This window comes from Zootoca vivipara, chromosome 7, assembly GCF_965207765.1.
Source record: "Zootoca vivipara chromosome 7, rZooViv2.hap1.1, whole genome shotgun sequence".
Lineage (NCBI taxonomy): Eukaryota > Metazoa > Chordata > Lepidosauria > Squamata > Lacertidae > Zootoca > Zootoca vivipara.
The window spans coordinates 71,161,417-71,233,112 of record NC_142590.1 but is presented as its reverse complement, the minus strand read 5'-3'; the positions used below and the strand labels follow the sequence as shown (position 1 = coordinate 71,233,112).

At 44.4% G+C, this 71,696-nt stretch overlaps 1 protein-coding gene across 3 annotated transcripts; it reads left to right on the top strand.

Moving 5' to 3' along the window:
• Nucleotides 1–23,604: 23,604 nt before the first annotated feature.
• On the top strand, nucleotides 23,605–65,325 carry ARHGAP40 (Rho GTPase activating protein 40). 3 transcript variants are annotated; one of them, XM_088674578.1, is made up of 15 exons: nucleotides 23,605–23,849; nucleotides 40,125–40,321; nucleotides 43,208–43,428; nucleotides 46,524–46,599; nucleotides 47,646–47,803; nucleotides 47,946–48,111; nucleotides 49,377–49,468; nucleotides 49,588–49,665; nucleotides 51,615–51,774; nucleotides 53,400–53,482; nucleotides 53,735–53,941; nucleotides 55,102–55,242; nucleotides 57,387–57,547; nucleotides 61,261–61,316; nucleotides 62,429–65,325. In XM_088674578.1, exons 1-15 carry the CDS (start codon nucleotides 23,740–23,742, stop codon nucleotides 62,533–62,535), a joined length of 2,013 nt encoding a protein of 670 aa, XP_088530704.1. In that variant the 5' UTR covers nucleotides 23,605–23,739; the 3' UTR covers nucleotides 62,536–65,325. The 3 variants fall into 3 exon arrangements, with proteins under 3 accessions (XP_088530704.1, XP_034978304.1, XP_034978307.1); XM_035122413.3 differs by having other exon boundaries at nucleotides 23,606–23,849; nucleotides 47,643–47,803; XM_035122416.3 differs by lacking the exon at nucleotides 40,125–40,321 and having other exon boundaries at nucleotides 23,628–23,849; nucleotides 47,643–47,803.
• Nucleotides 65,326–71,696: the final 6,371 nt, after the last annotated feature.

Sequence of the window (71,696 nt, the reverse complement as noted above, 5' to 3'; positions counted from 1 at the left end):
ACCCATCAATCAAAACGCAACCTGCTAGCTATTTATGATAACCATCCAGAAGCTCAATTGACCTGTTTTTGCTCCCTCTATGGATCTGTGTAATGGAGCCGTGTGGATGGATTTCAAATACCTTGTGAGCCACAATACAACACCTTGTGGTGGGTGATGTTTACCTTGGTGGACCACAACATGTGTAGGCTTCCGTCGTGTGTATGAAATAATAGAAGTTAATAACTCCCTTCTTCTAGGGAACATTCAGGCTGTGGGCCTAACATGGGCTGCTAGGGGTTCAGATTCAGCCTCTAAGATTTTCTCCAAACTCTGTTTATCTATCCCACACTGGATATCATGTGTGGCATCTGGTGTGAGACCAGTAGGAAAAGGAAAAGTACCCCATGGCAGTTAAGTCCAGTCAAAGACAACTATGGGGTTGTGGCGCTCCCCTCGCTTTCAGGCCGGTCTTTGTCCACAGACAGCTTTCCAAGTTAAGTGGCCAGCATGACTAAACCGCTTCTGGTGCAATGGAACACCGTGACGGAAACCAGAGCGCACAGAAATGCTGTTTGTCTTCCTATTTATCTACTTGCACTGACGTGCTTTCGAACTGCTAGGTTGGCAGGAGCTGGGACAGAGCAATGGGATTCAAACCGCCGACCTTCTGATCAGCAAGCCCAAGAGGCTCAGTGGTTTAGACCACACCACCATCCGGGTCTCAGTAGAGACCAGTAGAGATGTGGCTGTCAAGGAGCCAAAAACTACACTGGCAAAGGAAGATGGGATTTTATTTTAATGCCTGCCACCTGATGGACAGTGAAGCTGAAGCCTCAAGCACTTTAAAGGCTCTTTGCAAAGCTCTGCATGGCCCATTTAGGATCAGGGATTGTAAGGCTGTGAGGCAGTCGTTTTCATTTCCATATTTTATATTGAACTTTCATTACTTATGCTATTTTAATTGTGAATTACCATGAGTTTTGGGAAGAGCTGAGAGAGAAATGGGAGTGGGAAGAGAACAGTCACGGCAGGTTTTGACTGGCCTCGGTTCCTACCTTTGTAAAACGATGTTTCATAGGTAGGGTGATTTAAATACTGTGAATGAATAACACAGATTGTAATTCTTGAATATTACAAGGACTGACTCAGCTCCTCCTTTGAAGTGCTGTGCAGCTGAAACATGCTCGGTGTATTTTTGCGTTCCCATTTGGCTGCCTGAATCTCTGTTTGCAGTTAGTGATTCAGAAAAGTCGATTTGCTGTGATGCACCAGGCCAGATATTTCTGTTAAGTGGCTAATTAGTACCCATACTCCCAGCTGTAGTTTTCACATGACCCTTGTAACTATCACATGGCAGCTATTCAGTGGAATCACCCTATGGAGGGACAGCTGTTTTGGGTAGCCAGTTATCTAGATGCTGATCTAGATGCCGTGTCATTTCATGCATGACAGGCTCATCATACAAGAGCTGCCACCTGATTGCATGAACTTGCCCCCTGCATGTGTGTGCTTCTGCAATACCTGAGGTCAACATCTCTCACACACCCCCAAACACCTCCACTTCCTACTGGAAAACTGACTGAGTGAAGCAGGGAGAACAAATCTATGGAGTGGAACAGATCTACCGGTATGAGTAGAACAGATCTATGGAGCTGGGCGGGGGGTGGCAGCGGGCAGAGTCTGTGGTGGAGCTGGACTTAGCTGAGATGGCAAAGTTAATGTGCTTAATTAGAGGGAAAAACACCATTGACATTTATTAAGGATTGGAAACTTCTTGTGGACTTTTTGTGTGAAAGAGAAAACGAACTTGTAATATCTGGATTTCAAGATTGAAAAGATATTGGCTTCCAGAAAACAGAATAGTTGGATGCTGATGAGTGAATACTATATTTAGCTGACAGACAGAGAACCAGAAGTCTTTTTAAAAAATCTCTTTCCATTTTCTTTCTCCTTTTTCTTTTGTATATCTTTGGATGAGTACGAACACCCCATTTTGACCCATGTCATTGGCAGAGAAAGCATCTCTCCGGAGGGACACCTGTGCTCTTGGAGCTTTCTGCAGGGGTACTTGCAGGATTGGGGACACAGTGGGTTGGGGTGTGTAGGAGCAGAAATGCTGCCCTGCACTTAGTGCAGTTTCCTGTGGCCCAGTCGTTAACCAAATGCTTGTTGTTGGGAGTTGGCAAGTTGAGCTGTGATCTCCTAACCTTTGATTTGAAAGGCATACAGTACTATACTATACTACCGTGTTTCTCATATTATAAGACACGTCTTATATTTATTTTTTCCTCAAAAAAACACACTATGGCTTATTTTCAAGGGATGTCTTATTTTTTTCCTCCTCCTCCTGCCGCGGCCGGCATTGCTGCTGCGCCTATCACTATGTCTTATTTTCGGGGTATGGCTTATATTCCTTGAATGCTTAAAAATCCTGCTGTGGCTTATTTTATGGGTATGTCTTAAAATATGAGAAACAGGGTAAATAAGGCACATATACACACGTGTATCATGAAGTGGTGTAAAACACACACGTTTTGAGAGCTGAATTGATTTAACAATACTACAGTTAACTCTTTCTCTTCCCCCAAACCAGGGGGGCCTGTGTACGTCTAAGGGCCCATCTGTGCTATACGCTTAAAAGTGGTATTGCACCACTTTCAACAGTCAAGGCTTCCCTCAAAGAATCTTGGGAACTGTAGTTTATTAAGGGTGCTCTTAGGAGGCTCACAGAGCTACAGTTCTCAGATTGGTTTTTACAAGCAATCCCTTTTCCCAGAGATCTCTAGCTACCGTATTTTTCACTCCATAAGACTCACCTGACCATAAGATGCACTTAGTTTTCAGAGGAGGAAAGGGGGAAAGACCCATTTTTTTGGGGGGGGGGGAATCAGCTCACAGTTGTGCAGCTTCTTTTGCAAAGAGGAAAAGCCCCATTTTCAGAGGAATAAGGGGCCTCCTAACAATTCTTAGCACATTTAACAAACCGTAATTCCCATTATCCTTGGGGGAAGCCATGGTTATTTTAATGCATAGTGCAGACGGCACCTAATTCAGAATTCCCATCACCTTTCCCAAAGGTTGTTAGTTGCATTGAATGACCACAGGCTCCTCGCTCTTGCTTTAGATTTTTGGAGAAACAAGGATAGCTAAAAACAACTATAAAACCAGCACTTTATCTTAGGTTATATCTAAGTGGTACTCATTTCATGATTATGTTGTCTGCCATAGGGAAGTAGTTTTCCCCTCCCTCAGGTGTATGGTGCTTTTAAAAAAAAAAAAAAACACCCAGTTTGTAATTGAAGCAGCCTGATGGTAAACCCGTGAGGAAGTTATGTTATGAGGAAGAAGCCCTTTGTATTTCCCTCCCATCAGTCAATCTCTGCCTCTTAAAAATTCCCTTCTACGGGTCAAACTAGATGTGACATTATCTGCGTTAAACTCTGGAAATTTTTTTCGCCTGGACCGATGAAGCTGAACAGTTTGGGGACCAAAATAAAAAAAATCCTTCCAGTAGCATCTTAGAGACCAACTAAGTTTGTCATTGGTATGAGCTTTTGTGTGCGTGCACACTTCTTCAGATACCATCTGGGATGGGGAGAGAAGTTTAAATATATCTCAGAACGCTTTTATTTGCATTTGAAGAATCATCCCCCAGTGGAGCAAATAGCATCTTGCGATACTCCAGGCTAAAGAATCTAGACTGCTAAGATAAGAGTCTGCGAGATGCGGGGTTTATTGTGTTAGTTTTCCTCATGATAATGCTAGCCCTGCTGCCCAGATTTCTAATGTTCCTTTTATACTCCAGTGCCTGTTACGGACCTGTGGCTTTTTGTTTTGATATACAGTCATACCTCTAGATACGAATGCTGTGGGTTGTGTACAACATGGGTTACGAACGCGCCGAACCCGGAAGTAACGGAACAGGTTACTTCCGGGTTCGGCGATTCGCGCATGTGCAGACGCGCAGAATTATGTCATGCGCAGAATGTGCAGATTCGGCGCTTCAGGTTGAGTACTGCTCTGGTAGCGTGCGGGGCTCCGGAACGGATCCCATTCACATCCAGAGCTACCACTGTACTGCCATTTGTGCTAAATTTCATTCACACACAACAACAAACGTTACGTGACATGTTGCTGCCACCCCCACCGCTTTCCACACACGCACACTTCTGTCCCTCCATAATTCACCGTGGAGTGTTCCAAAATACTGCCCAAAATTTCAAAATGTAACTGTGGAGGTGTGATCCATGAGACCCACAGATGTTTGCAACACAAAACTCCCTAGAAGTTCCCATGAACACATTTTTTTCTTGCAACAATTAATGCAGAAATGAAAGCTATACTTCTGCTAGATTTTCAGAAGTGACATTTCCATCCTTAAATTCTAGGCAAACCTCCAGGGTTCGCATGAAAGCTGTGGGAGGGGGCAGAGGGGAAAGTGAGCTGGGAATAAATGTGAATTTTACCTTTGTACAGTAGGCTAGTTTCTTCACACTTTCATATTCCTCTCTATCCTCCAGCCAGGATTTATTGCAGTTACTACTGGAATTGATCTTCATTATATTTCCAAGTCATGGGCATAGCTGGAGGGGAGCAGGGGGGCAGCTGCCCCCCCAATCAAGGAAATTAATAAAAATACTTAACTAACTGAGGTTCCACCCCCAAAAAACATGAAGCTTGCCCCCCCCCAAACATAAACCCCTGGCTACACCCATGTTCCAAGTCCTGAATTTTGTGTGACAAAGCCAAGGTAGATTTGATTTTAAAGCAAATCAATTTAAGATTTAAATCACTAGTCAGTAAGACTTGATTTAAATCATTTTTTTTACGGACTCAATTCTTGTTGGTATAATCTTAATATTTACAACCAGATAAAGGTTTCATTTTTTTTGAATAATGCATTTTCAGAGTACTTTTTACAGTTATATCAAAAATTACTGATTTAGTTATACTATTAGAAATACATTGACAGATAATTATGAAATTACGGTGAGGTTTAATAAGTTAACTGTTTATATTTGGACAACCTTTCTGCTGTACTTTATTGGAAGGAGAAAAATAATCATTTCCTTAATAACAATTTAAACAATTTATTTAAGTAAAACAATAACATTATAGCATATGTATCCATGTTTGTTAACTGATGTGGTTAAACAATTTTAAAAACAAACAAACAACAACCTTAGACATGAAAACAAAAACAAATTTCCTTTGGACTACAATGTAACTTACCGGTAAATAGAAAACTATCTTTAGAAAGATTTTTCCTCCAAAAAAATTTTGTTTTAAAAATCCAATTAAATTTATTTAAAAATCCATTTATTTATTTATTTATTTAAAAAAATCCTTGATTTCCATCACCCTGCTCAAAGCAAACCACCCTTCATTCCCATAATGGGTCTCTAGCCTTCCTGCTTCTAGAATCTAGACTGAGGTAGCAGGGAGATGAAGAGAGACAAGCCAGCCAGCAGACGCCATACCAAAGCTATTAGTCACTTTAGGGCTCTCTCGCTATGTGATTTCTGTCATACAACTCTAGTTGTGTGTCAGACAAAGGGCTGCTTCACATATGCATTCATGCCGCTTAGCCATAATGTGACACTTCGAGGCGTTTTAATTATAGATGGGAGAAAACTTTCACGCTGCCTGATTTTCAGCTCACACAAAGCTTTTCAGCAGAGAGCATTCACACCTTCAGCTGAGATTTCTCAAATGGCGCTTGTGAGAAGTGCGAATTGGAGCTCAACTGGAGATGAAAAAATTCTGGGAATTGTGAACTGGAGTTGGGTGGGAAGGTATTCCCTCCCCGCAAAAAATAATGGATATTTTTTTGGAGGAGAACGGGAATATACGCAATGCTTATGACTTCAACCTAAACGTATGTTACTGATTTTGCAATGTTTTATTTGAATCCTAGTTAACATATGAAAGTGTGCTATTTGACATGTGACAGAACAATCCTATGCATTCTTACTTAGATATAAGACCCAGTCTGTTCTCTGGACCTTAATCCCAGGTAAGCACACAGAAGAATTCAGCCTCAAAAGTATTATTGCGCACCATCCCAATCTCTGAGCCTATAGGGGTTCTAGGTGTCTATCTAGGGTTCAGTTTCCTTGAAACAAGGTGCAGCAGAACCTGTGGCTACTTTCTGACATATGGTTTATTTACACATAAACACAACCTGAGGCTAAGATGGAGGGGCTCACAGCATTAACACCCTAGTCATAGGCATGGCCACACTTGGCCTTCTTGGTGTTTTGGGACTATAATTCCCACCATCCCTGACCACTGGTCCTCTTAGCTAGGGATGATGGGAGTTGTAGTCCCAAAACAGCTGGAGGGCCAAGTTGGGCCATGCCTGCCCTAGAAAGTCTTGCTTCTCCCATAGCTACAGCCTTGAATTCCAGCATAAATTGGGCATGGCTCTCACCCTCTGGCTTCTGCCTGCTTCTAGCCCAGCTCTCACACAGTTCTGGCTATAGTACTTCTCACTACAGTACCAGCCAGGTGAGGGGGGCACACTCATTTGCTCCCTATTTTATTAAATTACGACCATTAACTTGCTGGGGAGCTTATCTACACCTTTCCTCCACTCTTTCCAGGCACTGTCTGCGATTTAAAGCTCTGTGTCTGAGCACACACACCCTTTCTGTTTTTTTGGGGCTAAGGAGTTTTCCCTGCAAAAACCTGCTCTTTAAAGCTGTATTGGAGCAAACACCAATCTGCAGAAAACCCAAATTGATGTTTGCTCTGATTTAGCTTTAAAGAGCGGGGTTTTTTCTGGGAAAGTGTGAGGCAACACCCCTCCCCCCCACAAAAACCCTATTGGAAACAGAGCGTTAAGGGGTGTATCTCTGCCTTGAATGAGTGGGGCAAAAGGTAAGTGTGGGTAACCTCGTCTGGCTTGTTCAATAATAGAATCCTCCGTTAGATTTCAACCCTTGCTGGATTGAAGTCCAAGAGGCTCAGCATCATGCAGGCCGACTGACCCCCCTAAACTCACAATGGCATAAGTACCTTAGTTTTGTGCCATGGGGGAGACGTGAAAAGTTTGACCACAAGAGAGGGGCCAGGTCAAAACAGCAACACTTGTAGTGCACCCAAACTAGATCCAAGAAAGCAAGCCACAGTTCAGGAGCAATTAAGTCCCCATGAACACTTTCTAAGTGTAGGAATGCATGTTTGATTTGGGTGTTGTATGTGCTTATTGCACAGTATATGCAGGAATTATTCTCCAAAGCCATATATGACTTGGACAATGAAGTTGGCCTTGGAGCTGCTGCAGAAAAGGGCAAAGGTTTGCTCTTGCTTAGTATAAAAGCTGTAGAGTGAGCCAGGATTATTGTATTGTTAAGTCCTGCTACTAGCCCAATAGCAGGTGGCCTTCATGTATCATGGAACAGGAAGGATATCCTTTTGCAGGGGGAGATGGATAAACAAAACACCATCTCCCCCTGCTGAAAATCTTGTAGAGAGCTGGCACTTGCAAATAACACCCTTAGCCCAGTCGAAGGAAATCCTGTCCTTTTGTGTTGGAGCCAGGGAGCAGGGTTGGTGTGTACAGTATACACATCCGTAGTGGCTGATCTGAAAAGCAGCTTGTTGGATTTGAGATTAGTGTTTTTTTAAAATTACACCTTCACATTAGAGTGCAACAAGATATTATATCCCTTTAAAATTTCCCCACCTAGCTGAATAAGGTCAGGGACTGCATGGAAGCAGTCTCCTGGGACTTGATCCATCAGTATGAGGGGGTGCAAGTTGTGGGCTTGCATATACATGTCCCCTTTTGTCTCCCTAATTCCTCTTCCTATCCTTTCCTGTATAGGGACGCGGGTGGCGCTGTGGGTTAAACCACTGAGCCTAGGGCTTGCCGATCAGAAGGTCGGTGGTTCGAATCCCCGTGACGGGGTGAGCTCCCATTGCTCCGTCCCAGCTCCTGCCAACCTAGCAGTTTGAAAGCACGTCAAAGTGCAAGTAGATAAATAGGTACCGCTCCAAGTGGGAAGGTAAACGGTGCTTCCGTGCACTGCTCTGGTTCGCCAGAAGCGGCTTAGTCATGCTGGCCACATGACCCGGAAGCTGTATGCCGGCTTCCTTGGCCAATAATGCGAGATGAGCGCCGCAACCCCAGAGTCAGTCACGACTGGACCTAATGGTCAGGGGTCCCTTTACCTTTACCTTTATCCTTTCCTGTCCTGAGTTCACAAATAATATCTGACTCTGCTTAATGTGCTGTTCATCTGAACTTGAAATATCCTTGAACACCTTATATGTGGACCATGCCGGCAACCAAAGAAACTTGAGAGCAGATTTCTGAACTCAAGTCTAGTAGAGAGGCATTTGTTTTGAAAAGAAATACACTTTTGTATAATCAGACAACTACAGAAAGCATCACCATTACCTGCAATTATATGTGCATGCTGCTTTTCAAAGAACGAAGGGATATACTTCTGTTGGAACAGTGAGTTCTCTTGAAGAACCCAAGATTGCATAGGATATGCATGTGTGCAGGTAGGGTCTGTGTGTGAGCTGAACAGTTGGATCCAACTGTGAGTGTGAGCAGGCACAATTTAAAGATGATCCACATTAGCCATTGATGCATGTAAATCAATGCAAAATGTAGCATCATATGCCAAATGGGATATTGCTTGGGTGTCACTATGGTAAAGCAAAAGGACCCCTGGACGGTTAAGAGCCAATGTGGTGTAGTGGTTAAGAGCGGTAGACTCATAATCTGGTGAACTGGGTTCGCGTCCCTGCTCCTCCACATGTAGCTGCTGGGTGACCTTGGGCTAGTCACACTTCTCTGAAGTCTCTCAGCCTCACTCACATCACAGAGTGTTTGTTGTGGGGGAGGAAGGGAAAGGAGATTGTTAGCCGCTTTGAGACTCCTTAGCGTAGTGATAAAGCGGGATAACAAATCCAAACTCCTCCTCCTCCTCCTCCTCCTCCTCCTCCTCCTCCTCCTCCTCCTCCTCCTCCTCCTTCTTCTTTGGGGTTGCAGTGCTCAACTGGCTTTCAGGTCAAGGGAGCCAGCGTTTCTCCACAGGCAGCTTTCCAGGTCATGTGGCCAGCATGACTGAACTGCTTTTGGCGCAACGGAACACCGTGACGGAAACCAGAGCGCATGGAAACACCGTTTACCTCCCCACCGCAGTGATACCTATTTATCTACTTGCACCGGCGTGCTTTCGAACTGCTAGGTTGGCAAGAGCTGGGACTGAGCAACAGGAGCTCACCCCGTCACGGGATTTGAACCATCGACCTTCTGATCTGCAAGCCCAAGAGGCTCAGTGTTTAGACCACAGCGCCGCCCGCGTCCACTATTGATGGTGCCAGTATTGATAGGGCAGTGGGTAGCTACACTACAGCCCAAGGCCCCACAGGTCTTCATGGAACTACCCTTAGCTGTACCACATGGTTGCAGTGTCCTTCTGCACATTGGTATCTTGGGACTGTGTCTGTGATTTTAAGCTTTACTTCTGACCATACATGCTCACATCTTGATAATTAAAATGCAGGCTGCTTCATTACCAGAACAACCCTATTAGAAACAAAACTGTGTAAAATACCAGAAATGTTTATCAGGACCGAAGGAAAAAAAAGCCTTTCACATTTCTACCCATTTTTTTTCTCAGAGTTCAAGTCACTCCTAACAAGCGGAAAGTCTATGAAGAGGGAAAAGGAAGCGTTTAGGGAACCAGGAAACAAAGTTTGGCTGTTGGGCAAGACAGCTGTGAACTTAGATAAACAAATCTATTGGAAGCTTAGTCTTAAAATTAACAGCAGCACTCATGCTGTACAGGTGCAGAAAGAATACTGGTTGTATGCATTTTGTTTGTGATTGGTCTGTTTGTTAAGATGCGAAAAGGTGGAGACAATGGCTGGCCTGAATCCAGAGGTTATTCATATTAAACTTCACCATCTCCTCCCATCCCAAAGTAGAACTTCAGCACAGACCCACGTACTGTAAGATCTGTGCAATTGTTTTGCCTGGTGCAGCTTGTGTGTATGATGGTGCATGTGAAGAACTGTTGTTGTGTATGTGTTCCAACAATCACAATGTCCTGACTGTGCTAACACATGAGCCAGGAAATGGGATGCTGTAGTGCCCTGGCTAACTGGATGTTTTCCTGATGCCTTCTTAGAGGCAGCCTTGACAAAACTGATCTAACCATATGCTTGTAATGCTGGACTTAGTCAAATAATTCTAAAAAGGTTTGCACCGTACTCTTTGATTAAAATCAACACATTGGCTTACAATAATATATTAAAACATAGTGGGCAGCATCGAACGTGGGAGCAGATTTCTTCTTGTGCAATGGCAGTTCTCTTTTTTCTCTTCCACTGCAGCCCCCTTGTGTACCCCAAAAATTTACTCCAAGGAAATGTCTCGTGGTCAGGGATGATGAGAGTTGTTGAGACTTTTTACTGTAAAAAGCTAGTGATAAATGAAAACAATAATTCATGTGGTGCTGTGGTCTAAACCACTGAGCCTCTTGGGCTTGCGGATCAGAAAGTAGGTGGTTTGAATCCCCGTGACGCAATGAGCTCCGGTTGCTCTGTCCCAGCTCCTGCCAACCTAGCAGTTTGAAAGCACACCAGTGCAAGTAGATAAATAGGTACCGCTGTGGCAAGAAGGTAAACGGTGTTTCCGTGTGCTCTGGCTTCTGTCATGGTGTCCCGTTGCGCCAGAAGCGGTTTAGTCATGCTGGCCACATGATCTGGAAAGCTGTCTGTGGACAAACGCCGGCCTGAAAGCGAGGTGAGCTTTTATTGATTACAGGCATACCTCTAGTTGTGTTAGGTTCAGGTTGTGGATTTTCAGGTTGCGAACGCAGCAAACCAGGACGTTTGCACTTCACGCATGCGCAGAAGCGCTCTATTGCGTCACGCACACCGCAGAGGCGGTGCTCTACGTACGAACTTTTCGGGGTGCGAACGGCACCCCGGAATGGATCGCGTCCGTAAGTAGAGGTACCACTGTAGTATGAATCATTTTGTTTCATCTTGGGATTACAGTGGTACCTCGAGTTACAAACGCTTCAGGTTAGAAATGCTTCAGGGTACAAACTCCGCTAACCCGGAAATAGTTTTTCCGGTTTGCAAACTTTGCCCCAGGATGAGAATGGAAATTGTGTGCTGGTGGTGCGGCGGCAATGAGAGGCCCCATTAGCGAAAGCGCACCTCAGGTTAAGAACTGTTTCGGGTTAAAAATGGACCTCCAGAACGAATTAAGTTCGTAACCCAAGGTACCACTGTACTGTTTGGATTTGTGAACTGTTTTAAGTGCCCTGGAAGCAAAGATAATAAATCAGGTAAATAGACATCCTCTAGGATGAAAATGTCTTTTATTAAGCAAAGTCACTGTTCATTGCACAGCAATCCTTCTACAAACCAGATTTTCCTTTTCATTGTTTTGTTTTAAAGGCCCTTCTTTGTCACATTTTACATGCATAAAGGGTAAGGTAAATCACCTTACCCTTAAATTATCTAAATCACATGCATAGGTGTGATTTAGTTAAGTCAGAGGAATACTTTCCTCACTCCCTCTAAAATGTAAGGCAAAGCCCTCAATTTCATTTTGCGTGCCATTTTGTAGTATAGAACTTCTGTCCATGTATTTCAGTAAAATTGCCTCACTGTGTGGGAAGTTGTGGCTTTGGTGTGCCAACTAGCCTCCTCGTACCAGTTTGTCAGCTTTCGAAAAGGTTCACCCTTCCCACACCAAAGAAACTGGCTGTTGTCCAAAGAACAAACCTGTAGGGTGGCATTTAATTCCCAGAGAAACCAATACTCATTCTCTTTCTCTCTCTCTCTAACCCACAGGCAGCTGGAGGTGAGATTGCTTTTGATAACATTTGCATGTTGTGGTTGCCTTTCTCACTTCTCCAAAGAAAAATGGCTGCCTAGCAGTAGGCGCAATTAATTATTTTCTTGTTATTCTTTATTGCACTCTATATCTGGGTGGACATAAATGGAATCTCCCGCCCTCCCAGCGACAGGGATCCCTTTGTGGGACTCTTCTGGCTGCAATGGTCTTGGACTACACATGCGCTATGCTTCTAAGGCATCTGCCAAGAATCCTAGGAATTACAGTTTAAGGATGCTGGGGGTAGTAGCTCTGCAAGATGTAAACTCCTCTTGCCAGGATTCCTTGCTGGGGGAGAAGGGGATGATGTACTTTTAAATTTATGATATGTGTGTGGCCTTAATTGGAAGAGTTGCTGTGGTGTGCAGTCTGCAAAATTACCTTCTGGTTTCGCATATTATGGGGTGCAGGGGAGCGGGGGCGGTGGAAGTACCTGCTCCCATTGTGCTGGAAGGTTCTGTGTGACTGCATTTCAGGGGCAGAGCAGGTGCTTTGCATGCAGAAGGTCCCAGGTTCCATCCTCTGCATGTCTAGTAGATGCAGCTGGGAAAGACTTCTGCCTGAAGAGCTGCTGTTATTCAGAATAAACAATACTGGACTAGATGGACAAATAGTGTGATTTAGTAGAAGGCAACTTAGTAAAGGTAAAGGTACCCCTGACCATAAGGTCCAGTCGCGGACGACTCTGGGGTTGTGGCACTCACCTCTCTCTATAGGCCAAGGGAGCCGGCGTTTGTCCGCAGACAGCTTCCAGGTCATGTGGCCGGCATGACTAAGCCGCTTCTGGCGAACCAGAGCAGTGCACAGAAATGGCGTTTACCTTCCCACCGGAGCGGTACCTATTTATCTACTTGCACTTTGATGTGCTTTTGAACTGCTACCGGTAGGTGGGCAGGAGCTGGGACAGAACAACAGGAGCTCACCCCATTGTGGGGATTCGAACCGCCGACCTTCTGATCGGCAAGCCCTAGGCTCCGTGGTTTAACTTTAGACCACAACGCCACCCGCATCCCCTATAAGACAGCAACTTATGCCTATGTTAATGTTGGTTTTATTATTTTGATTTACATGGTACCTATCAATAACATTTTCTAGGCATGCCAAGGCTTATTTGGGCGTAGAATAGTCAAGGAGGGTGAAGTTTGTCTGCCTAGGATTGTGTTGTTCAATCTGTTCTGGATGGGACTTGCACACCTCCTAAAGGAGCAGGTTTGCAGTGGGGCGTTTTCCTGTCAATGGCCTCCCTTTTTCCATTGCCTTATTTTTTCTTTGGAAAATTTCCCATCTCATAATTTCCAAATTAGGTTCCCCTGTCCTAGAGAGTGACCCATTACCTGGTGGGCCAGATTTTGACCCAGCACGGGTCCCACTTTGGTCTGCAATGCAGTTCCCCCCCCCAAACCACACACACCTGCCCCTATACCTGATATCACTTACCATGTGGCATCATAATGGAGCAGGTAGAGACTTAGCTGGATTGAATGCACGGCTGAGTTCTACATCGTCTGTGGCACAGTGTGCCTTAGAGCAGTTTAGACTGATTCATCAGCTACTATCTGTTCTAGACAGATAGCCTAGAGCCTCAGTCGTCCTTGCTCCCATCACCTCCATTTGACTATGGCAATGTGTTGCATGTGGGGAGCTGCCTTAGGAAATGGTTCTGTAAATGCAGCTAGTTGTTCAAAACACAACCTTGAAGCTGCTAACTGGGACCGGTTAGTGGATAGCATGTCTCGAGTGCTGGCTTTCAGTTTGTTTCTGGGCTCAAATTAGTTCTGGTGCTTACCTTTCAAAGCCTCTCAGGGCTTGAGACAAGTCTGAAGTCCTATCTCCATGTGCACTTGTTGAGACACTGAGACCCTCACCTGAATGCCTCCACCATTGGAAGTACAGTGAGGGGGCCTTTTGGGTAGTGATATCCTGTTTGTGAAACCATCTCTCTCCCTACTGGCATTGACTCTGATGACATTTCAGTGACAGGAGGCAAATGTAGTCCTTATTTTCCCAGGCCTCTTAAGCTAGAATCATAGAGTTGGAAGAGACCACTAGGGCCATCCAGTCGAACCCCCTGCCAAGCAGGAAACACCATCAAAGCATTCTTGACATATGGCTGTCAAGCCTCTGCTTAAAGACCTCCAAAGAAGGAGACTCCACCACACTCCTTGGCAGCAAATTCCACTGTCGAACAACTCTTACTGTCAGGAAGTTCTTCCTAATGTTTAGGTGGAATCTTCTTTCTTGTAGTTTGAATCCATTGCTCTGTGTCCGCTTCTCTGGAGCAGCAGAAAACAATCTTTCTCCCTCCTCTATATGACATCCTTTTATATATTTGAACATGGCTATCATATCACCCCTTAACCTTCTCTTCTCCAGGCTAAACATACCCAGCTCCCTAAGCCGTTCTTCATAAGGCATCATTTCCAGGCCTTTGACCATTTTGCTTGCCCTCTTCTGGACACGTTCCAGCTTGTCAGTATCCTTCTTGAACTGTGGTGCTCAGAACTGGACACAGCACTCCAGGTGAGGTCTGGCCAGAGCAGAATACAGTGGTACTACCGTATTACTTCCCTTGATCTAGACGCTATACTCCTATTGATGCAGCCCAGAATTGCATTGGCTTTTTTAGCTGCTGCATCATTAAACTGTTATTCCTGGCAGTTGGATCTGTGATGGTCATAAATGGTTGGTGGTGGTTGTTTTGTAAGAGTTCTTCTATTTATTCTTTGTTAGCGTAAGCCACCCTTGGAATGTGGATGGAGGGTGAGGTAAAAATATGTAGAGCAAACAGCATGTCACAAACTAGCTGTCTAAGCTGCATTGGGTGTCTCGGCATATGGATCTTGCAGTCTCTACAACGCTGAAACACTCAAATATGGGGCAGAGCTGTGCCATTTCACAAATATAGGGCAGAGCACATAGCAAGCCAGGAAGTGGAATGAAAAGCAGCGTAACTGTCATTCACTAGAGCGTGCCAGGCTATAATGTACCGTATGTATTTTGTCATGTGCATACTTTTCATTGTTGTATGTAAACATAAAAGCTTTTATTATGATGCAGGAAGAACATAATATATGAAATGATCTTCAGTGCTGTACTGATCAAAAGCTACCACTTTGTAGACTTGAAGACTATTTTCTCAGTGCTTCTCAGCAGTTTAATTAGTGTTCAGTTTTAATAGGTAAGAGTGGTTCCCTTCTATAACTTTTGTATTTCTGAAGAATGAAGCTTGGGTGGAGACTAAGCAATCCCAAATGATTGGCTGATGTTCACTGGTATGTTGTTGGGGTCTATGAGAAAGGAATTTGAATTCTGTGCCATAAAATCCTCCAACTCCAGAAGACTGGGTCTGTGAAAAGAGCTAGTTATTGAGGTTTGGTACCTTTACAGAAATGTGCAATACTTGCCTAAACACCACATTGGTTGTATGGATTGCTTTTTGGCATCTAGTGGGACAGTCAGGTTGGGCTCAGAATATTGGGAGGAGAAGAGGTGGGAAAAGGAAGGCTCAGGGACTAAACCTTCTAAATGGGTGCTTCATGCTGCTTGAGAGTATTCCATTTCCCAACGAATGGAAGACGAACTCCAATTGTTGAGGATGTTGTTTAATCTGCTTACAGTGATTTCCCTATGGATGTTAGAACTGTGTGCCGTTATCAAAAGTGAGATCCTCTAACCTCCGTGTCCGATACCAGATTCTGCACTGGAGAATCAAATTGCATGGCTAAAAGCCAAAGAAGCCATATGCATGCACAAGGGAGAAAAAACATACAGAACCTGAGCTTTATTTTGCTGTTTCCGTCATTGCAGTTCCTGCTTCCAAAACCAGCTTGCCCTTCAAGAACTGCAGCAGCAGAAATGACAAGCAGAGCTCCAGGAGTGCCCATCTGTGTGTACATAGTGACCTGGTTTGCACATACTGTACTGCAACACCATAGTTTATTAAACTATGATTTATTACACCATGGTTTGTTTGATCATCTGAATCTTGTTCAGCACCTCAGCTGTGATGTGTGTGCTGCAACCAACTATGATCTGAAGCCATGGTTTGTTATTGGCTCACGAACCTTAGTTTTAACTATGGCTTGGTGTTGCGTGTGAACCAGGCCATTGCTTCTTTAGATCACAGGCCTTATTTGATACTTCTGAGTTTCAGGATCTCAAAATGGAGTGAAGTTTCTGGAGTTTTTGCCATGATCTTGCTGGTAGGTTCCAAAACCTGACCAGGTTTTTTTTTTTTTAAATAGCAACCTTTTGCAGCACAATTGACTGATCTGTTGCTTGTTGCTATGTATACAGTGGTACCTCGGGTTACAGACGCTTCAGGTTACAGACTCCGCTAACCCAGAATTAGTACCTCGGGTTAAGAACTTTGCTTCAGGATGAGAACAGAAATCATGCGGCGGCAGCAGGAGGCTCCATTAGCTAAAGTGGTACCTCAGGTTAAGAACAGTTTCGGGTTAAGAACGGACCTCCAGGACTAATTAAGTTCTTAACCAGAGGTACCACTGTATGTGGTAGGAACTGCCATTGTAGGGTTGGGCAGATCCAAAAGTGTCCATAGGTTCCTTTTGACAGATGGCAGGTTCCCCTACCTGTAAAATTGCTTGACATTATATGATGTTGGGGGATTTGTGCCTGCCAGAATGAAGCACTGTTGGACATGAAAAATCAGGAGTCTTCTCTAAGCTGTGTGAAATGGATTGTTCTTTCACAGGGCTTACACACAACATTATTTAAACTTGGTGCTGAATGCAAGTCCTGATGGAAGTCCTGATGGGATTGGTTATTCAAAGAAAACCTTGATCAATGGCTAAGGAGAGTAGGGGATATTATGCTGATGAAGAATTGCATGTCATATCTGCCTTTTTAGAGGGAAGAATGAAAACAATCCAGATTTTTCAACAAAACTGGTTGTTGTTTTTATTTTGCAGAAGGAATGAAGTGATACATGTGGACATTCTCACTCTGATATGACTGTATTTGTCATACGATGTGTGCTTGCTGCATGATTGAAACGATATTTTGTAATTATGAAATCAATTTAAGATAAAAGAAGTGTGAAGAAAAAAGCATGCATAGGCTACCTTAAACCATAAAAACAACAACGAAAAGGTTTTTCTGCCTCATGGCTTCCTCTTACTAAGTTCTTCCTCAGGCATTAAAATGTCTTATGTGGTTTAAGTTTCAATATTGATCAAAGTTACAAGGCACGGGTTCATGTTTGGACAGGCATGCTGTAAGGCTGAAATCCATTAAACAGGAAATATAGATCATAACTTTCCTCCATGTGCTCCAAAGACCTAGTTTTTATATGAGCTTGTGGGACTGCTGTATGGTACCCCAGTATGCCATAGTATTTGTACTCTTTGGGGTGCATGAATTTTTGGATAGTTTTCTTCACGACTCCACTCTCTGAGCCTGGTTATCTATCATGCAAACCTACCTTCCCTTTTTAAAGGAGAAACTCTGGGTGGTTCTTCAGACTGTAGTTCAAAGGCCACATTGGTGTGCTGCCCTACAACCTCGTTCTCTCATGAGTGAAGATAGTTGAGCTATATAATAATCTGGATGCCATTTTTCAGTGAGGGGCTCACACTTACAGAGTACATGACCTTGTGTGATATGAGTTCACTGATAAGGATTCATGGGAATGTCCACTTTCCCCCTCAAGCCTGAGGAACGAATGAGCTTTTTAAAGGATTCCCTCAAGAGGAAGTCTGGCATCGGTCAGCTGTTTTTTTTTGGAAAAGCCATAGGATCTTTGTACAGGAGAGATGATATACAACCCAAAAGGAGACGTTGACATGAAAGTGTGGAAAAATCTCTTATCTCTCCAAGCACTTTTCCCTTCCTTAAGTGTGAAACTGTCACACCTTGATTAAATTGGATAGAGCCACTTGATAAATTCAAATTCGGTTTGTGGGCTGAGTTTCGTCATTCCCCTGTTGGGAATTGGCTTTTAGTTGAGAGTTGTCAGATGTGTACCAGTGGGCAACATATATATCTGGCCTTTCCTGTTCCACCTTCATCTCCATCTGCTAGTAACTTGCTTATATTATAAATACAAGTTCTTTGCTTCTAAAGGGCAGTGCGCTTATTCCCCACCTAAAGGCCTAATCTTCTGTTTGTCACATAACACGCTGGTGCTTTTAAAGCAGCTTAGGAGTCTCCATATGGAGGCACATCATGCCCTCCGTCATGCTGCTCTGGGCTGTGTGATCTGATTAGGTTTTCTGCACTTAGGAGAGCCAAACCTCTTTTAGCAATTGGATTGAGGAGGCGAAGGCCTCAATGACTATGGTGCTTTTCGCTTGCTGCATGTTTTGCTTAAGCGGTTTTGAAGGAACGTCACCGCTGGAGTTCTTCAAGTACCGGTAGCACCCAGTGCTAAAGTGACAATAGTGCTTCCAGGCACCGAATCTGTGGTGGTATGGATCCCACTCATCCATGTTGTGGTGTTTGACACTGGTAAGTGGAGGGAGATGCATGGGATTGAAGCTGGAAAGTTTTTACCCAACTATCAAAGGCTTGCCACTTTATTTTACTCTTCTACCATCCCTGGCTGACAAAATATTTTTTTAAAAAAAACGTTCTACAAACTCTCTTTTAAGATACCCGTTTGCACAAGCTGTTTTCTGAGGATTCCCTCTCCCACCACCTCATTTCACCCCCACTATTCATATTGTAATCTCTTGGAAGTTAAGCCGTATGATTAAAAACCACAAACCACTGCGGTCACCAGATAGCATGATGGTACTCCATTCTGTTCTCTCTCACCGCTCAGTACAGTGGTACCTTGGTTCTCAAATGCCTTGGTTCCCAATCTCCAAAACCCCAGAAGTGTTCTGCTTTGCAAACGTTTTTCGGAAGCCGAACGTCGGATGCGGCTGTTGGCTATTGTTTCCGGGGCGCCTGCACCAATCAGAAGCTGCTCCTTTGGTTTTTCGAATGTTTCTGAAGTCAAACAGAGTTCTAGAACGGATTAAGTTCGAGAACCAAGGTACCACTGTATTTGGTGCTTTTGTTTTTGCTATGTATTTTGCGTTTTTGTTTTTGAGGCTTTTTTGGTTAATTTGTTTTTGTGACTGTGTGGAGCGCAGTTCAGCTACTGTTTGATTGATTATGTGACTGTGGAAATGGATAAAATCCCCCCATCCAAACAATGACTATCATCAGTGCAGGTAAGAAAAAATAATAACATTAATTTTTATCATCTACTACAATACGGTCTTATTTATTTTATAGTACAGTACATTGATTATTGCTTTCATTTTATGGATCAATGGTCTCATTACATACTAAAATTCATGTTAAACTGCTGTTTTAGGGGTTGTTTTTAAAAGTCTGGAACGGATTAATCCGTTTTGCATTACTTTCTATCGGAAAGCACGCCTTGGTTTTGGAACGCTTTGGTTTTGGAATGGTCTTCCGTAACGTATTAAGTTTGAGAACCAAGGTACCACTGTATTCTTTGCCCACTGAGCATGCCCCATCTGTGGTTTGGGTGTTATCTGTCCCTTTAGGATGTCCTCCCCCCTCCCCCCCAAAAAAAGTTTTTTATTTTTTCAAACATCTTCAAGCGTTTTGTTCCCCTAAGCCTGCTGAAGATTCCTCCAATTTGTGCATTGGTGGTGCTGTTTCGATTACGTAAGAATGTACCCTCAGAAAGTGAGTTTGGTATGGACATTTGTGAGGAAGCGGTTCTGTGACTGGATTTTCACAAGAGCACTCTGTCCTCTAAAGAATAGTTTACTCAGGACAGACCATCCACCTCAAAATAATTGTGTGAATCAGCCCCGTAATCTGTCACCCGCGTTTGAACACTTCTTGCTTTGCTTCTTAGTTTGTGTCAGAAATAATGATGAAAAAGTTTCACAAATCACTGTAGTCAACTATGATTAGAAGAGAAGAATTAAATGAATAGGGAGAGCATCATGTACAATATTTGAGAAGGTAAAGTTGCATTGTGGAAAATATTCTTCCATCTCAAAATAGTTGTGTGAAATGACTCCAAATTCTTCCTGTTGTTGTTGTTGTTGTTGTTGTTCCTTTTCTAAAGTTACTGTGTAGTTTTATTGACATGATTATTTTCAGGACACCTCGCATGCTGCGAGTGGCTTCCAAATTGAATTTTTTATAAGGAAACAAAACAAAACATTGAGATGGGAAGGAGTTGTGCAATGTAATGGGGATTTGGGGACAGATAAGAGGTTGCAACAGGGCAGTGGGAGAAGCTGTTAAGTGGAGCAGATGTAGAGAAATGAGAGGAATTGGAAGAATTTTAATAGGCAGGGCCGAGTAGAAGGTATTGATGATACAGCAGCTCTCCCACAATCAGACACTTGTAATAATTCAGTGGTGCCAATTTGGAGTAGCCACCAATTTTTGGACTAGAATTCATGCAAGGGTGCTTTGTTTGGAAATTTGAATGACCCAGGCAAGATGGTAACCATATAGCACAATTTGAAAGACATGTTTAACTTGTAAGTAGTCTTGTCTTGGAAGTTTTGAATTGCCTTTCCAGGAAGTGTTGGATCTAGAAATGAATGCCCATTGCACTGTTGTATAAGTGGAAGAGTGGCGAAGTTGTGAATATGCAGGAATCTAGCATACTGGAATGCTGCAATACATTTTGCAGGTGTAGCAGCAGCTGGCCTGATCTACTGTAATGAATTGTTAGGGAAAGAAATGAGACTGGTTCCTCTTTTGGATCACTCAATGCATTTTAGGTGCCTCTCATTGCGAAACCTACCCAATTATTATTTTTCTATGAAAATGCAAAGTTTTAACATAATTTGCACTATTATTAGGTGTTTCATGAGTAATTTGAAATATTTGGCAACCTGCTTTACAAAGATTTTAAAATGATCACCCATGCATGCACAGTGCCTATCCTTTCTAGACAACACATCTGGTGATCCCTTGGTACAGTAGGTACAGTATTTTTAAGTTACAGGTGTGCTTGGATTCACAGAAAATAGTGGCAGACTTTTCACTGTTCGATTGCCTGCTGCATTTGTTTTCCCACTTGTGTTTTCGTTTTTCTATTGCGAAAATTGCAGCAAGGATAACATCCGTGCTGTCATATAACTCTTGTTCTTTCAAGGCTGTGAATCTTACTGGGCTTTCTTTACCTAGAGGACTAAATACTTAAAGACTTAAATTCACATTCTGAATACTGCAAGAAAGACTTCAGTGGATAGCCCGAAGTTCTAGTACAGGCATCCCCAAACTTCGGCCCTCCAGATGTTTTGGACTACAATTCTCATCATCCCTGACCACTGGTCCTGTTAGCTAGGGATCATGGGAGTTGTAGGCCAAAACATCTGGAGGGCCGCAGTTTGGGGATGCCTGATCTAGTATTACCTGAGATTGCTGCACCTGAAAAAAAAAAGGAATTGCAGCATTCCAGTACGTTAGATTTCTCCCCGTCCACTTTCTCAGTCGCTCCATAAGAGCCTATGATATTAGCAGTGTAGACCCAGACTCTAGGCCTCTTTCTTCAAAGTAACAAATACCTGTGTGTTGGGGAAAGATTTTGCTTGAGCCGTCTTTCTCTCATATATATAATGCGTGAGAGAGTTGGCTCTCCTTCCATTGCACCTGATTAAGAGGTAAAATAAATATTTACAAGATGTCATGTTATACCAGCAGGCATTGATATAAGCCGCAGGGGTGGCCAACTCCCAAGAGACTGCGATCTACTCACAGAGTTAAAAAAAAAACCTGGCAGTGATCTACCGCCTTTTTTTAGGGCTTCAGGTTAGGGTTGTTGACCTTTTTTAGGGAGGGGGAAAGCCATGCTTTTTTTGGCAGGCAGGGCAAAAATATTGAGCTTCTTTTAGGGGAGCCAAACTTGTTGAGCTTCTTTGGGGGGAGCCAGTGATCTACCACAGATGTCCAGTGATCTACCAGTAGATCACGATCTACCTGTTGGACATGCCTGAAAGGGAAAGGTGCCATCTTACATATTTTAAGGTTGCTTTTCTTATGAAATACATAGGGATCTGTGCGTGTGTGAGAGAGAGAGCGCGCACGCATACTATTATTCGATTACTTACCCAACCCTTCACCATAAGGTCTCAGGGAAGGTTACAACAAAACGATTCTAAAACAAAATGGTTACAACCATAAAATAAAAGAAGTGTGCAAATGGCGACTTCATTATACACCTGTAAGCGCCATGCGAAAACGTTCTTCTTCAACCAGGCCTTGGGCTGATTAACAGTCTATGTCCTTTTAAATATGTTTGCAAGAGCAAGAGGGTGTGTGTTTTTTGTTTTGTTTCTGGTTATGTTCTTTGTGGTTTTATTCTGTATTTTATGCTGTGAACTCCCCTGAGATCTTCAGATGAAGGCTGGTATACACATTTAATAAGTAATAATGAATAAGAGTAACAAAACAACTTCATTTGTAAAACAATCACATTTATTTAAAAAATGCAAACATTTAAAAAATTAATCTATAAAGTCAGTTACAAATAGTTCTGAGACAGATGCAGACTGGGATAATGATCTCCACTTAAAAGACTTGTTGAAAACATGCGGGATATGTTTATCATAAGGAGATCTAGGGCAGGGGTCCCCAGACTACGGCCCCCGGGCCGGATGCGGCCCAATTAGCCGCCCAATCCGGCCCGCGACGACCCCCGCCGCCCGCTGCCGCCGCCCGCTCTTACGGCACGGCGGCGATCTTCAAAATCGGCAAAAAATCGCCGAAAATCCTTTGTGCGCATGCGTATGGGCCTCTCCCGACCCAGAAGAGGTCACTTCCGATGCACTTCCGGGTCGGGGGAGGCCCATACGCATGCGCACAAAGGATTTTCGGCGATTTCCCCCCCCCGACCGTGTGCGTGTGTGCATGCGCACGGGCGCGCACTCCCCTGCCCTCCGGCCCGCTGCGCGCGCACTCCCCTGCTCTCCGGCCCGCCGCACGGTCGGCGCGGCGGGCACCGGCCCAAAGCCCGGTAAGTCTGGGGACCCCTGATCTAGAGTTTCTACGCATCATATATTTAGTATATTTAAAGTACATCCCTACCAATAATCCTGGGAACTTTACCCCTCCAAGAGCTACAATTCCCAGCACAAACTACAGTTCCCAGTTTTTACTTTTGCGGGGTAGAGGGAGAGAAGAGAAATCTGTTTTAAATGCATGGTGTGTGCACAGCCAAATTGTGAAGAAGCAGACTTCAGACAAGGGCACCATGCCATCTTTTTGAGTAGCATGTGTGTTCGTCTTTCTGGATTTTCTAGTTGTTGTGGGCATGACTTCTGGAGCCGTACCAGAGCCTTTAAAGTGCAATATTTAAGCTTTTCACTCCCTGCTGTCTTGACTACCAAAAGTAACTGTCTGTACCCTGATAGCATTCGTCGGGGCTAAACTTGCTTGTAGATTGACCTGGTATGGACAGGTATTTCCCGTTTTGTTCCCACCTCGCAGCCGACAAGAGATTGCCCAAAAGCAGTCAAAGTTTGGATTCTGCCGGCTTCGCCTGTCACCAGTAAAGCCTTGCTTTTCCAGCTTGTGCCTTCCTTATGAGCCAGGTATCCTTTGCGTTCCAAGCACGAGGTGGTTGATGACTGTTCTTGGACCGAAGTCATGGGTATGTTGGCTAGATTTTTATCTCTCCATTCTCACCCTGCCGTATATGAGGAGAGAAGGAGGAGGAGGATTTGCCGTCTAATTAGCAGCATTCCTGAGACGTGACTGGGTGGTGCTGCCGCCGCTGCGCTGTTGCTGCTGCAGTCAGCTGCTCAACAATCCAAAAGTGTTCCAGGAACTTACTCTGTTCGGGGACTATTTGAAGAGACACACAGATGGACTGGTGGTTGGCGCTTCTCTCAGCAGAGAAGAGCAATTTGTACTCTGTATAAAGGAATATGGATAAATTTGGAAAGCATGGCAGGTCCGGATTCATTAGGACTCGCATTCCTAGACCTCAGGTCCTACTGCAGCCAATCCAGCCTTCTGGTCATCCAGGTGTTTGCAGGTAATTCTCACACCTTTGTTTTGGGATGCCTCCTTTTTGGTGATTTACACTAGCACAGAAGGTGGCATGGAGTTAGGAAGACAGTATTGTACTCTGCTGGTAGTGTAATCAAAAGGAAAATCCCAAACTTAAGGGACTAATAAATTTCAGATTGTAGCGGATAATTGATTTCGCTTATTTGTTTTTTGGGTGGGTTGTGGTTTTTTTGCAATAGCAGTCTAAATTGGTGCATTTTAAAAGAGCTTCTTAGTAGTCTGTTTCAGGAAATGTAAAAAGTTGTTTCAGTGTTAGAAACTACTGCATAAACCATTATTAAAGAAATGATAACTTGTCTTGGAAACTGTTTCTGAGTAAAGGGAAGTAAAAGGGATAGCATAACTTCTAATGGACTGAAATTTTCTCAGTTATGGTTTAGAGCCAAATGTGGGAGTATGCCCAGAGTTTTTTATATAAGATATACATAGGTTACATTTCTCAGCACCCTTGTTTGCTTGTTGGTTCCAGTGAAAGCAGCTGGACAAGCTTCCAATGAGATATACTTAGGATCACAGTGTTCGTATATTTATTGTGGTATTGTGGATATTTAGTCAACTATCATGCACTCTGACTTGGGAAATACTTACCATTATCCATATCAATATAAGGCGGATTGATACATCAATACAAGTTTGGTAGTTTTGTTTTTGTTTTGACGGGCATTTGTTACCAGGAGTTTTTTCTTTGCTTTATATACTTCTCATTCTAACAGGATAGTTTTGGGTTTTTTGGTGGGGAATTCATGACTGAAGGATGGGCCTATGGGAAATTGTCAAAAAAGCAGTGGCAAATAAAATAAGAGGAGGGTCTATTTCATTTTGAAAACTTTTATAGATGGCACAGTTTAAGATGACTGTGGGTTTTTTTATTTAAAAAATCTTGGAAGTGTTTATAAGGATCTGAATTTCAATATATTTGTTGTTGTTTTTGCCTCAAACTGCATCATGTATGGGATTTTAGTATTGCAACCCCAGAGTCGTCCGCGACTGGACCTAATGGTCAGGGGTCCCTTTACTTTAAGGCCTAATGATGGAAATTCAAATATACTGCTTAAATTGAAATAATGCATGCATGCATGTAAGTCACGCAGTGCTTGCATAATGAATACTCTGTTACGTATTTGCAGGCATGATTGATGGTGCCTGTGATTACGTGATGCTTGCAAAACGATATGCCAAAAATCCCAGTAGTTTAATTGCTCTTCCGAATGGCCGCATGTTCAATTAGTGTCCTAGTAACCACAGCATCCGTACTGGATTGCCATTAAGATGCCTAGCCTTGTTGAACCCCGCAGTCTTCCGTGCTATCCTTTCCAAGAACTGTTACTAAGGCTGTGGTTATTGATCCAGATTCCCTTGCATCATCATCTCCCTCTCCTCCTCACCCTTCCAAATTCTAGTCGATGAAGCCTGTATTTCTAGTGTCAGCAAGCTGACTGAGAGCCACCTGTGCTGCATTTTCTCGCAATTCAAAAAAACCTGACTCGGCCACATTCCACAAGGTGACCAAACTTCATGCAGGAACTATTCAGTGCATTTTTGTGGCGGGGTTAACTTGTCTTCGAGATAAGCCTTAAAATAAACACCTATCCCTTTTTCTCTTTGTCTGTGACCCTGAATTTAACCCCATCTGTACATCTTGCTTCAAAGAAGATGTACTTCTAAGTGGCAGGTGCAGTGCTGAAGTGTGGATTTGGTTTTGTGAGCCAAACTGACCCCTCTCCATCTGGGTGGGTGGGTGGGGAAATGGTGACTGCAAGAAGCTTATGGATCTGTGCTTTTAATTTGCATTGCCCGCAAATCTCTTTAAGCATGCAGCTTAAATGGATCCTCCTTGGGTTCTGTTTTGGTGGCATTGGAAATAGTTCATTCCTCTACTGTTTACATCATTCCTTGCTAATCACTGAGCCGGAATAGTTTCTGTTTCCCAATGTTCTTGAGCAGCAAATGCTTCCCAAAAACGGGGAGGGAGAGGAGAGAGAGAATGCCTCCATTGTTGTATGGTGGAAATTTGGTCACCTCTGAAGGATGGGGTTGCAGAACCGTATTAAATTATATGATAGGTTTCGTACTGATCGAGTTAGTTGCATAACAGTCTAAATCGGCCTTCGCCAACCAGGCACCCTCCAGCTGTTTTGGACTACAAGTCCCATCAGCCCCGCACACATGCACTAGCTGGGGCTGATGGGAACTGTAGTACAAACAGCTGGAGGGCAGTGGGTTGGTCTAAATATGGTGGGAAACGCTTTCTGTCTAAGAATGAAAAAGGAGAATAGCATTGTTTGTACATTATACATATCATCCTGTCTGGTGGAAGAGCATGTTAGACATGTATCGAAATGACTACAAGGCCTGATATTTAAAGCACATGCTGTTTAAAACCCAACTGGAAAACGGTGGTTACCCTTGCAGACTTGTGAGTTGTGGGAAGTGAGGAAGGCCTCCTTTGGAAAGAAATTCCAGAGGGATTTGGTGGAGGGGAGAAGAAGGAATCATAGATGTTCCTCTTTAAAAACATTTCAGATTCTGACTTTCTGTTCATTTCAGTGGCACCAGTAGTGTTCCACCAGGCCTCTCAGGGAATCTTAGAACCATAGAATTGTCGAGTTGGAAGGGACCATGAGGGTCATCTAGTCCAACCCCCTGCAGTTCAGGAATCTTTTGCCCAGCGTGTGGCTTGAACTCACAACCCTGAGATTAAGAGTCTCATTCTCTACCGACTGAGGAAAGGTATGCAACTTCCTCTCTCACTGGATCACTCCTACACTTGCCAGGGAAAGTCTGCCACACATCTCAGTGTATGTATTAGTTATGCATTGGCTGACTAGCATGATTTATAGCACCCTGCAGGGTCAGACAGAGGATATTACAAGTATTGAAACAGCGTGCTCAGCTGCTTATGAACCCTTTGTTTGTTTGTTTGTTTCATAACATTTATATGCCGTTTGATTGTAACACACAAAAGAATAAGCAAAAAGAGTAAAACAATAAAGTGATCAGTCAAGAACAGCTATTTAAAACGAAAATAAAATAAAATTAATGGTAAGAGAAGCAGAGATTAAAAGACATGCCAGAATTCTAGATATCTGAGTAGGCTTGCCTAAACAAAAATGTTTTTACAAGGTGCCAGAAAGTGAAAGTGTCTGCCTGATGGCAATAGGCAGGGAGTTCCATACTAAAAGATCAATTTCTTACTAATGCAGAACAAGTATTGTGTGGCAGCTATGTAACACAGCCATTTTCGCAGATTGAAGTGGTCACGTGGTCATGTAAGGGGTAAGGTGGTCCTGTAAGTAAACCAGTCCCAAGCTGCGACAGGGTCTCACTCCTGCCAGCAATTGTGCTGCAGCATTTTGCACACTGAGTGTAGCTTCTTCAGCCTAGATAGCTCAGTTGGTGGGAGCATAGTGCTGATAATGCTAAGGTTGCACGTTCGATCCACGTATGGGACAGCTGCAGATTCTTGCATTGCACAGGGTTGGACTCTGCAATTCCACGATGCTACGATTCTAGATCATGTGCAAGAGAAGCCCCAGATAGAGCATTAGAAGTCGTCTTCTCTTCTCCACCACCTCTAGACGAGTGGGACAAAGGCCTTTATTGTACATCAGATTGTACATCAGATGTCAAAGAGATAAACAACTACCTGACATTTAGAAAACATCTGAAGGCAGCCCTGTTTAGGGAAGTTTTTAATGTGTGACATTTTAATGTATTTTAATCTTTGTTGGAAGCCGCCCTGAGTGGCTGGGGAAACCCAGCTGGATGGGCGGGGTACAAATAAATTATTATTATTATTATTAATTATTATTATTATTATTTACTGAAGTCTAGTCAAGGAATTGGCAGCTGAGCTTAAGAGAGAACCTTGATGTTTGCCTTCCACATCCTGTCCAACCGTCTTACAACTTGAGCCACACTGTTTCCAAAACAGTTTTGAAATAGATGAAAACTGCAAAAAGCTTCTTTAAATTGAGAAAGAAAAGCTGCTGTTTGTTATCAGGTGAAGCAAGGAAGAGCTTAGGTTAGTAGGCAAAAAACCAAACAAAAAAACACTGATCTTGGAGGAAATACAAATTGCCCCACATTGTGCTTTTGGCTCAGCGGCAGAGAAAGCAGGAGATCATCATATACTGTACGTAGTAAAAGTTGTTTCATTTTTACCCCTTCATTATTGATAGTGTAACGGGAAATGGAGAACACAGCTCATTCAGCATCCAATTCTTTGCCATATTATGAGGCGCATCAGGGATGATTTTGCAGAGGGGTTCTCAGCTGCTTGGGCCTCCTTTGAGAGAAGTTCTCTGAACTGTGAGAAAGCCTGTCCATTTTGTAATTCGCTAAGAAGCCTGTCAGGACCCAGTTGGCGCTGTGGGTTAAACCACAGAGTCTAGGGCTTGCTGATCAGAAGGTCGGCGGTTCGAATCCCTGCAATGGGGTGAGCTCCCGTTGCTCGGTCCCAGCTCCTGCCCACCTAGCAGTTTGAAAGCACATCGAAGTGCAAGTAGATAAATAGGGACCGCTCCGGCGGGAAGGTAAACAGCGTTTCCATGCGCTGCTCTGGTTCGCCAGAAGCAGCTTTGTCATGCTGGCCACATGACCCGGAAGCTGTCTGTGGACTAACGCTGGCTCCCTCGGCCTATAGAGCGAGATGAGCGCCGCAACCCCAGAGTCGGACACGACTGGACCTGATGGTCAGGGGCCCTTTACCTTTAAGTAGCCTGTCAGGGTTACATGTAGCAGGTGCCAATCCCATTGGACTTGGTTGCTTCGCTTGATACAGTGTTTGGGAGTGAAGTTGGTCCTGTCTCAGTACCCTTTGATTTTGACTTGGCTCATAAATTTGATAAGCAGGTGCTCTCCTTTTGGTTGACCTAATTGCCACAGATGTTGAGAAACTGAATGCCATTTGTGCCTGTAGAGGCAACAGCCACCCTAGTGCATATAGGGAAAACCAGAACTGGGAGTGGTGAGAACTGCCCTGTGGCAGTTACACAATTACTTCACCTCCCCGTTCGTTGCCTAATCTTTTTATCCTTTTACGCTAACAGTTTCCATCCACGTTAACACTGAATTGGCATTGGTGGAACACTGAGGAGCCCTGCTTTGAGCATGTCTACTTTGAGCATGGAGTTTTATTTATTTTACAAGGAAATTCACCAAGATAAAAGGAAAAATCTAGGCATAATTAATAAAGCCAAACAGGGAGAAAAGGAAGAAAGGTCATATATGGCCATATTCCTTAGCTCAAAATCAGTGGTCACACATATGCTGATTAAACAATTTCATTTTCATTTTCAAAAAATTATGAAGCCATAACTATTATACAAGGATCGACCTTGTGTTCTACAATGTTGAATAAATACATTCAGTCAGGAAATGTGTGTGAGAAAGAAATTATGTTCTCTTGCTTTAATGAGATACCTTATCTTGGCCATCAGGGTATAATCTCAACATCTATTAAAGCACTCTGTGATAGATGGAATGTTCCTTGACCTCCGTTTGGAAATAGGTATCTACAGTATTGGAATTTTAATCTATGAAATTCTTAACCTGTTGTGTTGCTTTGTTGAACTATTGGCTTGCACACAAGAGCCACATATACTGGTAGTGGAATTAGACCTGAATTCAGATCTGCATTCAACTGTTAAAATTATTGGATGGCTATTTGCCCGTATTCTGACTGACCGCCTTTGCAGGGTTTGTGAGAATAACATGAAGGGAGGTGGGAGAGTGGAACAATGCATGCTCCTCTGAGGTCTTAGGAAGGGTAGGATAAAATGCAATTGAAAAAGGAACTAACCTCCACTGGCCTCTTGTAATGTAAAACCATAAAACAGATAAGCATCATAAAACAACATTCCAGCAGCAAAGGGAACCAATTCTTTGAATCAGTTACCTCCCAAGACCTGAAGGAAGAGATGCATCTAAATGTGAAATCAGAAAACAAGCAATGTGTGCGGACAACAGTCAAGTCCACAAGCTTGCTTCTTAAGCTTTCTCTGAGCTGATTCACACAACATACTAAGCCACATTTAGCTTAGCAGGACCATGCAAATGTGCAGACTCCAGGAGATGAAGTCACATCCGCTTTGCTATTCCCTAGTCCTATTTTGTTGGTGCTCCACACTAAGCAAAGCCAAAGGTTTGGTTTCACACATCTTCCAAACTGGGGATCCGGTCTCTCCTGACAAACCATGAGCTTTAACCAAGGTTTGTTGCTGGCTGCTGCAGCTCAGGGTTAGTGAGGAGGGTGTTTAACCTTGAGTCTCCGTTCCAGTGGCATGCCAAGCCAAACTGGCAGCAAACAAGGATCTGGGAGGAGCAAATTGGCTCTGGAGCCCAAACAGGAGCCCACCTGTTTGGACAATCTCACAAAACCAAGTTTAGCTTAGCATGCTATGTGAACCAGGCCACTGGTACAGTGAACAAACGTTAAGAGCCCAGAAGTTCGAACCCCATATGGGACAGTTGCATATACTTGCATTTCAGGGAGTTGGATTAGATGAGCCATAGAATCACTTCCAACTCTACGATTCTGTGTATGCATAGTCCTACTAAGCCAAGGTTTGGCATGTTGTGTGAACCAGACCATATCCGATAACAGCGCCACAGTGCCAGATACCAGTAGCCTCTGGGAACTGCAGATGTTTGTGGAGAGGCAACAGTCTTGGTTGCAGTTAATGGGCTGTCGTCTCCACATTCTGTTCTAATACAGCACCTATACTGAACAGGTCCTTAGCAGTTGCTAAGAAGGGACTGACTTCTGTTTCAAGTGTATCTGAAGAAGTGTGCATGCACACGAAAGCTCATACCAAAATAAAAACTTAGTTGGTCTTTAAGGTGCTACTGAAGGAATTTTTTTTACTCCTGCCCTATCACCATATCTCCCCTTGCCTGTGCCCCTGTTGATCTGCACGCCCCAACCTTACCTCCCTCTCCACTGTCTCCAATTTTTAACTCTCCAAGGCACATATCTGCCTGCTTTCTCACTTGGCTGCTTTCCCCACCTCTTTTATGATTATTGTTGTTATTACTGCAAAGTTCCTGCACTGCAAGGGAGTCCTTGGTATCAGTTGATCAGGCCAATGTAGGTTTAAGTACTGGTAATTGCTTAGTACAATCCGTTATTGCAGCGAGAGTGCTCCAGGCATAAACTTGGAAGCAAATTAAAGAGGGACTTAGTTTCCCACTTCATTAACCCCCTCCCCCTTGCTCTTTTTTTATCCCTTTCATCCATCCTCTCTCTGCCAACTGATTATTTGACCTTGAGAGACTAGTTGAAGGTTGGCGGAAGAGCTGAATTTCTTAAAGCTGTTTGTCATTTCCTCTGACTTCCTACAACTCTCGGCACCCCTCTTTAGCAAATCCTTATGTGGTTATATGTGTGGTGTGTGTACTATGTATACACAACTTTGTGGCCTGATCCAGTTGAGTGGTCAAGCTTTCACCGGGCTCCTTGCACAGCTGTGTCTGAATAAATCCTTTCTGCCTAAGCTCGGATAGCTCGGATAGCATCAGGCTAAATGTCAAAGGCTGTTGTTGCGACTACTCTAGAGTAACGGCGCTCCACATTCTTGTCTTTAGACAGTTTTATTTGGTGCAGTCTATTTACAGTGAAATGGGGGTGCAGAAACATGTCTGCTTAGTCCGAGCCAGAATCCGGGAATGGCGCGCCCCTCGTCTTCTTCCAGCATAAGAGTCTCGGCACGCCAAACCTTCTTCCCCGCCTTCTCCTGCGTAATTCCGGAACCGGAGGAAAAAGGGGCCTGCGTTCCATGTTTTCCTTCTCCCCCCTTTCCCCCTCTCTTTCTTCCTCCCTCATGTGTAGCAGGGGCTCTTTGGTGTTGCCAGAGCCCTGCATCCCTCTTCCTCCTTCCTCACTGGACCCCTCCCCCTCCCCGCTGGCATTGCTGCTATTGGAGGAGCTAAATAAAAATTTTTTTTTCCTTCAGTAGCACCTTAAAGACCAACTAAGTTTATATTTTGGTATGAGCTTTCGTGTGCATGCACACTTCTTCAGATACTGCAGATGTAATTGGAGGAGCTGCTCTTGATGATGGGAGGGGGATCTCTGTATTCCCTTCCCCTTACACTAAAGGACCATTTAGTTCAGCATCCTGTTCCCACAGTGACCAGTCAGATGCAACAGCACTCTCCCCCAATTGTGATTCCCAGCAACTGCCATTCAAAGGTAGACTGCCTCTGACAGTGGAGGTACTTTGCCCCTAGAAATCGCTCTAGTATTCGGAATTTTCTTCTCCCAGTTTCGTTGGCATGGATGTCTTTGAGATGCCGCCGTCACCATTTCCGCTTTTATTGCAAAGCTAAGTTGGAACCATTGTAAAGTGGATCGCATTATTGTTGGCTTCTGCTTGTGGCAAGCAAGTCTACCCTTTAAAGCAGATGAGAACAATAAGAGGAAATGCTCTTTATTAACACAGCTGCTGAACTGGAAGGCTGTCTAATTCCATCCTCCATGTGGAAAGGGCGTTGAGAAATGCAAGGCAGGAATCCAATAGATTGCGGGGGCGGGGGGGGGGGGGAGAATCTATTTGGGTGGAATGATTCAGCCTTGGAACAACTGACTGCATATAGCAACCTTGGCTTGTGTTTACTGGTCAGTAACCAGTGCAAGGGGCATATTTTGGCCTCGTGAGCATCTTTTCCCTTTCCCCCGGGGGTCTGTCTTTATGGTGACGAATATTGAAAGTTAACTTAATGGGTTCTAATGTTGGGTTAACAACTGGGAATGTCCACTAGGGTTATGTACCACATTAGTGGCTTAAAATGCAGCAAGGCTGTTTTCGCCTTCTGAATTTCAAGTCATATTTGCATGGTGATGTACACATCCTAAGAGGAAGTGGGGATATCATCATCACTGTTATGTACTGAGCTGAATCCTAGAACAATAGGATTCAGAATCAGCGGGAGCTACCCAATCCAACTCCAGGTGGAAGTGAATCCGCAACCTGATTGGCCTGCTGGAGCAGCCAATCAGGCGGCTGGCAGAAGTGAATCTGCTACCTGATTGGCCTGTAGGAGCAGCCAATCAGGCTGCAGGCAGAAGTCAATCCACAATATAATTGGCCCACAGGTGTAGCCCTGAAGTAGCCAATCACGCAAGGCCCATTGTGTAAATAATGTATATAAGCAGATGGTTTTGGGAAAAGAGCCATTCGTCTTCTCTTCTTCTCCTTGATGAATATGAGCTGAATAAAGAGCATGAAATTCACTCTCGACTCCGAGTATATTTCAATCACCCAATGTCCATGGCCTGTTCAGACACACATGCCCTGAACTCCTGTTCATGAAGCTGTCATTTGCAAATGGGCACTTATGAGCACATGTGCGATTGCTGTCTCAAGTGTGCACATATGTCTTAAGTTTGATGTGAATCTGGCTTGTTTTCTAGTTGGATTGAAGCGGGTTAGAGGGGGGGGGACACATCAAAAGCAGTATATCTCAAGAAAGTCAAGGAATGATATGGTTTGTGGCTACCATCATGTGTATATGACTTCAAAAACTAGCAGAGGGAGTGCACTGGATGCAGAGTAAGTAGTAAAGCACACACAGCCCTAGATTGCAATTCTCTGCACCCTTAGCTGGGAGTAATCTTCTTTGAACAACACATCTGACATAACATGCATGGGATTCATCTGCTGGGTGACTTAATTTCTTCCAGGCATGCCACAAACCAGGTTAAGAAGAAGAAAGCAGTTTGGATAGGAAATTAACAGCTAACCATTTGTGCTCTGGGTCCTATAATGAGATTCAGGCATAGCATTGACAGGCCCAGGTTTTGACTTCAAAATGTATGCATTTGCTGCAGGAAAAATGCTGCTTTGTAATACATGCTATTCCTCAAGCAATATGAGGGCAGTGCTATATGCGACTTGGTTGTTGGATTGGGTGCAACGCAACGCCAGCACTTAAGGGTGCAATCCAAACCCGCAGTCCACTTCATGTGCGTCGGATAAGATGAAGTTCTCTCTTCACCCAGCTCAGAACAGCTGTGGAATGATGCTCCCTGTTCCGCCCAGGGGCAGAAGTAGGTACTGCTGGTGTACTCTGTATAAAGCCTGGAAATGGAGCATTTTTGGGGGGAGGGCAGGGGTGGAGACAGCCTGGGATCCACTGGTGACATCATGGCCTTCCTCTGCTTGACAGGGGTTTGGATTACCCAGTAAGGTTTTTTTTGTTTTGTTTTTAAATGAAAATTAAAATATGAGAGTTCAAGTGAACTTGATTTATTCATCATCTTCTAACCCTCCTCCCCACTGCGCTATTGTAGCAGCTGCCCCCAATGATTCATTGCCAGAATAATCTGCACTTTATCTAAATTGCTACTCGCCAGAGATCACTCAGTGTTCCTTCCTTGCTGTCTTCAAAGGGAATTCGACTTAACTTCACTGACGCACACGTTGATTCAGCGACCTCCGTGTTTCCAGATGTTGCTTATTTTTCAAAGTATTTCTTGAATCCCATACATTGTGTTTTCCATAAAACATAGCAGATTCTAATCTACATCAGAAACAGCAACTTTGAAGTGTGTGTATGTGTATGTTCAAATTTTTTTTGAAAGCATAATTCTCTGAAAATGTAGCACAAACTAGTTTCTTCCGTGACTGCTACTATTAGTGAGCAGAGACATTCAAATGCAACGAGTTTAAAGTTGCACTCCTTCTCTATGCATGGTTAGTCCTTGTAACTCATTGCCATAGACATGGGTAGGCAAACAAAGGCCCGGGGGCCAGATCCGGCCCAATCGCCTTCTAAATCCGGCCCATGGATGGTCTGGGAATCAGCGTATTTTTACATGAGTAGAATGTGTCCTTTTATTTGAAGTGTATCTCTGGGTTATTTGTGGGGCCTGCCTGGTGTTTTTACATGAGTAGAATGTGCTTTTATTTAAAATGCATCTCTGGGTTATTTGTGGAGCATATAATAATTTGTTCATTATCCCCCCCCCCAAATGTAGTCTGGTCCCCCACAAGGTCTGAGGGACAGTGGACCAGCCCCCTGCTGAAAAAGTTTGCTGACTGCTGCCATAGGATGTGGTGGTTTAAAATTTGAGTATCTTTTTAATGAGTGATAATGACCTACATCTTCCTAGCAGGAGTGTTTAGTCTACCTAAAATTGGAAGTGGATAATTGAGACGCAGTACTTAGCAGAAGTTTTGTCCTGCCTGGTCAGCATCTTTACAAATAAAAGGAAAGCAAACTCAAGACACTCATCTGGTCCATTGTCCTTTAACCTGTAGCGGCCTATTGGGTACCTAGAGCAGTGGTTCCCAACAGGTGGTCCGGGGACCCCCAGGGGTCCGCGAGCTATGCCAGAGGGGTCCTCAAGATGCTATTAGAATAAAAAATATATTAAATATATTTCGTATGATAACAGATTTTTTTGTTTTGGTCGCTTCCTGCATGAGCAGAGTCTAGCGCAAAACTAGAATTAGATAGAGGCAGTAGTTCTGCTGTATGCCGTTAGGTGGCGCTTTACAAACACTACTGTTTTGCAAAGAGGCAGCGCGCGCATTCTACTAACGCTCACCTCCCCAAGATGCTTTGCGTGCATCGGCTTCATTTGTGCGCTACTGCGCAGGTACCCTGTCTTCTCCATTCCCCTCCCTCCTCCCTGGCACGCGCTGCCTCTTTGCAAAACAGTAGTGTTTTTAAACAAAGCGTTGTTTTCCGCGGAAGCTACAGTTCGCGTAGTTAAAAATGGACCGTTGGTTAAAAAGTGGTTCATCTCATTAAGAACTGAAAATTAAAACTAACTTATACTGATGGAGTACTCTGTTGTGACTGTAAAAAACGTATAAATATAAAATATAAAAAGACTCTTAATTTGGCTCTCACTTTTTAATTTTAGGATTAGGAATTAATGGGGGTCCTTGTCACAATAGCGGCTCGATGAGGGGTCCTCGAGGAAAATTTGTTGGGAACCCCTGACCTAGAGAAAGCCCACAAGCAGGAAATGAAGGCAGTATCCCTGCTCTTGCTGCTGTTCCCCAGGAGCATGCTGGATTTTGCATATAGTTGTAGCCATTGATTTCCTTATCCTCCAAGGATTTGTCTCATTGACTTTTAAAGCTATCTAAGTTGCGTGACTGGTAAGATGCTCTCCCAAATAGCTGGAAGGATCAGCCCATCTTCCAGGCAGCAATCGCTGCTGGGCAGAAAGTCTAGCACAGGTGGGGCAGCACTGGTTCTAGGTTGCAGGGGATTGATCAAAGTCATGCCCCAGCTCCAGTGAGCAGAGCTGGCCAGGCCGGAGTCGAATTCCAGAAAGGCCAGAGAACATGAGTCTGGTTCCAATATGAATGTCAGTTGGCAGCAAAGGATCAGGCTCTAAGGTGGCCGCCATGAGTGAGGTTCCAGGAATGTGCCCAGGCAAAGTGAAGTTTAGGTCTTTAATAAGCGGAAGGAGCCGCATGGAGAGCTGTGAGCCGTACTGAAAGCTGGGCAAATTGAATTTGGACGTCGTTCTGACAACTAGCAGATCCAGACCGGAGAAGCTCTGACAACTAGCAGATTCAAGTGGCTGGCTCCTTCCCCACAATGAATGAGGATTTCACTGTGAATGGGCAACTGCTTACTTTAGGAACCTTTGAGTGTGGAGGTGACTGCAGCCTGTTGGTGGCTATGGTACTGGATTCCAGTGATAGGTGCTACCTCCTCAGCATGGTGTGTGTGTGTGTGTGTGTGTGTGTGTGTGTCGGGGGACTGTTTTGTTGTCCCTTCCCACTCAGCAGCTACCCTTGTGGCTTCTCACACTTCAATTAAAAGTGGATGATGTGATGTGGTAACTCCTCCCATGGGTCTTTTTTTGTTTGTTTGTTTGTTCAAGAATGGAATGGTGTGCAACCAGAGAAACTGCAGAGCACTGGATAAATCAAACATTTGCAAATTTTTAAGTGTACTGCAAAAGAGGCAGAAATACAAAAATGCCTTTTGCAGGTGAAAAGAAATTGGAAGACAGTTTTGGCACAGCACAAGATCTTATTGCTGGTGTCAGAGCGAGGCGCTGCCTTGGGCCTCTTCCACTGAGGAGGTGGGATTAGGAGGCCCCTGGTTCATTACATCCTTTTTACTGGAGGCATACCTTTCTTATCCTCCCTACCTCAGCTAAGGACGATGTCATCTGGGTCTGTGCCTGTGAAAAGGATCAAGGGAAAGGAAGCTGGAGTACAGTGGTACCTCGGTTTAAGTACACAATTGGTTCTGGAAGTCTGTACTTAACCTGAAGCATATTTAACCTGAAGTGAACTTTCCCATTGAAAGTAATGGAAAGTGGATTAATCCGTTCCAGACAGTCCACAGAGTACTTAAACTGAAGCATACTTAACCTGAAGCGAACTTTCCCATTGGAAGTAATGGAAAGTGGATTAATCCGTTCCAGACGGGTCCGCGGAGTACTCAACCTGATGTGTACTTAACCTGAAGTATGAGTGTAATTGGTTCTGGAGGTCTGTACTTAATCTGAAGCGAACTTTCCCATTGAAAGTAATGGAAAGTGGATCAATCCATTCCAGACGGGTCCGCGGAGTACTTAAACTGAAAGTACTCAAACCGAAGCGTACTTAAACCAAGGTATGACTGTATTGGTGTGAGACTAAGCCAGAGAACTAGGTTTGAGCTCTGGAGAACACCTTCTGGACTGTCTCACAGGAGAGCTGATACGGGCACAAGAGACTTCACTGTTTGTGGAAGTAAAGCTTTGTGTCCACATCTGCTCAACTTGCTTATGACTTGCTTATGTGGTATCTTTGCCTCACGGTGCCATGTCCTAAAATACCAATCTTGTCACAGTTACCAATGCCTGGCGATACCTACATTGGATTATGGTTATTTTAATGTTATTTATTTATTTGAGATATTTCTACACTGCTTTATTATTCCCCTTTCTAAGCAGCAGACATTAAAAAAACCATCAGAAAAGGGGATAATAAAACAATAAACAATTTTTGTGAAATCAAACAGAACCTTGAAATGCCTGTTGTAACGCATTATACACGGGGCTGCTTGTGAAGGAGGTTCAGAAACAAAATGGAAGAGGTAGGTTATGAAGTTGGAGTTGATCAAGTATTGATCAGTACTGAAAGACCTTCTTGGCTCCTGAGTGGTTTCCAGCCATAATGCATAGTACGTTGTTTTGTTTTGTTTGCCTGTCAAACCATAAATAGCCTAGGATCCAGAATATCTGAAGGACCACCTATTCGCAGATGAACCTATCAAAGTGTAGACATAGTCAGATGAGGTCCTGCTTTTGAGGTTCACCAGCTTCAGGAGTGTGGCTTGTCGGTGTTGGTAACTCTTGCAAACACTTTCTGCCTGGTGCTCACCCTACTATATTCCCAAGTCACCAAGTGAAACCTGCCCTATTTTCCCAAATTTTTGGCAGGATGGAATGATGGCATTGGCAGATGACTTTACCTGTTAATGCTGAAGCTTTTCCTGCCTGATTTGGATGACTTCATTTTGTATTTTATTGCTGCATTGTCTTAACTGTGTATGTAAGTTGCCTTGGAAATGATTGATTTGGTATAAATCATTAAATAACTAAAAGTTTGGATGTGTGGATGAGTTTAGGTAGGTTTTGTGAAAGCTGAATGCAGTGGGAAATGTATTACACATGCTTTGAACTAAGTGACCTCAAGACCTATTGTTTCAAATGAATTAAGGAGGCAAATAGTATACAATTATTCTGGATGATTTCATCGTTCTTGAGTGAGCTTGACCTTTTTGGGCCCCCAAAGGAAAGGTGGCTGCAGCAGGTTTTCCTCCTCACGTGACTGTGATTTCCCTCCCCATTGCAGCATTGGCTGCACGGAGGGGTTCCTCTTTGCCTTTCAGCAATATAAGGGGAATTTAAGATGGGTCACCTGAGCTCTGGGATGGGCTCTGTGACTATGCTAATAATATAAGAGCTTGCTGGATCAGGTCAATGACCTATCTAGTTCAGCCTCCTGTTCTCATAATAGCCAACCAGATGTGTGCCGGAAGCAGGACATGAGTGCCACAGTGCTCTGCCTATCTCCATTTCCGGGCAACTAGTATTCAGAGGCATACTGATAATAGCCATAATGTATGTGGTATGTGTGCATGCATGTGTGAAGTTAAGAAGTAACAATGCCCACTGCATGCCTGCAGCCCTGGGGGTCTTGCAAAAGGGGCAATGTGACCCTTGGGCTGAAAAAGTTTACCCACCCCTGTGCTAGCCAATAGCTGAGTTTGGCAGGGTGCTTTTAGTGGGTTGTATGTGGCTTAATAGGGTGTGGGTGGCACTGTGGGTTAAACCACAGAGCCTAGGACTTGCCGATCAGAAGGTCGGCGGTTCAAATCCCCATGACGGGGTGAGCTCCTGTTGCTCGGTCCCTGCTACTGCCAACCTAGCAGTTCGAAAGCACGTCATCATCAAAGTGCAAGTAGATAAATAGGTACCGCTCCGGCGGGAAGGTAAATGGCGTTTCCGTGTGCTGCTCTGGTTTGCCAGAAGCGGCTTAGTCATGCTGGCCACATGACCCGGAAGCTGTACGCCGGCTCCCTCAGCCAATAAAGCGAGATGAGTGCCGCAACCCCAGAGTCATCCGCGACTGGACCTAATGGTCAGGGGTCCCTTTACCTTTACCTATGTGGCTTAAAGTGAAAGGAGATGAAAACAATAGCCTTTTTCAAGGTCAAAGGCTTACAGCTTATATTCAGCTCCCACCTCAGTTTTATGTGGGTCCCACATGCTGTTCTTTCCCATCACCCTGCACCCAAATAGGCACACACAGAGACCAATGAAGTGAAGCCCCTCTGTGCTCATGCCATATTTAAAAGGCTTCCTGGTCAGACTCTCATTTTCCTGGGATTGCAATGAGTTTCCTCTTCAAGTTTTGGAAGCTTTGTCTCTAGGTTTAAATCAGCTCTGAATCTTTTCCAAGAACCAGAAGCTCTGGTGCTTCCTTTGCATGAGTGTTCCCTTCTAGGTCATGTACAGGACAGTTCAAGGAAGCTTGCATTGTTGCAGCTCCACTCACGTCAGAACGCTGGGCTCGGTTTTATCATTCAGCTCACATTATCACTAAACAAAAACAGAAAAATAAGACACTTTGGAATTTTATCTTTCTTCTGGATGTCATCTTAGTTAGGAGAATGATGGGGTTTTTGTGTGTGTGCGCAGTAAGCATGAATGCCAAGCAGATACCGTTCAGTCTTTGAAACGTTTGTGTTCCTTTCCCCTCCCCATTAGAAATTGTGCTTGCAAAATGAGCCGCTTTCCTCGGAAAAGTTCCTCAGAGCTCCTGCAATCAGAATGCAGGCATTCCAGGGCAGATTCCTCGAGCAACTTAGCAATGGATACTTTTTGGCTAGAGGTTGAGAGCATCAAAGAGAGTACCGAATGTGAGCCGGACGAATGCGACCTTACGGATGCCAAACCCCCAGAAGGTAAAAAGTGTCTGTAGCTCCACTTGAGTTGTGGGAACAAAGAATAATGTGCAAAAGTACCTGTTTGCTGGAGTCATCAGTTGAGTAAGGTGCTTTAAGGGCGGGGGGAGGCATTTTTTATCATTTATTTTTGTGCTGCATTTATATCCCACCCTTTCCTCTAAGATATATGGTTTCCGCTCCCTCATTTAATTCCCCTGTGAGGTAGGTTAGGCCACAAGGTTGCAGGTTCAGTCCCCTTAAAGGACAGCTGCATATTCCTGCATTGTAGGGGGTTGGAATAGATGACCCTCAGGGGCCCTTTCAACTGTGATTCTATGAAATCCTTCTGTGTTTGAGGGGCAGAAGAAGTCCCTGTAGACACGTGACTGGTTCCCAGATGATGAACTGAAGTTCTGAAAACCAGTTTCTGGAAACTGCAGGGTGGGGGGGGGGAGTGCTCTCGTGCTCGAATCCTGCTTGCAGGTTTCTTAGAGGCATCTGTCTGGTCAGCAACTGTGAGAACAGAACGCTGGACAGCGATTGCACTGATCTAGCAGGCTCTGTTGTGTTCTGTGTTTTTAGGGGTATGGAGTTTGGGTTCATTGTTGTGAAACTTGGGGCATGGAATTTGTTTTGAAAATAATGCTTCAAAGTACCCTTAATTCCCCACTCCCCATTTTTTAAAAAATAGGATTCTTAAAAACAAACAAATCTAGACATACTAAAAAACAGTTGTGTGCACACCTTTCTCCTTCACCAAGAAGAATTGGGCTATAAATGGATGCCAAGTTTTGTGGTTCCACCCCCCCCCCAGGGGTATGTTGCATGTCTGGCTAGACTTAAGGGGAGAGGAAATGAAAACTCCTATGGGGAAACAACTACCTCTGCCTTTAATAGGAACTGAGTAATAATCATTGCTTGCTTGGAATTTCTTGCTTGTGACCAAAGCTTGTCAGAAGAAAACTATACAACAGAAGGTTGTATGCTGCTTTTCGTGTTAATACAGTCATACCTTGGTTCTCGAACAGAATCCGTTCTGGAAGTCCATTCAACTTCCGAAAACGTTTGAAAACCAAGGTGCGGCTTCCGACTGGCTGCAGGAGCTTCCTGCACCCAAAAAAGTTTGCAAACTGGAACACTCATTTCTGGGTTTGCGGCGTTCAGGAGCCAAAACATTCGAGTCACAACTCACAAGGCGTTCAAGAACCAAGGTACAACTGTATGCAGTCTGTACCTTAGTTTCACAGAAAATGCTGATGCTACACAAAGCCTAATTGTTTGAAACCACTAGGTGGTGCTACAAACAATCTATTTTCCAATAGCCTGTTTCTCTGTGTTAAGCATCTTAGCTGGCCCTACTGGGGGTTGCTGCAGGTAGTCCATGATCTAGTAGCCCTATTGGAGGTTTTCCAGAGCAATAATAAACTGGAGCATGGGAGGAAATAGTAGGGGATATTATCCTCATTTTAAGAGAAATTGAATTTTATTCTCAGCAGAAAACAAATGTTTATCCATGGATAAAACGCTAGATCAGACAGACAGACAGAACCAAATATATCCATAACTATATTCAACACAAAATTGGAGAAACTACAGATGTATTTCCAGATGAGAAAAGGCTTAACCTGTTGAAGTGTTTGCCCAGAAAATAAGACAGTCACAGTAAAAGTGCATTAAAAGCGAAGGGGAAACAGCAGGTCTTTAGGACCCTGAGGGTTCCTATTACCTGGTGTTCAGACAACTCACCAGCCAGAGTTCTGGCTTCACTCATTGGCTAAAAGAACTGGCCGGTGGGATCAGCCAGTTTTGCTTAATTTAAAGAAATTGCTTAGAATGGTACCTGTATATTTTGCTGCATAGCTTGCTTTAGAGGAGAGCTTGAGACTTTGTTTTTAAAAACAGTGAAAGCTCAGAGTCTTGCGACTGTGGGGCCCAGGCTGGCGACCTCAGATGTGGAGCATACAATCTATTGCAGTAATCTATTGCAACTAAAGCATATGCTTCCTTAGCTAGATAATATTTCCCCAGGAAGAGTCACAGCTGGTGTACCAGACTAAACTGAGCAGAGGCACATCTGGCCACTGCTGCCACCTGGCTTTTCAGATGTAAAGCTGCACCCAGGAGCAGTCCTAAACTGCAAACCTACTTCTTCAAGGGGAGCCACCCCCATCCAAAACAGACAACTGTCCCGTCTTGATTTAGGCCTCCTTAGTCCAGCTCCAGAACTCTGCATCCATGCTGGTTCATAGACTCATCATTGTTTTGTGGGTTTACTTTGGGCGTTTTCTGTATTCCAGCTTTTGAACTGCCCATGATAGGTGCTATGTAACTGCTTTTGGAAACCTCAAAGGAAGGCCACCTATGTACGTGGTTTCAGCTAGTTTGGTGGAAGTGCCTTGGCTTGCCTCCCTTTCTTCAGGAGAAGGAGGGACCACATCACATAAATCTTGCTTCTGGGAGTTCAGAGGTTCAGTCCCTTTTGCAGTAAGAGAGGATGTTGGGTAAGGAGGACTGGCAAAGACCCCTCTACCTGAAACAGTGAAGAGCCGCCACCACGACCTGGCACAGTCCGTTTGCACCAGATTGACCACTGGTCTAGCCCAAGACTTTTATCTGCTACGCACCTTTAAGAGCTGAATGACAGGTAGAAATCCAACACACTTCCATAACTCCCTAGCTCTCTGTTTGGAAAAGCTCAACATGCTGAAATTATGCCTGTCACACATCTGTTAAAAACATTGTCTTGGCCAGGTTTCAGTGAGGTGACAACTGAACCTAGCTAGGATAAACATGGTAACCTGCCAGGAGGCTGGGAGCTGGGCAGGCTAGCCTACCAGGATTTACCAACTCTGTGGCTCTTCTCACTTTTTGACCTTGCCTTCCTCCTTGTTCCTTGCCTCTCAGAAGGGGAAGCCGAAGCCGAATGGCTCCAAGACGCAGGGCTTTCGGATCTAATTGGGGACCACGCCGCAGAGAATGGCAACAGTGTCCTGCTTTCCACGTTGACCAAGACTCAGGCTGCAGCTGTGCAGCGACGGCTTGACACTTACACCCGCTCTCGGAGAAAGAAGAACAAGCAGCCTGTCCGTGATGTCAGAGACATCTTTGGAGTGGTTGGCTCTGTGGTGTGTTTACTTCACATGCTTTGCTCTGCGATAGGCCCCTGACCCCACTTTTCCAGCTCTTGTTCCTCCACTAATAGAATAGAGTTGAAATACAATCAAGGAACTACTGTACAGTCACAGAGGTATCCTGATTCAACCTGATAAGGGCTGAACTCTGCTGCACAAATATTCATGATGTGGGCATACAGTTCCCCTCTCTTACTTTCCTTTTTGCTTTTCTATTATACTATCACACCTGAACTGAAAGTGTTTTTTAAAAAACAACAACAGACAAGTGTGCCCTTATCTTGCAGCCCTACCCAGCGGGTTGTCAGATGATGGAGCAACCCAGTTTTAAAACAACCGTAGAGCTTACAGTCCTAATATTAAGCCAATTTAACAGTGCCCTGGGGGACAAATGGACTTAAACTCCACAGTAGATTTGTTTTGTGTGTGTGAAAAATCTGTTGAAAAAACAACTCTGGGCTCTAAACTGTAACCATGAGCTGCCAGGTACAGGACATCAAGACTTGTCTCAATTTCTCTCTGTTGGTTAAATACCAAGAATTGTTTCCTTTCCCCCTAGCAGCTTTGATTTAATTTTAGAACTTTTGCACCCCTCCCTGAGTAATCTATTTTTGGTTGACAAAACAACCTGGTGGCTGAGTGCCACACACCCAGATTGTTCAGTGACTCTCTAAAAATTTGGAGCATTTCAGCATCATGTAGCGTGCCTTCTGTGCACTGACCCAAAGCTACTATGTTCCTGGGACGTCTGCAGGTCTTGTTGAAGGAAGAAGAGAACAGTGAAACTTCTCTGACTCTGATTGTCTCACTTGATTTGCATTAGCACTGATCCGCTTTGATCTATGACTGTATGACATCAGTGTTCAATTTGAAATAGAGCTTAGCAAAGAACCTTAGTTCCCAGGTGAAGCACTGAAGCAAATGCAGAAATCATGACAACACCCCAGCTACGCGAAGAATGCCCTTTCCTTTTAAGCACCGAAATTAGAGCTCATAATTTCCAGGTGGGAAGACAAGGCTTTCAGGTGGGATTGGTTCCCGGTCCCTCTCTTTGAAACTACACCTTGATGCTGCTGTATAATAAGATCTAGTGTACCCCCCTTAGAGAATATTAAGCACTGCATGGCAATCATAATAATGAATAGTTGGAAGCAGTTTTGAATTTGGGGAAAAGAATTGGCTGAAATAGAAACCCTAGGGTCTCCATTATTCCCTATTGACAGGAATCCTGCCTAGCTACAACATAGACCTCAGTTACGAATACCTTCAAACCATACACTACCGTAACTTGCTATAATAAATGTATAAACTAATACAGAATGAGTACAAAAATTCTCATTATTATATACACAAAAGCAAACTATGTCAAAGGCGAGGGTACAGTCCCAAAACTTAAAGTGTTAATAGAGATTGCAGTCCAAACAAATAAGATATTGGAGGAGTACCCCAAGAAAAGAGGCGCAGCAGGCGCAGACCAGACGCTCGTGGGTTCACTGGCAGGAGGGCGTGGTGGGCCCAAGTCCAAGAAATGGTAGCGGATGTGTCCACCGGTGCCAGGCTCAGCACACAGGTACCGTCCATAGGAAAAGGAAAGACAAGGTTCCCGGGTACATCCCTGTTTCGCCCAAAATGGGCTTCTTCAGTTGATAACTACATTGTATGAAAGAATATTGACAAAATATCATAGAAACATACAAATACAATAGTCAAGGAACAATAATTACAATAAAAATTACAATAAGAAATTTTCAAAGGAAAGTACATACCTTGCACAAGTAAGTTAATACAAACTATAAGCTTTCAAGTGAAATGCCATATGTTAAATGCATAGTCCAAAGGATCACAAACTCAATATAAAGGTCTTGGCTACAAATCAACAGGTATAGACAATCAGAGGGATCAATCATACATTCTTAAAGAGACAGTCCATGGAACAAAGCCTGACAAATCAACCAAATCTAAAATAGTATTACATAAAAAGATGAATCACAAAAAGGCACTATAATCAATCTCAGAATTTAAACCATTGGGATGTAGGGAATTGAACAAGAAAATAAACTTGGTTTCCTGTTGCATGAGTCTCTTTTGGGCCAATTCCCCAGGACCTGAATAAACCCATATAACAAAAAAGGCCAAATCCTGATCTGAATGTGATGCCTCCATGAAATGATTAACAAGTGGGGCATCCCAAACAGTGTTCCTAATTCTTGTTAAATCCTGCATAAGCATGGATGTTGGATCCAGCTGTTCATATCCATTAGGCATTGGAAAATATATCCCGTACGTGGATGTGCTCAAGAAAGGGGGTTCATTCTTCACGTGTTGCAGAACTAATCTGGAATAGCCCTCCCAGCATTCTCACAGGCCCATATAAGATCAGCGTAAACAGTTGGGCCGATGAGCACTTACTATTCCCAACCCTAACCCTGTGGAAAGCCATCTAATGAGACTTTAATTTGATTTTGACCTGTTTTTAGGAGGTAGTTTAATTATTGTTTGATTTTATACCAATGTTATTTATCTGATGTTAGCCACCCTGAGCCCGACTTCAGCCGGGGAGGGCGGGGTATAAATAAAAGTTTATTATTATTATTGCCTATGCATTTTGAGTTTTACTCAAAAAGCTGGTAGAAGTTCTGCATTAAAAAGCTGTACTTATACCTACCAATGATAGCATATTCTTGGTGGGATTATGCCACTGACCAGCTGTGAGAGTTTGGAGCATGTCAAGATTCTAACACTTATTCTGGACAATGAGTTCCTTTTAAATATTCCCAGCTTCCTCTTCTCCGTGACCAGTGAGGCATCCTTCTTTATTTTGGGAGGAAGGGCTGTAGCTGTGTTGGTAAAGGAAGTGTTTTGAGTGCAGAAGCTCCCAGGTTCAATTTCTAGGGTCTCCAAATAGGACAAGCTACCGATTCAGTTTAGACAGTACTGAATGGACTGGTTTTGTCAGACTTGCCATAAGGCAACTTCCTACGTTTCTGTTTTGCTTTATGTTCCCTGTGTCTAGGGTATAGTTCGCCTGGTATTCTGCTAATAGATTTCATGGAATGTGGCTTCATTTATGTTCTTTGTCCTGCATGTAGGAGACTGAGCCAGAGACAAATTTGGAAATGGACAGATCACACCGCAAGTCTGCATCATCAAACAACATCCAGAAAAGTAAGACAGTAGCCGTATTGTCATGGGTAGAGAGAGGGAATAGATCATTTAAAAGTCTTAAGTCTAGGATTCCAACGTGGGACTAAAAGCTGCATAGCTCTTCCTTCCTTAAACATACAGTGAGTATGCAAAGGAACTTGTAATGATGGTTTTTTAAAAAACAAACAAACAAAAAACTACAGTCCCGTACATGCAGGGAATAATGCCCCATTGAACTGAATGGGGCTTAGTTTTGAGTAGGCATATACAGGAACAGCGGTAGATAGGCTTAATGTTACACAGCATTTTGCAAGGCAAGTTTAGTTAATTCTTGCTTTCCCATTGTCACAGAGGGCAATGATTCATTCATTCAACGTACTTAGGATAGCTGAAGCTCCATGTGAACCTTGGATATATTATAGAAATAGGAGTGTGGGATATGGAATTTTAATGGGAATTTTGTGGGAATTGTGATGTCAGTTTGCAAGTGAAAGTGACCCAAAGCAGGTGAAAAAGTGAAACTCATCAAGCTGCCTTGATTGATCAGGCCAGACCTAAAACATGGGAATAGCCTGCATTGTAACATCATTTCAAAAGCAGCTAGATTTGCAAATCAAAAGACTTTGTTGTAGCTTTGTCACTTACAGAAAATTGCCTATTTGGATAAAAAAAACTTGATTTTTACTAGTAATGGATTAGCTGTATTTCAGAATATAAACTCAGGTGATTTTTAACTACTTAGTTGCCTTGTGTGCTCAGCTTTATGTCTTAGCTAGCCAGGCTTCTGCAAATATGACACACTCCAGATGTTTTTGAACTACAACTCCTGTGAGACCCGTCAAGCATGGCTGTGCTGACGGGAGTTGTAGTCCAAAACATCTGAAATTCTCCAGGTTAGAGTAGGCTGGTATAGGCTCTTGAAATGGTCCAGAATGTGGTCAGTGCTCAGTCTAAATGTGAAGGCGACCATGCATTTCAGGTGTCAGTTATAATTATGAATTTAGGTTCAGGTCCATGTTGTGTTGCAAATCTTGAATGCAGCTTTGCATTTTTTTTTCCCTTAGCAGATCCAACGGAAACCCAGGACTTCCCATCACCACTGAGAGGCTCTGCAAGAGAGGAGCTATTCAGCACAGAAATTGCTTATTCTGAGCAGGCAGCCATCCTGCTCAAAGGATCTTTCCCAAGGGAATCCAGGAGGATCAAGGATGAGAGTTGTTTACCTGTAAGTGCAAGACTTTGCTATATCCTAGCGGATTCCTGTGGTTGTGCTTTGACAATTATGATAATAATAACAACAACCAATAAAAGCAACAGAATAATTTGCATTGACTCCAATCTCCATCCCTCTGTCCTTCTTGCTTTAGAAATTTAAGATCCCCAAGGGGAGGCTGGGAGTGACCAGGATAGGAGACTTATCTCTGCAGGATATGAAAAAGATTCCCACGCTGGCACTCATTGAGCTGACTGCTCTCTGCGACGTCGTTGGCTTGGAGCTGAAGAGAAACAAAGCAGTAAAGCGGAAGGCTGCAGGTACCTGTTTTCCCGCTGTTTCTTAGCATGAATTTGACATCTTGTGGTTCTTGTCACTGACTAAAACCAAGGAAGGAAAACTATTGGTAGTTCTTAGATATCTGAATAAAAGGGCTTATCTGCAAGCGGTCTCCTTTTAGGAGAGATGGCAAATGATTTATTCAGCAGATTTGGTGTATGTACGGCCGGCATAGGCAAACTCGGCCCTCTAGATCAGATATCGGCAACCTTCGGCCCATGGGCCGGATCTAGCCCACAAGCCACCCGCTTGGCAAGCCCCTGTGCCCTGTGCTAAACTGGCGCAGGGTGGGGACTCGCTGAGTGGTACCAGATATGGCATCTGCGCATGTGCAGATACCAGAAACCGCGTCTGCGCATGCCCAGACGCCGAAAATCGCTTCTGTGCAGGCGTGATTTTCGGCTTCCGGGCATGCGCAGAAGGGATTTCCAGCGCCACAGACATGCACAGATGCGATTTCCAGCATTGTGCTGTGCATGTCTGGCCCACGGACAATTGTCCATGGGAATGATCTGGCCCACGGCCGGAAAACCTTGCCAGCCCCTGCTCTAGATGTTTTGAGACTACAATTCTCATCATCCCTGACCACTGGTCCTGTTAGGTAGGGATGATGGGAGTTGTAGTCCCAAAACATCTGGAGGGACGAGTTTGCCTATGCCTGATGTCTTGCAGGTATTGTCGAACTCCCATGCCTCTCATCCCTGACCATTGGCCATGCTAGCTGGGCAGGTGAAGTCCAATAATGCTTGGAGCACCCCCATGGCTTCTCCATGCCTGATCTGAGACATGTGTGCCTTGAACTGGATCAGCACGGGTTCCCCTGCTATCCCTGTAACAAAAAGGGAGAGAGACGAGTGTGGACTAGCATTGGCTATGCACAATCTACACTCTGGGCATTTCTACATGGGTGCTTAGTATTATAAGTGGGTCATTGGGGTATTGCAGATGGGTCATTGGCAACAGGGTTTTGTTTTCTTGTAAAAAAAAAACTGCTACCAAAATCTTGCTGAATTTTCCTTGATAAGGGTAAACCTGATGGGGTGAGGATATAGGCTAGTATTTTGATTATAACAGTATTGTGTGAATGTGGCGTGCATCATGATAATTTGCCCTTCGTGGTGACACTTCCTGGATTTCTGCGGATGGCTGTGTGTCCTTACTTATTAATTGAGGAAACAGAAATATTTATTTATTTGTGGAGGAAATATTTTTTTAAACGCTTGTAACATGGTGTCTTCTATTGCAGAGCGCAAGCTTTTTGGGGTTTCGCTTGGCACTTTGTTAGAAAATGACGAAAAGCTCTTCCCAAATACCAGGGTTCCATTGATTCTGCAAGCAGTAAGTTTATTTCACAACTTCATTCGTTTTTCTCTTGTTTTTTTTTAATAATAAAATTTATCATTGCCTATTCTTTGCTTTGAGCTTCATTGCAAACATTTTGCTGTCTTGTTTTATAGTTGCTGTCGTGTTTAGAAAAGAAAGGACTGGACACGGAAGGAATCCTAAGAGTTTCAGGATCACAGAGCCGCATTAAGGTAGAATTCAGTGGTCAAATTAATATACTATGAAATGTCCTGAAGTTCCTTGAAAATATAGGTAGAATCATAGAGTTGGAAGAGACCACAAGGGCCATCCAGTCCAACCCCCTGCCAAGCAGGAAACACCATCAAAGCATTCTTGACATATGCCTGCCAAGCCTCCGCTTAAAGACCTCCAAAGAAGGAGACTCCACCACACTCCTTGGTAGCAAATTCCACTGCCGAACAGCTCTTACTGTCAGGAAGTTCTTCCTAATGTTTAGGTGGAATCTTCTTTCTTGTAGTTTGAATCCATTGCTCCGTGTCCGCTTCTCTGGAGCAGCAGAAAACAACCTTTCTCCCTCCTCTGTATGACATCCTTTAATATATTTGAACATGGCTATCATATCACCCCTTAACCTTCTCTTCTCCAGACTAAACACACCCAGCTCCCTAAGCCGTTCCTCATAAGGCATCGTTTCCAGGCCTTTGGCCATTTTGGGAACATCTCATGAGGTGTTCCTCATGAGAAGGTCAGCATTTGTGGACACACGTCCCTCATAGATTTTGAGCTACAGCTACAGTATCTACATTCCCCTGTGATATACAGACACAGGAGAGTGCTGGGGATGATCCAGACCAAGGTGGATTAAAAAAAAAGGATACCATGGCCTATCTCTGGATTACTAATTTATTGTGGACAACCTAACACCTTCTGGTTGCTGAGATTCTTGTAAAAAAAATCTTGGACTAACAAGGTAGTTGTGCCTGCAGTAAAAGGACAGGGCTTAACCTGCTCATCGTCACAGCTGGAAGGCACCTCAACCACCATGTTTCTGGGTAATCATGGGGGAAAGATTGATGGTAGATAGAGGACTGATGCAGTTAGGTCTTCATATCCCAAAACGAGCATTTCATATGCAAGTGTGCATAATGGGAATCACTTGACACATACTGTTTTAGTTCTGAGATCCTGAGGGTGCCCGTTATCCCTTTGTAGTTGTAAAGTGGACTGGCAGACCCCAGAAGAAATAGGTCACATAGGTCAACCCACTGCTGCTTTCAAGCACATACTCAGTTCATGTGAGGTTAGTCAACGGAGAAACCCACACAGTGCCTGAGCAAAGTGTGTTGTTGAAAGTCATGCTCTGGAACCTTCCGTAATACGCAGGAGTCTTAAGAGATTCCTCATCCGACAGGTTGGTGTGGAAAGTGTTCCCTGGGGGTAGATATTCAAAAACTACCTGTATGGTGTTGTGTGTTGATGGAAGCAAAAGGTTCAGTGTGTCTTCCTTTGCCTGCCGTTGCTTGTGGAAGTTTCCCTGTGAATAACTTCTTTAAAAATGTGATAGCCTGTATTTCTGGTCAGACCAGAAGGTCTGCAAACAGAAATAGTCCTCCTTTTGCTGAACTCCAAGCCATAGAGTAACCTTCCCACAAGCCTGCTGGAGTTTTGAACTACAGCTCCCATCAGCCCCCACCAGCACAGCCAATAGTCAGGGATGATGGGATATGAAGTTCATTACATTTGAAGGGCAGCAATTTGGGGAAGGCTGGCATGAGAGATATCATGGTCTGTCTTAATTACAGGGGTGGATTCTCCGCCCCCAAAGGTGCAATAAATCATAGGTTTTACTTGCATGTTACATTGGAATCCTAGGTGATTATCCTCATGGGAATGTTTCCCCTGCTGAGACATCTCAGTCTTCCCAGTTCTTTAAAATGCAGTACTTTGTCACCAGGGAAAGAAATCTCACCTCTTCCCTTATCCTGCCTCCCAAACTCTGGTTTATTATTAATATTCATAGCTGCTTTTTATTGCTGTTCTGTTTTATTGCTGTTCTCTTTTTATTGCTATTCTGTTGAAACATTGCAGTCATTTCTCCCCATCCCTTCCCATGTTTACTTTTTACCAGATCTTTCTACCTTCAGTATGTGACTTTCCCCTCTTTCTCTTTTTCCTCCAGAGCCTGGAACAAAAGCTAGAAAGTGAGTTCTATACTGGTTTCTTCCAGTGGGATGAGGTCCATCAGAATGATGTCTCTGGCTTGCTGAAGAGGTTCATCCGGGAACTGCCCACCCCTCTGCTGACGGCAGAATACTTACCTGCCTTTGCAGCTGTGCAAAGTGAGTGAGGCCTTGGCCAAAGAGATCAGGCCCTGCCACCTTAAGCACCGATTTCTGTCTTCTTTCTTGTTGAGTATATTAGGCGGCCGTTGTATAGCAGATACATTGTTGGACATGGACGTCGGATAACCAAGGTCAATTTCTTGCTCAGCCATAAAGCTCTCACTCAAGAAACCTTGGGCAAAGTCATGCTCTGTAAAGCTAAGCCTAAATTTTCCAGAGCTTCTTGGGGGAGGAGTGTGATACAAGTGTCACTGGTGGATGGCTGTGAGCCAAGGATGGGGAATCTGCTGCCCTCAAGATGGTCAACTCCCATCACCCCAAAGATGACTGTAGTTGTAGCCCAACAGCAACAGGTTGTCTTTCCACACAGTAAGGGGTGAACATTTTCGGGTGATTGAATAGGAACAATGGCAGATATGCCATCCTCTTAAAGGTGCCTGGTGTTGTCTGTGTGCATTAACTGTTTGAGTAATCCGATAGTTCTAAGGCCATGGGAGTTGTCTTCATCTCATGCTAAGCCATACACACTACTTAAGAAACTGCCTAGGTATTACATGCTGGTTACTGCATACAAGAGACAGTGAGTGAGTATGAAATAGTGTGGCCCGGATACGTAAAACAGTCTTCTACTGCAGTGGTTCCCAACAGGTGGTCCGGGGACCCCCAGGGGTCCGCGAGCTATGCCAGAGGGGTCCGCAAGATGCTATTAGAATAAAAAATATATTAAATATATTTCGTATGATAACAGATTTTTTGTTTTGGCCGCTTCCTGCATGAGCAGAGTCTAGCGCAAAACTAGAATTAGATAGAGGCAGTAGTTCTGCTGTATGCCGTTAGGTGGCGCTTTACAAACACTACTGTTTTGCAAAGCGGCAGCACGCGCATTCTACTAACGCTCACCTCCCCAAGATGCTTTGCGCACGTCAGCTTCATTTGTGCGCTACTGCGCAGGTACCCTGTCTTCTCCATTACCCTCCCTCCTCCCTGGCGCGCGCTGCCTCTTTGCAAAACAGTAGTGTTTGTAAACAAAGCGTTGTTTTTCGCGGAAGCTACAGTTCGCGTAGTTAAAAATGGACCGTTGGTTAAAAAGTGGTTCGTTAAAACGACAAAGGCCTACAGATGAAGAGGAAGAACTGTAAAAAACGTATAAATATAAAATATAAAAAGACTCTTAATTTGGCTCACTTTTTAATTTTAGGATTAGGAATTAATGGGGGTCCTTGTCACAATAGCGGCTCGATGAGGGGTCCTCGAGAAATTTTTGTTGGGAACCCCTGTTCTACTGGTATAGTCAAACCTCGGTTCCCGAATGCCTCTGTTTTGGAATGTTTCGGCTCCCGAACACCGAAAACCTGGAAGTAAGTGTTCCGGTTTCCGAACATTTTTCAGAACCTGAATGTCTGACGCAGCTTCTGCTTGAGTGCAAGAAGCTCTTGCAACCAATCAGAAACTGCTCCCCGGTTGTCGAATGTTTCGGAAGTTGCGCGGTCTTCCGGAATGGATTACGTTTGACAACCATGGTTTGACTGTATATAAAATGCAGTTTTAAAGAGGCAGAGCTTTTAGGCCAGTGTTTTCTTCTTCCCAGTAATTTTGGATGTTGATTGTTCCTTCCATTGCAGATATCCCAGATCTGAAACAGAGGCTGCAGGCTCTCAATCTGCTTATACTGATTTTGCCAGAACCCAACCGAAACACCCTGAAGGTAATGTCGCCACCTCCTGGGGATCGTAGTGCCCTGACTGTAGAGTGCAAAATGATATATACAAGCTCATCCTTTCAGAACTGCGGCATTGCTGTACGGACAACATTCTTACATCACAATGTTGCAAATACGTTGTCTGCAAGCGCTCTCTCATATTCATCACCTCAGAATCCAGAAACAAATTGACTTCTCTCCCCTGCTGCCTACAGCTGATGTTTGATAACGGAAAATAATTTTCCTCCCCTCTTTCAGGCTTTGCTGGAGTTTTTGAGGCTGGTGGTTACCAGGGAGCGGAAAAACAAGATGAATCTTTGGAACGTTTCCACAGTCATTGCTCCGAATCTCTTCATGCACAAGGGGCTGCCAAACAAGATCCCGGAAGGGAAGGAGAAACAGCTGGCCGAGGGTGCAGCGGATGTGGTGCGGATGATGATCCATTATCAGGATTTACTCTGGACTGTAAGTTGGGGCCGTATTTTCTGAGTTATCCTTGAATTGCCATTGATAAAACTCTATATTGATTTTTTAAATAACTCTTTGGCCCATCTCATCCAGCTATCCTGATCTCACAGTAGCCAACCAGATGCCTATGGGAAACCCAAAAGCAGGGCCTGATTGTAGCTAGAGCTGGGGCACATATTGGCAAATTGTCTGAAACCAGTATGACATTCAGATTGTGATACCGCTTCTTGAGCTGGTAGTACATCATGGTGGCTGGAGAGCCACGATGTATTCCTAGCTAAAATTGACTGCAGACAAATTGATTTCCTTCCCCCTCCATCCTGCCTGCATCTGATGTTTGACAACAGAAATAATTTTATTTGCTCTCGGCTTCCATCTTCCTGCCTGCCTGTGCCTTTGAGGAAGCTGCCCCACCCCACTCCCCGGCTCATGCAAGTCAGAGAGGTATGGGGGCTCACTAAGTTTAAGGAAGCCCTAATGCCACTCCAGTTCATGCAAGCCGGAGTGGTATGAGGACTTGGGCTGGGTGATGTATCTCTGCTTCCTCCCCTAAGATGGGAGAAAGAAGCAGCTGAGATACATTCCAGACATCGTGATATATTAGAATATCGTGGAGTTTAGCTGCTGATTTATCACAGTGTTGAAAACAAGATATCACCCAGCTCTAATTGTAACAGCACTCTTTGTGATGCCAAGCAGCTGGTAGTCAGAGATGTGCTGCTTCTGGCAGCAGAGGTAGAACATAGCTGTAGATACAGAGTTTTGGAATAAAAGATCCTAAAAAGAAGGTCTGGCCTGCTGTGCCAGAAAGGTTTCTCACCAATCCACCGGAAGTCGCTTCTACGCATGCTCTGCCCATTTCCAAAATGGCCGCAGCGTCAGAAATCGCTTCTGCGCATGTCCAGAGACTCCAGACATGTGCAGAAGGAGCCTCCCCGGGCCGGTAAGAATCCGGGGGATTTACGGGTTTTAAAAAAATCCAGGCTGCCAGCGGGAAACGGCTGGAAAAACGGGGGTTTCCCAGGGAATACGGGAGACTTGGCAGCTATGCTCCAATCCACCCCTCCGTACATACCTTCTGTTTCTCCTCTCTTCAGGAGATACTTTCAGAATGACAACAGCCTCACACCTCTTTCTTTTTTTGCATTCCCTTTTAGGTTGCATCTTTCTTGATAACTCAAGTGAGAAAACTGAACGAGAGCAGCAGCAGGAGGTACCAGTTCTGTGACAGGAGGATAAAAAACCTGTTAAGGAAGATTAATCTGGACAAGGAGAAGACAGAGAAAAACCATGGCGAAGTGAGTAAAATCCTCATTGCCCACTGCATTGTTAATGCATTGTTGAGGCGTTAAGAGCATCCTTCGCCAGGCTGGTGTCCTCTAGGTATTTAGGCCTACAATTCCATAAGAACTTAAGAAGAGCCTGCTGGATCTGGTCAATGGCCCATGAAGTCCAGGATCCTGTTCTCACAGTGGCCACTTTGATCCCTCCTGTAGGGGCTCAAACAAGACCCAAGCATAAGAGCACTCTCTCCCCTGCGGTTTCCAGAAACACATATTCAGAAGTACTACTGCCTCTGCAGCCATGCTGGCTGGGGCTGATAGGAGCTGGGAGTTGTACTCCAAAATACCTGGAGGATTCCAGGTTGCTGAAGGCTGCATTAGAAGGTGGAACTGGGGCCAGCCAGGCCCACTTGCAATTGTCTTTTGGCACATGCAAACTGTAGGATAAGTCTTCCCATGTTGACTCGTTTCAGAGTTAGGGTGCATTTGCAAGAGTGAGTGATTTAGCAGAATAAGCTGGGAGAGCTACAGATAGAACTCTCAAGGGTAAGTGGGCCATTATCATGCTTGGCCGTTGGCTGAGTCGATAGGCCCCAAGTGAGTGGTGGTTCTCAGAGAGGCAACAGCAGCAGTTGTAGGATAGGTTCAGCATCAGAGCAGGGGATCCTGTGGTTTGATGCCTCTTAGATCTGTACAGTGGAACCTTGGTTTACGCCTACCTCCGTTTACGAACGCCGCGGACCCGGAAGTGTTTACATCTGGGTTCCGTGGCACTCGGATGCGCAGAAGCGATCTGCGCAGCTCGCCCATGCGCAGAAGCGATCTGCGCAAAAGAAGTGTGCCTTCGGCGAGCGAACGCCTCCACGAAATGGATTGTGTTCGCAAACCGAGGTACCACTGTACTTAAAAAGAAAAGAACTCTGCTAATCTGAGGGAGGGCACTTCTAGGTTTTGTAGGTGGCAGCCAGCCATGTTCTTACAGATCCAGGTTGTGCAATTAAAAAGGGACTGACATTCTGGCATGGCATGCCACCTTAAGAAACCCAGAATTGCTCGAGACAACACTGTATAACCTCCCTGCAAACAAATTGGAATGAATGCTCAGTGAACAGCCAGCATATGTTTATAACCACCCTGCAAACCTTGTGCAAAAAAATCAGGACGAGAGTCCAGTAAACAGGTTATCTGGAAGTGACCTGGGCCCATCTGATATTTCTTGTTTGCTTTTTTAAATCAAGTGATTCCCCAGAAATCTGTTTTGTGTGGACCTTTTGGTTCTCGGAGGCAACCAAACTCTGAGATGCCTGGCATGCAGGTTTTTGGTGTTTTTAATTGCTGTACAGTATATGAAATTTGCTTAATGGAGAGAGAGAAATTCTGGCTGGTGGTGACATTTTCTGCTTGAAACCAACTTTCCCTTGTGTAAACACCAGGGGGCACTCATGCTTACTTTATTAACTCTAGTCGAATGCTACTGCTTCTCACTGTGTGACTGAATCAAATTTAATATTTATTGCTTTGTATCCATCCTGTCCTTTGCCTGTTTATGGAGATGTGCATACACAACCATTTTACTTGGAGGACAACAAGCATTTTCAAACAGGGTGTTTGATTATGTCTTCATGTTTTGTGCACACGTATTGGATTTTCAGCCTTCTTTATGGTCCAGCTCTCACAGTAGTGATGTAAGGAAGTGAGAGCTGGACCATAAAGAAGGCTGATCGCCGAAGAATTGATGCTTTTGAATTATGGTGCTGGAGGAGACTCTTGAGAGTCCCATGGACTGCAAGAAGATCAAATCTATCCATTCTTAAGGAAATCAGCCCTGAGTGCTCACTAGAAGGACAGATCCTGAAGCTGAGGCTCCAATACTTTGGCCACCTCATGAGAAGAGAAGACTCCCTGGAAAAGACCCTGATGTTGGGAAAGATTGAGGGCACTAGGAGAAGGGGACGACAGAGGACGAGATGGTTGGACAGTGTTCTCGAAGCTACGAACATGAGTTTGACCAAACTGCGGTAGGCAGTGCAAGTCAGGAGTGCCTGGCATGCTATGGTCCATGGGGTCACGAAGAGTCGGACATGACTAAACGACTAAACAACAACAACCTCTAAGTTTCCTCCCCCCGCCCCCCTAACGCTACCTCCTTCATCTTCCAGCCATCCAAAATAGTGAAAGTCCAGGCTTCCCCGTTCCTAAAGGATTCCCTGGAAGTTCGCTTAACCAGTGCAACCAAAGCTGCAGATGTCCTGAGGCAGTTCCAGAAGAACCTCTGTCAAAACGGCTGGAATATTGTCAACACCGTCAAACTTATCAAATGGTAAAAGCACCTCTTCCCATCCCTCCTTAGCTTAGAAGGAAATGTAGCTTGTCTTCACATGCTTCCTGCGTGATTAGGCAGGAGGCTTTTTTATGTCTGTTGAGATGAGCAACATTTAATGGAGGGCACTTTCACTGTGTCACTTAAATCGGTCTTTTTGTTTTCTACGAGTGGAATCCAATGTAGAGCTACGCCAGTGCAAGGATTTTTCTGTGTCAAAGGGAACGTTCTCTCCCTCTCAAATTTTACACTGAGGCTCCGAGGGCTTTCTGGCGGTTCCCTCACTGAGAGAAGTGAGGTTTCAGGGAACCAGGCAGAGGGCCTTCTTGGTAGTGGTGCCCGCCCTGTGGAACGCCCTCCCATCAGACGTCAAGGAAATAAACACTATCTGACTTTTATAAGACATCTGAAGGCAGCCCTGTTTAGGGAAGTTTTTAATGTCTGATGTCGTATTGTGTTCTAATTTGTTGGAAGCCACCCAGAGTGGCTGGGGTAACCCAGTCAGATGGGTGCAGTGCCGGATTTACATTATAAGCTAAACGCGGGTGGCGCTGTGGGTTAAACCACAGAGCCTAGGGCTTGCCGATCAGAAGGTTGGTGGTTCAAATCCCCGCCACGGGGTGAACTCCCGTTGCTTGGTCCCAGCTCCTGCCAACCTAGCAGTTCGAAAGCACATTAAAGTGCAAGTAGATAAATAAGTACTGCTCCAAGCGGGAAGGTAAACGGCGTTTCCGTGTGCTGCTCTGGTTCGCCAGAAGCAGCTTTGTCATGCTAGCCACATAACCTGGAAGTTGTACGCCGGCTCCCTCGGCCAATAAAGCGAGATGAGCGCCTCAACCCCAGAGTCGGTCATGACTGGACCTAATGGTCAGGGGTCCCTTTACCTTTACCTTTAAACAAGCTATAGCTTAGGGCCCCCCTAAAAAATATAAAGGAAAAAAACCTGGATGTACATTTCCAAAATATAAGATCAAAAACAAACAAATTTGATAAAATACATATTTTGTTGTGTGCAAACGGCTTTAGATACCTATTAGGTCAATAAATTTCTATTTTAGGGTCGTCATCCCCCCAATGGTCTGGAGCAGATCTGGGGAGTGCACAGGATGCGTGTATGAGGAGGGGCAGAAAGCCCCATTGTGCACTGATGGGGGACAGTAGTTGATAGCTGGGAACTGTGTGTTCCATGTTTCTCGATACAGGGGGAGACTATCCAGTGGTTGTGGTCTTTTTAAACCATTGCTGGCAACTCCTTAGGTTAGCTTTGGGTGCTGTTCTTAAGAGCCCCTAACTTTAGAGAAAAGCTTTTTTCAGGTTGGGGGGGAAACTGCTATTGGGAGGAGAAGCTAAAAGGGTTTATGTGAGCATGAAACACCGGTCCACAGCCCATGCATTTATTTAATTTGAATGTAATGGGTAAGAGAATACAGTTGTACAGTGGTACCTTGGTTTAAGAACAGCTTAGTTTATGAACAACTTGGATTAAAAACGCTGCAAACCTGGAAGTAGGCATTTTTGTTTGTGAACTTTGCCTTGGAAGCAGAACACATTCGACTTCCTGTTTAATGTGTTCCATATGTAAATTGAGTCCCCCGCTGCTATGGGAAAGTACGCCTTGGTTTAAGAACGCTTTGGTTTAAGAGCGGACTTCCGGAACGGATTAAGTTCGTAAACCAAGGTACCACTGTACCTTGGAAGTTGAACAGCCTAGTTCTTGAATGTTTTGGCTCCTGAATGAACTCCTGAACAATTGAAACCCAGAAGTGGCTGTTCTGCTTTTTGAACGTTCTTTTGGAAGCTGAATGTCTGACGGGGCTTCCGATTGGCTGCAGGAGCCGCACTTTTTTGAACGTTTTTGAACGTTTTGAAAGTCGAGCTGACTTCCAGAATGGATTCCGTTCGACTTCCAAGGTACAAATGTATACGTATCAGAACCTTAAACCCGCTCAAGTTTTTGTATGCCCTAAGAGCATTTCCTTTGATAGCCGTTCCTTCCCCCCAGCGAACTCCAGGATTGTAATTCTGCGAAAAGGGGAAGGCTTGGGATTGCTAACAGGCTTTTCAGCTTCTGAACTACAGTTCCCAGGATTCTTTGGGGGGGGGTAAAAGGAAGGGAGTGAGATGCAAAAATAGAAGTTTGTGTGTGTGTGTGTGTGTGTGAGATAGATAGATAGATAGAGAGAGAGAGAGAGAGAGAGAGAGAGAGCATTATGCAGAGAAAATTGTTCCACAACTTTATGAAATTAAAGGGTTATAGAAACCATGGTCACCTTCCTGAACACATTGACTGGTAGTTTTAAATGCTTGATTGGGCATGTAATAAAATCATAGTTTTCTTCTACAAGTGGAATATGAATGCTGATTTCGTGCATAGATCTGTTCAGATATGCGGTATCTATGGCAACCAGAGGACTGATCCCACCTTGAGGAAGAAGAAATACACTAGAGTGAACCCACTGACACCTGTGACTCAAACAGTTGATACTCTTGAACAAGTTTTGATGTTATAAAATGCCAGGGGCAGTGGGGGGGGGGGAGAAGAGAGCAATGAAGCATTTGGAAAAACCTTATTGAGTTTTTTTATTTGCTTTACTTATTTCAAAAATACTCAGATACAACCTGTCACACAAAACTTATCGAGACGGTATACAAAATAAAAAGACCAGAATACATATCTATTACTTAAAAGGTAAAGGACCCCTGACAGTTAAGTCCAGTCGCGAACGACTCTGGTGTTGCGGCGCTCATCTCGCTTTACTGGCCGAGGGGGCCGATGTTTGTCTGCAGACAGTTTTTCCGTGTCATGTGGCCAGCATGACTAAGCCGCTTCTGGTGAAACCAGAGCAGCGCGTGGAAACGCCGTTTACCGGTACCTTCCCGCTGGAGCGGTACCTATTTATGTACTTGCACTTTGACGTGCTTTCAAACTGCTAGGTAGGCAGGAGCTGGGACCGAGCAACAGGAGCTCACCCCGTCGCGGGGATTCGAACCACCGACCTTCCAATCGGCAAGCCCTAGGCTCAGTGGTTTAGAGCACAGCGCCACCCACGTCCTTATACAGTGGTACCTCGGTTTAAGTACACAATTGGTTCCGGAAGTCTGTACTTAACCTGAAGTGTACTTAACCTGAAGCGAACTTTCCCATTGAAAGTAATGGAAAGTGGATTAATCCGTTCCAGACGGGTCCGCAGAGTACTCAACCTGAAGCATACTTAACCCAAAGTATGAGTGTAATTGGTTCCGGAAGTCCATACGTAACCTGAAGCGTACTTAACCTGAAACGAACTTTCCCATTGAAAATAATGGAAAGTGGATTAATCCGTTCCAGACAGGTCCGCGGAGTACTTAAACTGAAAGTACTCAAACCGAAGCGTACTTAAACCGAGGTATTACTTAAAATGACCCATTACATTTAATGTGCATGTGTGTTTTTTTAAGGCAACTTTAAAGGGTGCTTGTCTGGATCTTTCCCATCCACTATACCCTTTTAACATGAGCTGGCCTTCCTCAGGTCTAGAACAGCTTTCCCCAACCTAATACCTTCCATGGCTGATAGTCAGGGATGATGGGAAATATAGCTTTGAGCTAGAGCTGGAAGGTGCAGCCGGTTGGAGAACTCTCATTTAGAGCAATTCCAATAATATATATATTAGCATCTTTGTCTTGGCAATGGTTATAATTATAAATAGTGTTTTGTTTTTATAATTTTGCAGTAATGGTTCGGTAGATACGATGAACCTGCTCTTCTATGAAGTTGGCGGCAACATAAGTATGCAAATTTGAACGGTTGTCATTTTATTTTTCATTGGTGGGGAATGTGAGTTAGTGGGTTAAGAGGTGAGGTTGGGCAGCTGAAGCAAACAGTTGTCCTAGGAATGAATCAAAACGGGGAACCACTAGGAATTAGCAGGCCTAAGCCTTGCTGGGCCACATAGGGTTGCTTAGAGGCATTTCCTTAATTATCGAGCAAATAATCAAGCAAGCTGGTTTAAAAAAATGTCCAAAGTGGCTTTGGACCAAGAAAACAGAAATACATTTCAAACAAAGAGTACAGAAGCAATTTCATAGCAACAATTTAATAATAATAATAATAATAATAATAATAATAATAATAATAATAAAAATAAATAGCAAAACAATAGCAGATATAATAATGTACAAAACCCACATTTCAATGCTATAAATATAACAACATTACCTAAATGACAAGCAGTATCCAAAAGCAAAAGTAAGAAGAGAGCTTCACAGTTTCACTTAGTCCTCCTAAAAACACTTCTTCCATGATGTGGTTAATGATTATGCCTCAATCTCTTGATTAGGAACATAGGAAACTGCCTTATAACAAGTTGGCTCATGAGTTCCTGTAGCTCTATACTGTCCTGTTTCTCCTATAGCCACAGCCTTGGATTCAAGCAGAAATCAAGCCTGGCTTCTGCCGGCAGTCTGCTCCCAGCCCAGCTCCCACACACTTTTGGCCCTTGTCCTTCTCACCAACACCCAGGTGAAGAGGGCGGTGGCACACCCATTTGACTTCTGGCACAAAGCCACTTCCTTTGCTACCCTAACAACCCATACTTAGAGTGGCCTTTAGCTCACCAAGAAGCTGGCCTGGCTATTCCAGCAATTGAATCCTTGGTGGATCCAGGAACAAGAAGGGTCTCATACATATAAGCAACCCACCCACCCCACAACTCACAATACTTGTAGTTCAGAGAGTGATAGGAGATAATATTTTCCAAAGTCCTGACACCGTTAGGGAGTTTCTTTAAAAATCTGAAACTAAGTTACCCAAAGTTACCAGGCACAGGAGGAATAGTGAGATCTAGATTTTTTTTGGAATGGTTTCTTTAAAATAATTTTTTTCTCTCTCTATCCCAACAGGTGAACATTGCTTGGACCCAGACACATACCTCTTAGACCTGTACCATGTGAATCCTCATGCAGAATGGGTTATAAGACAAAACCCATCTTTTCCAAGGACACTCTAGGAAGACTGACGAGAGGAAAATGATCTAGCTGGAAATAATGTTAAACAAATAGTTAAATGGGGGCGGGGTGGGGATGAAATTTTTACTCCTGGATTTTTATTTTTATTTTAATGGGAGGCTGTGAAGAAAGAAGCAATTCCCTTTAACTGTTCGCATGGACTTGTGGCTAGTTGAAGGTTACATTGGGGTAGCAGAGCATCTATAGGATGTGAATGCCTGTAGTAAAGGACTTCTGGAAAGAAAGTTTTTAAAAGGAACAGTCTTGTCCCTGAAGAAATTGATGGAGATCTGTGGATCTGTGCAATGTCTTCTGGGATGCAGCCTTGACATTACAGTTCAGTGCACAAACATGTATTTGTGTGTGCCCACACACTTCCACAGACATGTTGCTTATTTGATTAGAGTAAACCATCTCAGTATTACTGTTTAATTCAACCTTTTTAATGTTCAGATTGGATTTCACATCCCTGTCTGGTTGTAATAATTCCCCCCCCCCCCATAGCGATACTCCTCAGCAGAGACTTGTCTTCCTGTACTGGGCCCTAACAAGTCTTTTCGTTGTGACCAAGACAATCCGGAAACACCTGAGCCATATAATGTTCTTAGTCTTCATGTCGTCATTGTTTCTTTGGTGTTGCGTTTTTAAAACGTCGTGTTTGTAGGTATATTTACCAAAAGCCTGTTGAAATGATCTAGGCTATTCTGGGAAAAGTGATGATCTGTACTTAAAGATCCTCCTTTCCTTGTTTGCTCACATTTTTTAAAAAGGCCAAAGTATCTACCTAAATGTATAGAGGGTTTCTCAAAATTGATAGTTTTGAATATCTGTATTTTGCACTTGTGACTTAAAGAGGGCCTATTTATTTTGAAAATGTCAACTAATAGAGACATTTAAAGGGTTATTTCATGTTATCCGCTTCCAAGCTAGTGGACGTGAGAAAGCTAAGCCCTTTCTCAGCCCAAACGCCACAGCTGATGTTGTCAGAAGAGCAAAATATGAACACATATGCTGGAAGATTGCCTCATTTGGACATGAAAGGGTTTAGAAGGAGGCATTTTGTCAGCATAAGAAAGGAATTTGTGCTTAAGAGTGGATGAGTAGGGCAGGGAGTCCACCTTTAATACAAACATGCATTACACATCTGATCTCTGTAGAAAAGCAGCTTTGTAAGGAAGGAAGCATGTATCTGAAACCCCATTTCTTCTTTTGCAGCAGGGAGGGGAGAAGCGGCCTACACTAGGAGGGAAAGGGTTAATGGCCCTCCCTGCTGCTCAGCTATCAATCTTGCCCTCCTAAGGCTGCTGTTTTGAAGAGAAGATCAAGGGCTGTTGCATGTAACACCTGGTGAATAAGTTGCCATTTGGATAGGAAGAAAGCAAATTAACCTGTGAAGTTACTTTCCGCTTGCCCTGTACTTTCCTTCCTTAGCCCAATTATAGTCTAATTTGACTGCTTTCCCTCCAGTGTAAATGTGTGCTGTTGAGAGGTGATGCATAGGTAGTTCACGAATCCCTTGGGGGTTTATTGGAGGTCGGAATGAGAAATTGCATGAAGATGGGTCTCCTGCTAAAAACGACAACAGCGTGTAAATATCCATTTCCTTCCCCCTGTGTCGAACTTCGCCCCATGTCTTGGTATCTTTACTGCCAGTGTTTTCTTTCCCCAACCTCATTGACAGTCAGTGCTGGGGGCAAGGAAGTAGGGAATCATGGTGACATCACAACACAAAGCAAGTTTTATTTAACCATACAGATGGGGACGGAATAGTTCATGCAGAAGCTGTTTTCTTCTAAAGCTGTGTCGCTTTGTTCTGACCAGAGTGCAGGAGTCATGTCTTGCTCAGCATATACATTTCCAACTTTGCATTTCTCATCCTTTATAGACTTTTACTAGAGAAAGGATAGGCGCAGGAGTCCATTAGAATTTTCTGGAAAAGTACTAACAGATGTAATGAGCAGCACAGGCTGGATGACTCAGATGGGTTTAGGAAAGTATCTACATGTCACAGCACAGTCTTAAAAGAATACAGAATTGCCTACAAAATCCCTTGAGTATTTTTTTATAGCACACTCTAAATCCACTGTGCAAAAGTGTTTCATGCCAATGCATTGAAAGGAATCTGTACAGAGCAGTCTTCCCCAACCTGGTGCCCTCTGCATACTCCCACCCAGCTAGCATGGGAAATTTTCAGGAATGATGGGAGTTGTAGTCAAAGCTTGGGGAAGGCTGGTGTAGAACTTTAAGAGCATAGCAGGCTTGCCAAGCAGAGAGTAGGCTTTGATCCTGTATGATAAAGGGTGCAAGGTGCCTAGAGGAAGGAGCACTGGGGTGTGTGTGGCAATTTTGGTAATTCCGAAAAGGCCAAGGTAGAAGAGAGAGGCCAATCTTAGCTTCCAAGATATGAAAATTAAGTTTTGTACTTGGGGCCAATTTGAATGAATAGCTTGGGGGATGAAAGAAAATGACTACGATTCCTCAAATGCTAACAGAGTAATGTGAAATGAGTATTGGGGAAAGCTATATGTGCAGGAGCAAAACCCGAGAGAAACTAACATTTGAGGGGGAAACATGGTGTTATGCCCAAATCTGTCCATAATATTGATGGTCTGTCATCACTTTCACTGTCCTTTTGTGTCTCTCGAAATTTTATTGATGGCAGTTAAAGTGGCAAGGCATAAAATGGTAAAGCTCACTTGTGTGTGTGCGTGTGTGTATTTTTTTTAAAACGATGGTTTATATTATTTTTAATGCTGTATTTAATCAATAAAGAACTAGATACATTTCCAAAATGTCTTCACTTATGTTTTGTAGTTTATTTTGTCAGTAGCTGGATTTGTTTCTGTTGATGAGAGAGGTTCTGTGAACTAAAAACAAACAAACGGGGAAAGAAATGGTTTTGTACTAGACGTAAGAAGGAAACAGTATGAAAACACACTTCAGTAGCTAAGAAGGCGAGTAAGCAAAGACCCAGAAAGAGATACAACATGGGCTCGAGACATGGTTTTCAAACCCTTTGTTGGTCTCTCAACCAATGGCCTTAAAGTTGTTGTTTTTGTTTAGTTGTTTAGTCGTGTCTGACTCTTCATGACCCCATGGACCATAGCACGCCAGGAACTCCTGTCTTCCACTGCCTCCCGCAGTTTGGTCAAACTCACGTTCGTAGCTTCGAGAACACTATCCAACCATCTCGTCCTCTGTCGTCCCCTTCTCCTAGTGCCCTCCATATTTCCCAACATCAGGGTCTTTTCCAGGGAGTCTTCTCTTCTCATGAGGTGGCCAAAGTATTGGAGCCTCAGCTTTGGGATCTGTCCTTCCAGTGAGCACTCAGGGCTGATTTCCTTCAGAATGGATAGGTTTGAACTTCTTGCAGTCCATGGGACTCTCAAGAGTCTCCTCCAGCACCAAAAGCATCAATTCTTCGGCCTTAAAGTACAGTCCAGAAAACATCCAGTTTTGTTCTAACATGAACAGGGTTTTTGACGAATCACCAGTAACCAGTGGTGGTGCAGAACCATCCTCAAGGGTGTCACTGCTGTTTACCTGTTTGCAAGTGGTTGAGGCCATGCATTTGCACCAGTAGAATTGCTGGATTAGCCAATCTCTTCACCTCTCGCCTAGCCTGGTCCAGGTAAGAAACAACAAGGCTGGAATTGGGAGGGAGATTCCGACCCACCACACGCACACAGGCATTGTGCCATTGTCAATAAGAATAAGCAAAACCATGGCTGCAGGGATGGGGAACCTCTGACTTGGGGCTGAAAGCAATCCTCAAGCGCTCTCCCTCTGGACCACGGGTGTCAAACACAAGGCCCGGGGGCCTAATCCGGCCCGCCAGACCTCGCCATGTGGCCCGCGTAGCCGTCACCGACAATAATCGCTGACAGTAGTTCTGGAGCCTGCGATTGGCCGAGGGTCAAAACCAGGGGTGGGGCTGCAGGCGGAGGCCGGGGCGCTGGAGCTGCGCTGACGGCCTTGGCCAGGGAATTTCAATTTCGAATGAGGCTGAGGGAGGCGGTGGCACAGCGGCCAGACGGGGAAGTGAGATGCAGGAGGAGGAGGAGGAAGCCCGCCGAGGAGGTAGGAAAGCCCTACAGGCGCCGCCGGCAAAGTTGGTGCCGGGACGGAGCAGCGCTGGATATTTTTTTTGGCGGGCTTTGCTGTTGTCTCCGAGAGAGAGTGAGGCGGCACTGGGGAGCCGCCGCCCGCCGCTTCCCTTCCTCTCCTCGGCTGCATCCGGGAGGTGGGCGAGCGAGCGGGCGAAAGGGACGCGGAGTGAGCCTGAGGGGGAAGTAGGCGAAGTGCAACAGTCGCTCTCTTGATGGAGCCGGGTTTCTCTTCCCTCTTCCCCCATTTTCTCCTCATAGACACTCGGGAGGGTGCCTGGCTTTTGCTCTGCCCCCCACCCCCGAGCCGCCCTTTGGCTTCTCAGTTCCGGCGGAGCTGCTCCCCGGGGGGCGGCCAGGAGGGAGGCGGCGGCGGCGGCACGGGTTCCTGCTCTTCCCGCTCTGCCGCCGCCTCCTCTCAGCCCCTCGTGATGTAGGGCTCCAGATGGAGTCGCCTCGCGGTTTGAGTAGGTGGGAGGGGAATTTTTTGGGGGGGGGGGAGGTTTTCAAGCCTCCTCTGCCTGCAGTCCCGGTAGGGAGAGGCGGCGGCGAAGACGACAACAGCGCGGGTGGGGGGAAGAGCAGCTCTGAGGCGAAGATGCACATCCGCTGGGGCTGCCGCTGTCTTCCTCGGGAAATCCGCTGCCCTCCCTCAGCGCGAGGGGAAGGGACTCTGGCGCTGAGGAGGGAGGATGCAAAAGCAAAGCAGGGAGTTGGCGCTGCACCGCATGTTCCTGCCCCTCTCCAAAGCATGGGGTGTGTTGCAGCGTGTGGCATCCTGCCTAGCGGGGTTTGGGTGTGCGCAGGGCGGGAGAGGGAAGCCCTCTTTCCATCTGCAGGTTTTTAATCCCAGCAGTGGCTTTCTCCTTCCTGCCAAAGGTTTGGTTGAGCCCCCCCCCCCCGAAGCCATCGATCCCCACCTTTTGTTCAAATTTCCCTCGTTTACATCCCCTCCCACACACGCGCCACGACGCAGGAATGTGATCCGCGTGGGGGCGGGAATGAGCTTACATTATTACAAAAAACAGTAATAATTGAATGCAGTGACAATAATTTATGATAATAAAGAGTGGACACATAGTCCTACAGACACAACCGGCCCTTTGAGGGTGACCAAACTGCTGATGCGGCCCCCAATGAATTTGAGTTTGACACCCCTGTGGACCTTGGCACTTTGCCCGGGGGCACATCCTTGAACTGTGATAATGTCTCTTGCTTGCCTAGACGTGTGTGTGCACATACAGTATATGAGCACTGCATGGTTGCATAAAGGAAATAATACCATCCACAGCCCCATTTGGTATTGACACATGGGCCCCAGAAGGTTGCCTTTGGGCTGAAAAAGGTCCACCATTAACCTACTGGATGCCACAGCCAACAAAGCTCTCTTAATTACTGCCTGACTATCCAGAAGGTGGGAAGACTCTTAAGAAGGGCAGCAGAGGATGATCATGTCAGGGAGGAGATAGTCTTTAAGACACTTGCAGCTGAAGCCATCTTCAGGTCATTTCCAGCCCTTTCCTAATTGTGCTCAGAATGGGTCCTGACTGTGGGCATTCAAGTGGATGAGAGTAGAAGCCCCAACATAATTTGAAGGTGTGGTGGGCAGGCTTTGCGTGTGGGTCCCTGAGCACCTGAACCCACACCTTTGGAGTTGTTGGTAAGGGGATAGAGAACGGAGGCTGAAATAGCTGTGCAAGACTTAGGGGAGCTGTGGCAAATTGGTTTCTGTCAGGTGCAGGTCTGAGAATACTGTAATTAACTTAAGTGCGTGTCTCCTACTGCCTTCCATTACAGCTTTTTATGCATGGATGTAAATTGCGGTGGCAGTTCTCATCTGTGCTGATGACACTGGGAAGCTGTTCTCTGGACACAAGAGGCTGCCAAAAGGGGAATAATTGGGTCTTATTTATAACAAACCAACAGAGCTGGTTGATGAGCTGGATTCCCGTTTACAAGAGACAATTAAGGATATTGCATTGTTTTTCCTTTCTCCCCCCTCTTCAAAAAAAGGGAGCAAAGTCGCAGGGGTTCTCTAATAGCCCTTCTGACTCTGCTTCATGTCCTTAGAGCACATTTGTTGTGTGTTGCATTTATTATGATCCACTTGTTATTATCCCCTAATTATTTTGCTTGGGGGAGGTCTTACTCAACAGCGAAATTTGTGACTTGATGATCACTCAGCTGCCTGCATTTAAGGTAAAATTACTGCAATTAACGAACTGATCAATCCCGGTAGCTGTTTGACTTGCTCGGGACAGAATAAAGGGGCGACAAAAACGAGAGCAGCTTTAGCGGTATCAAGGCGGGGAAGGAGGGCTGCAAATTATAGGAATAGCAAAAGTGGGTTGCATCTTAAGGTTCCTGGTAACAAGCCAGAATGGAAATCTCTGCAAATCTTTCTTCTTGGGCCATTCTCTCTGCAGCCAGAGCACATTGCATCCACTCTCAGAAACTGGTACAGAAAGGGATAATCAGGGAAAAGAACAAATTCACTGAAGATGTCCGAAAGCACATTTTGTAATGTTTCCATGGGTTAGTGAACTGTTTTACAAGCCAGATCAGGCCAAGATTGTGTTCCCACTGTATATTTAAAACACATTTCCCCTTTCTCAAATCCTGGGAACTGTAGGGGTAAATAACAGTTCTCGGGATACTTTTTTGGGGTCTGGGGGATGTTATTTAAATGTATGATGTTTATGCAGCCCAAGACATTTTGTTGCCAAAAGAATCCAAAACACCCTGGGGCTTTTTTGTGCGGGTGGGGGGGGGAGATAAGGTCCTGGATATATTCAAGTTAAATAGCAATTTCTTTTACAATTTTTGAAATATTTATTGTAGTTCATAATCATCAATGAGAGGGGAGTATTTCTGAGTAGTAATCATGTGTTGTTTGAAACGTCCAGTAGAGTAGTGTGTCTTCATAAAATGTAGCCCCCTTTTATCTGATGGCCCTGGAAGATCTCACAGCATAAAGGTAATGATAGTCATCTCTTATGGTTGGCCCCTGTTACCTAACACCCACCAATCTCTCTGAAGATTGCATTTCCATTTAGATGTCATGAGTAACAGTTGCTGACAGGCCCTTCTTACTTCACACAGCAATAATATAAATTAAGGTTAAATGCATTCTGCACGTCTGTAGATTCATATCTTGATTTGAAATGCCTTCTATGTTATTCATAATGCTTGTATGTGGGAGTCCATTATGCTTTCTCTCCATGGAGGATCAGAATGCTCTGCACTCCTACGGTATCTAAAGAAAAAGCAGCAAAACTTTCTGTAATCCTTTTACTGTGCAAAGTTCCCCTTCTCTGGCTCAAAGGACTGCAGCTCATAGGCCCTAGTGCATACATCGGCAACCTCTGGCCCATGGGCCGGATACGGCCCACAGAGGCCGTTTATCTGGCCCACGAGCTGCCCGGTCACCAAGCCGCCTGTTCGGCAAGTCCCCTGCACGCTGCGCTAAACCGACGCAATGTGGCGCGGGGACTCGCCGAGCAGCGCTGGAAATGGCACCTGTGCAGATGCCGGAAATCACATCTGTGCAGCCGCAGAAGCGATTTCCGGCGCTGCAGACATGCACAGAAGCCATTTCCGGTGCCTCAGACATGGGCAGTGCAGCGCCAGAAATCACTTCTGTGCATGTCTTGCCCACAGACGATAGTCCATGGGAATGCTCCAGCCCACGACCGGAAAACGTTGCCGATGCCTGCCCTAGTGGAATTACAGCTTTCACTCTGTCAGAGTCAACGACTGCCAAAGCAGGCTGGACCTCTTTTAAATAAAGCGGTTCTATCACTGAAGGCAGAGCTAGCATCTGAGGTAGTGCTGAAACATCCTACAGTATTTCAGGCTTAGGCTTTGAGCAGAGCTGTCCATGGTACCATGGAAGCCTTGCCCAGATATTGCTGAGGCATTTGCTCAAAGCAGAATACGAACAGCATCACTGGGCACAGCTGGATTGCAAGGCCTACCTTAGAGCTATTTTTGTCATGCAAATATTTTTTTAAAAGAGAAACTACAATAACAAAAATCTTGATTTGCAAGAATGTTGTAAGAAACAACATTCTTGGAAAAAATTATACAGAATATAGAAAATGTTGGATAGCATGCCAAGGGCCTTAGAACTATCTAAGCCATAATAAAGGTAAAGGGACCCCTGACCATTAGCTCCAGTCGTGACTGACTCTGGGGTTGCGCGCTCATCTCACATTACTGGCCGAGGGAGCCGGCGTATAGCTTCCAAGTCATGTGGCCAGCATGACAAAGCTGCTTCTGGCAAACCAGAGCAGCGCACAGAAATACCGTTTACCTTCCCGCTGGAGCGGTCCCTATTTATCTACTTGCACTTTGATGTGCTTTCGAACTGCTAGGTTGGCAGGAGCTGAGACCAAGCAACGGGAGCTCACTCCGTCACAGGGATTCGAACCGCCGACCTTCTGATCAGCAAGCCATAATACTTCAATGCAATTGCATCCTGCAAATTGCATGCATGCAATTGCAAAATTACATATTTGCAAGGAAACGCCTCTGAGACATTTTCTCCTATATTTTGCTCTTGCAGCAGATCTTCAGGCCGAGGAAGGAGCTGCAATTGCATGCTTTGTGCAACATCAAAGCCCTCTTTCCTTTCAGCTGCTTCCCTCTGAACAGCTGATATATGGTACAATACCAAGTAGATTGAATGAAGTCTGCTGAGGGCCGAATTTATAGAGCACTGCCAGATTATAGGTTGCATCTTAAAGAACAGAGTTGCAAATAAAAATATCCAGGCTCTTTATTAAGGGATTTATAAATGAACTAACCCAGGAAAAATATATGTTCATCTTTTATAAGTTAGTACTATTGTTGGACTACATTTCTTCTGTACTCTGGCATCTGGTGAATCATTGACTTCAGTTTTAGAGAACAGAATTCTACTCTGTGTTGAAAATTAAATGTACACAGTTTTGGATTTAAAGCATTCATTGGGTCTGCAATTGGTGTGTATATGTTTGTTTGTTGGTTGGTTGGTTGGTTGGTTTCTGTTTGTTATTAATTTCTCTTTCTCTTCC

Excerpts from the sequence above, each read along its gene's own strand:
- ARHGAP40 (XM_035122413.3), top strand. The coding sequence starts at position 23,740 with ATGGATAAATTTGGAAAGCATGGCAGGTCCGGATTCATTAGGACTCGC. Across the intron at positions 53,942-55,101 it reads ATCAGGATTTACTCTGGACT|GTTGCATCTTTCTTGATAAC; the intron begins GTAAGTTGGGGC and ends ATTCCCTTTTAG. Across the intron at positions 61,317-62,428 it reads TGAAGTTGGCGGCAACATAA|GTGAACATTGCTTGGACCCA; the intron begins GTATGCAAATTT and ends CTATCCCAACAG.